Raw genomic sequence first — 72089 nt, 5'->3', positions numbered from 1 at the left:
ACCGAAGGCTGCTTCGTCACCACAACCGAAAAGGAGGAAGACCCAACAAAAGCGAAAGCTAGTCCTTCCCTCCTCATCAAGTGAATCCGAAGGTGAGAGTTCGGACTCTGAGGGATCACAAGGAGACGAATCTCCACAAAGAGGCCACACACCCCCTCGGTCCCCAACCCCGGAGATGGAACTTCACCAATCCCCAGTTCCTTCCCCTCCACCCACAATTCCTATTTCCATTCCCACCATAAACCCTACTATACCACCAACCTCATTCCCTATACCACCACCCATATTCACCACAACAACCGAAACACCACCTGTTACCGAAACCCCACCTGTAACCGAACCTCCACAAACTGAAACCCATACACCACCACCACCCGAAACTCATCCCCCACCCACTCAACCTGAACCAACTAAACCAATAACACCCCCAGCTTCACCACTACCTCAATCTCCAGAAGACGCCTCCGACGACGATGATCAATACCTTGGTGGTGATCACATGAACTATGATTCGGTCTATTATAGTCCGTTTCAAGTTCAAAGTGATGAGGAGGATGATGCTCCAGTGACAAAGAAGCATCTTCGCGAGCTTAACGAGAAGGTTGCTCAACTTCTCGCCTCCTCTTCCAACCAGCAGTCCTCTTTATCTGAAGCCGCACTTCAGAAGATAGTTGATGCCTTCTCCAAGGCTCAACATGATTCAATGGCCTCAGCAACTGCTGCGATAGACGCCTCCACCCGAGCTTGTGAGGCTGCGACCGAAAAAGTCGATAAACTATTCCATGACGCTACAATCCTGCTGCAGTCTATGCAGGAAAGCGCCGAAGCCACCAAAACAACTCTGGAACCACTTGTTAATCAATTGGCCCAGTTTGTAAAGACGGAGTTATCCTCGTTCGCTACCCTCAGACAAAACCTTAGCGACGACAACTCGGCACTCCGTGCCTCGATCGATGCCCGCTTGGCAAAGCTACAAGAGGATCTTGCGGCTGAAAATTCACTGATGGACGTCCTGGCGAGTAAGACTACTGCCCTCAAGGTCAAGAGCACCCAACTTTCCAACTCCGAACAACAATTGGAGGCTCTTCGATCCGAGAGGGAAATCATCAAGACGTGTGTTTCGGATGTCCACGCCGCTCTATCCAACATCCTGGAAGCACACGACCCCATCCTCAATCACTCAGTGAGGCGTACTCTCGCTGAGAAACTCTCTCCGGCCATGGACCTCTTGAGTAAAATTGAAGGCCTACCCAGTTTCGTGTCCATTCCGAAACAAGGGGGAGATGAGAAGAAAGGATCGAAACCCCCTCCTTCCTCCAAAGCTACTCACACAACCGAACCACCCCCAACTGGTCATGCCTCGGGTTCGGGTGTGAAGAACAAAGGCAAAAACATAGCAGAGGGAGGAGATGACAATGAAGATGAAGATGAAGACAAGGAGACTATTGCGGACATGTTAAAGAGAAAGAACAGTCGCAATACTGATGACGATGTCAGTCGTGTGGCACGTGAAGCTGAAGAAGCCGAACATAAACAAAAAGAAGCCAACGATCTCCTTGAGAGCCAAAAGCTGCTCTTCCCTGCCTGGACCAGGGATCGTCTGATAAAAGAAGCCATAGAGACTCCAAGCATACTATGGCTCGAGCCGGTGATATCGTTCGACTGCAACAACTCGGTCGATTCGCAATTTGATATGCCGCTGACTCGAAAGGCGTTCATCTTCCACGCCTTCTCCAACATTTTCGAAGTCCCGCATCCGAACGATGAGCTTGACAGGGAGCTCATTGACTTCTACCTGGAGGCCGCTCGCCCTCAATACCTTACATGGAGCGCCCAGAAGATTGTCAATGTTCGGGTGATGAAGCCGTTTGCCGTGGGGAGATTCACAAACGTCAAGTTCAAGCTTATCCGAGGATCTGCAAGAACTGCTCACATGATCTCTCTGGCGGATCTGCCCAATCTGAACCCTCATGATTGGATAGTCTTGTACAACATCTTGCTGACAAACGAAGCCGAATATGGTCCCATCTTAGACAATGTCAAAAGGATGCTGGCATGCTATATCATGGAGGTGGCCCTAATGGATCAGGAGGTTGCCACAGTGTTTAAGAAGAAACCGAAAGTCAAGCCTGTGGGATCGGCCAGTGATCTAAACACGATGAAAATGGGCAAGATAGATTCGAGGCGAAACTCTGTGATGTTCACCAGAGCCGAAGGACAGAAATGTCTGTTCGCGTTAGCTGACAAGCACCTCTACACCACTACCTGCTTGGAACACGTCCTATCAATCGTCAAGCGGTGTAAGGACAATTCGGCTGATGACATCAAGTACTTTGAAGATATGATCAATTGGTACATCCGGTTTAGACAGACCATCCTTTCCATAACCAAGTGTCTGTTTAGTACCGTGAAGAAGAAGGTACCAGCTTCAGCCGCCGGCCCAAGTAAGAAGTGAAGGTCTCGCTCCAAATTGACGCAAAGGGGGAGATTGTTGGGCTGAAGTTCTGTTTTATGTTGCGTCTTTTGGGCTCGTAGATTAGCCTTTTATTCTCCGGTTTGGGCCTGTCCAACTGAGAGCCTTTTATGTATAGTATATAAGTTATCGCTTGCATGCATATTAGGTTAAGATTCAAGATTTCAGTTTGTACATTCAAGAGTTCTACGATATTGCTTTCTTGTAATCTCCCAATCCTTTACAGTTGATGTTCTTAATCGAGCTCTTCTAAGGATTTTATTTAATCATTCAACACGATTGATTCAAGCTGTTGTGTTCTTAATATTGTTCTCTGGTTTGCTATTATTATTGCGTTCTTGCTGTTTCTTATACTTATACTTGTTCAAGATCTAATCGATCTTCATAGATTAAAAGTTGTTTTAATCCCATCACGGAGCATGTCATGATAGCGGGTCCTCCTCATGTCCTCATCGCCCGCATACTGGGGCACCAACAGTGCCCTCTCCCGGAACTTGGCGGTGATCTCCGCCACGGTCTCCGTCGTCCGCCTCATCTTTAAAAACTCTATGGCCAGCTGCTAGAGCTCGACAACCGGCGCAAATGCCGCCCTGAACCTGGTCACGAAGTCCGACAAGGTCATAGCCTCGATAGCTGAGGCTCCCAACGAGTCACCCACTGACTCCCACCAATCTCGAGCTCGGTCTCGTAAACACCCTGCTGCGTACCTCACCTTCGACCCCTCGGGGCAGAAGCTAGTCAACTGTGCAGACTCGATGTCTGTAATCCATCGCCTGGCAGTAATGGGGTCCTTCACCCCTTGGAAATCTAACGCACCACTGCCCCTGAAGTCCTTAAAGGACAGCGTGCGCGATCCCGACTGGCCAGATGCCATGTCGCTCCTGAATGCCCTGAGGCGATCCTCCATCAACTCGATGATCCCTTCCTTGATCGACCCGAAGATAATGGGGGTCGACTCAAGGATGCATCTGGTAATCTCTAACGTGATGAACTCACGTAGCCCCTCGTCTACCGGCTCGGAACCCGATCCCGAACCCGATCCCTCCCCTGAACTGCCCACTACGGGCCTCGATCGTAGTACCACCATTCTGCAATATAGAAATAATAATTGTTAGTGATACTACTACTTCTTGAGGGATCACATATACCACAAGTTCCCTGGTCTCATCTTGGCCTCCCTTGGTTCGGGTATGGATCCTCTGCTTCCAGTAGTACGGGCCCATACTACCTTCCACATCTATCCGTACCTTCTTCAAGGACTGCCTCGACTCCACCAGATCCCTTTCACTATGGCTGATCACTGCTATACTCATCCTAGGCTTGCCCTAGGGAAATCTCTGACTCTAGTCTATCCAGTCCTCAGCTGCTGCAGGCCTCCTTGTAATGCCAATTAGCCACTACCCGAATACCATCACATGTGATGAGGCTCAGATAATCCTTCGAGTACCCGACTTGTCCCTACAACGGTTGGACTCAAACAAGAGCTACGCAGTAGGATCAAATCCGGCACTCTAAGATTATTCAACCCTGATCACATGTGACGTGACGTATTTGCCTAATGGCTAACTCCTCATTATTCAGAGTCCCACAAAGCACGAAGCAAGCAGCATTCAGACAAGGGTAACAATCTAAATCAACGCTATCTGCTTACAGGAGCTGTACTAGCATACAATGCTAAGCTCATATTACCAGAAATAACCTAATCAGGCTATCCTACTCGTTGCCTACTTAATACTAGCATGCAATTCTCATACAACTGAAACACATAAAGCAGATACATAAGGCATCACTCCTAGATCCTTAGTCCTAGTCTAGCATGATGTTCTACAAAAGCTGATAAACATAACATAAACTTATATGGGTACTTTGGGGAATACTTACTTGAGCTCGGCCGGTCGTGCACATCACACACTTCGTTCTTCCTTAAAACTCTTTTCTCAATTTTTTTTAGAAAACATTTTCTTTTAAAAAGTCTTTTCAATCCCTCGATTTGAGTTTAGGCACCCCCGAAGGTGTGTCTGAATCCCTCAAACCAAGGCTCTGATACCAACTTGTAACGACCCAATTTTCACGTCCAAAAATTTCGTTTTAGAAAGAGGTACCTGAACCAAAACTGTAAACTGTAAGCACAAAGCTTAATGAGTTCCCCCATCATACCACGTACCATATAAACACATAACATACATACTGCCATGCTATTCTGGGTGCCTGACTACCCGGTACGGCCATTCTGGGGTGCCGACTACCCGTGCGGCCATTCTGGGGTGCCGTCCTACCCGTGTCAAGCCATTCTGGGGTGCTGACTACCCGTGTCAAGCTATTCTGGGGCGCTGACTACCCATCGGTCCTAACAACCGATCCTCGGGGACTATTTCACCCCTACTGCTACTTACACATATATCATACATAACAGACATATCTGGGGTATCTGGGCTACCCTTCGGTCCTAACAACCGAACTCGGGGACTGGTCCCCTCCTACTACCTCTATCGCATATAACATAACAAGCCAGCATACAAACATATCATCACGTACGGTCAGACATTTCTGGGGTGTCTGCACTACCCTTCGGTCCTGACAACCGATCTCTATTTATATAACATATCATGCTAGCATATAACATATCAGGTAGTAGCAACCTAGATGATATCACAAAGACAATCATCTAATCATACGACTCCTATTGGTGGGCCGGCATTGTGGCCGTAGACCCACCGCTACTGGAAGGTAACTCACCTCGAAGTAGCTGCTGATCTGATCGGGAACCGACTGTCTACTGCTGCTCCGGAAATCCTCTGGTTGTAATTCCCACAACATACTCAATCAAACACTGCTAATTGTCCTTTGGGTAAAATGACCATTTTACCCCTGATCATGCCCTAAGTCAAAGTCAGAGTCAACTTTCAGTTAACCCGACTCGCCGAGTTGGCTCGCCAACTCGCCGAGTCCCTGTCCAATCGACTGACCTGGATTCCGTTTCTACTCGTCGAGTTAGGCGTTGACTCACGAGTTCTCCTTCCAAACTGATGTTCAAGTCTTTCATCCTACTCACTGAGTTATATGAACAACTCGGCGAGTTCATCTTCATCCGATGAATACTTATGCTGCGACTCGCCGAGTTGTATGAACAACTCGCCGAGTCTGATCTTGATCTAAGGAGATTGTCTTGAACTCGCCGAGTCAGGGCAATGACTCGCCGAGTTCCTTCATGGATGAGTTCGGCTTCCAACTCACTGAGTCACACCCCGTGACTCACTACTCTACACGACACAACGAAAAGGGGACAAACTCGGAGACCCGCGAGCAGACTCGCTGAGTCATATGAACGACTCGCCGAGTTGCTACCATGCAGTCTCTAAATGGTCGATTTTGCTTGAATCCAGCTTATGCTATCCACAGATCTGGGCTCCTAGGGCTTGGTTTACACGTAAAGTTTCCAACTTTACGTGTAGATCACCACCAATAAAGGTTCTAAGGCTTAAAGTGCAACAAAAGGGGTAGATCTAGGGCTTGTGTGCAATATGACTCCATAAAGGCAGTAGATGCAAGCTCCAGGGACTGAATAGGGTCTAGGTCTAAAGCCTAGCAACTTGAATCAACTAACAATGCACAACCAAGCTTGGGACATGGTTCAAGGAGGTCTTTAATGGAGTAATAAGCATATAAACAGAAGGAAAACGAGTTATACCTCCAAGAAACTACTGAGAGAACAAGAAGATGCTTGGCTTCCTTCCCTTCCTCTTGATCTACTCCACTTCCTTCTCAAATTCTTCAAGAAAACACACTAAAAAGCCTCAAACTCACAAGAACAAGAGCTAGAACGTATGGAGAGCTTCTGAGGGTGAATGGGGCGGAGTTGGGGGCGCAAATGGTCGTTTAAATAGGGTGCAAACCCTTGGAAATTAGGGTTTCATCAGATAGCACGGACTCGCCGAGTCCATAATATGGACTCGTCGAGTCGCCAACTTAACCGCGCCCCAAGTCTCGTCTCTACTCGGCGAGTCGGGCCTCCAACTCGCCGAGTCCACGGCCAAAAATACAAAATACTCAGATATATCTTATGTACCAGGAACCAGGTGCTACAGCTCAGCCAGAGGGTTTTGTCAATGCAAATCATCCCAATAGAGTGTGTAAGCTTGAAATGTCCATTTATGGACTAAAGCAAGCGTCTTGCAGATGGAATCTTTGTTTCGATGAGAAAGTCAAAGAGTTTGGTTTTCTGCGAAGCGAGGATGAATCATGTGTATATATCAAATCCAGTGGGACTATAGTAAGCTTCCTCGTATTGTATGTAGATGACATACTGCTCACAGGAAACGACATCCCGATGCTGCAGGAAGTAAAATCCTAGCTTGGGAAGTGCTTCGCTATGAAAGACCTCGGAGAGGCTGCCTATATCTTGGGAATAAGGATAGTGAGAAATAGGAGTAAACGACTAATAGGACTTAGTCATAATACTTACTTGGACAAGGTACTAAAACGTTTTAGTATGGAGAATTCCAAGAAAGGGGAGTTACCGATCCAAAGTAATGCCAAGTTGAGTAAGACTCAAAGTCCGAATACCGAAGTCGAAATAGCAGAGATGAGGAGAGTACCCTACGCTTCTGTAGTTGGCTCGATCATGTATGTTATGACTTGTACTCGCCCTAATGTGGCCTTCGCTTTGAGCATGGTCATCAGATATCAAGGGAACCCTAGCAAAGCACATTGGACCGCAGTCAAGAACATTCTTAAGTATCTTCAGAGGACCAAGGAATGGTTTCTAGTCCTCGATGGGAGTGATGACTTAAAGGTGCGAGGGTACAGTTGATGGATTTTGAGCATTCTAACACTTCCTAAGTGTACATGCAACCCTAATAAACCTTCGATCTATGTTTGTCTAAGATTCATGCAAAATTGATTTCCAAGGTTCATGATCCTATCTAGCATACATGGGGAACATTTTAACTTAAATGAAAGATAGAATAGCATACCTTGTTGTTGATTTTGATTCCTTGAAACCTTGTGAGCCTAGCACCCCATGTGTGATGCCTCAAATGCTTCACACAACACCAAATGCTATGGAGTAAACTTGGAGAGAATTTATAACACACTAAAATCGGCTCTAGCCCTCTTGTTCTACTTAGTGTAACCGATTTTGGGAGATGTCACATGGTTTATATAGTGTGTTGCATTAGGTAAACCCTAATGTAACATGACTCTTTATTTCCATGATCCATGGATTAACTCCATGGAGCATCCTATGGGTGGAACCCAACTTGATAATCCATGGAGCCTCTTAGCCCACTATATAAGTTATGGATGATTTACATAATCAACCCATATATATTTAATTAGTTATCTTTTGATCACTTAATTAATACTAAATTAATTCTTGATCAACCTAATTAAATAATATTATTAATATATTAGAGCTTATAATATATTAATAAACCATAAATGTTATTTCTCTCATTTAGTTTATCCAATGCATGGTGCCATGTAACCCAAATGGACCATGCCGGGTAGGGTCAAGTACGTACCAGAAATAGTTATGGACTTAGACACCTTATCCAACAATCTTCCACTTGGATAAGTCTAATAACTATAACTGTAGGTATGACTTCAGGAACCGATCGACAATCGTAGCTCTTTCAAGGTCTCTCGGAACTGAGAAGATGATGATACACCATTTCAGATAAGTGATCATATAATCCTCTGTTCTAGATATCAGTCGGACAAATACATGGAACAATGTCTTACTTATTGCCCAGCAGTTTGTTTCCCGATTTTCGATTTGTTTGACTAAGAACTTAATTGAACACATCAACTTAGTTCTAACCGGGCCCGGTACATATGTCAAAACAAAATCATCGAGGGGCCCAAATATCAGCTTCTAATCCAAGAAGGAACAGATAAACTTCGACTCATATATTTGCTCTACTACTTGTTGAATTATACACAAAAGCACGTTTTATAACATCGAGTTACCAATGCATTTTCGTACAATCAATGCATAACCAAATCATAGGCAACAAATAATATCTCTAGGTTTGAAGACTTATATGATGTTACCGTCTCACAATCACTCGAGATAAATTCCATGAAGTGATACCAGTGAGCGTTGGTTGATTCCAATACTCAGAACTTATGAGTACTCATGAAGTGTTGTCCTAAACTTGACACCTAAAACCAACTTCATGACAGTCTTAGTTCATATCTACTTCCAACATATGACCGACTATGGAAATTTGAATAATATGTAAAACAAAACGTAATATTCTGGAAGTCAAAACATGCAAAAGAAATTCTAGTAAACGATTGACAGAAGATAGCAACACTTTACTCATAAATAAAAACAACTTTTATTCATCATCAAATGTCAATTACACTTTACAAATTTCCAAAGTTATCTAACTACTAAAACTAATATCATCCTTTAGCCCTATGCTCCGAGCATGCTGAAGATGTTTAACCCGACTCAGTCCTTTTGTGAGGGGATCTGCTAGGTTCTCATCTGATGATACCCTCTTTGCCACGAGGATCCCTTCGTCTATGTGATGTCTGATAAAGTGATATTTTCTGTCGATGTGTCTGGATCTCCCGTGATCCCTTGGTTCTTTGGCTAAGGCAACAACACTTTCACTATCACAGAAATTTCCATAGGCTCCTTTATGGCTGGTACAACTCCAAGGTCTCCAATGAAGTTCTTCAGCCATATTGCCTCCTTTATTGCCTCGCTCGCTGCTATATACTCTGATTCACAAGTGGAATCAGCCACTGTCTCCTGCTTGGAACTCTTCCAAGTGATTGCTCCTCCGTTTAGGGTAAAGACCCAGCCCGAATGAGAATAGAAATTATCCTTATCAGTCTGGAAGCCAGCATCACTATACCCTACAACTCTCAAGTCATCACTCCCACCGAGGGTAAGGACCCAGTCCTTAGTCCTCCGTAGGTACTTGAGGATATTCTTTACCGCAGTGCAGTATGCCTTGCCAGGGTTCCCCTGATACCTGCTAACCATGCTCAAAGCAAAGGCTACATCAGGTCGAGTACAAGTCATAGCAAACATGATCGATCCTATAGCCGAAGCATAAGGTACTCGACTCATTTCTGCTATCTCAGCCTCTGTACCCGGGCATTGAGTCTTACTCAATCTGGCGTTACACTGAATAGGTAACTATCCTTTCTTGGAGTCCTGCATGCTGAATCTCTTCAGCACCTTATCCAAGTAGGTACTCTAACTAAGTCCAGTTAGTCTTTTACTCTGGTCTCTCAAGATCCTTATCCCTAGAATATAGGCAGCTTCTCCTAGGTCCTTCATAGGGAAACACTTCCCAAGCTAGGACTTAACTTCCTGCAGAGTTGGGATGTCATTTCCTATGAGTAGTATGTCATCCACATACAATACCAAAAAGCTAACTATACTCCCACTATCCTTGACATATACACAAGATTCATCTTCGCTCCTAGAAAAGCCAAACTCTTTGACTTTCTCATTAAAGCAAAGATTCCATCTGCAAGGTTCTTGCTTTAATCCATAAATGGATTACTCAAGCTTACACACTCTATTAGGGTACTATGTATTGACAAAACCCTCTGGCTGACTCATGTAAACATCCTCAACCAACTTTCCATTAAGGAAATCAATTTTGACATCCATTTTCCATATTTCATATTCATGAAATGCAGCTATGGCTAACATAACCCTAATACACTTAATCTTGGCTACTGGAGAAAAGGTCTCATCGTAATCAACTCCCGGAGTTTGAGAGAAGCCCTTTGCAACCAATTGTGCCTTATAAGTGTGTACATTACCATCCATGTCGGTCCTATTCTTGAAGATCCATTTGCCCCCCTACAGTCTTACGACCTGGTACATTCTCAACCAAGTTCCAAACTTGATTGTCATACATGGATTGTATCTCGCTGTCCATTTCCTCTTTCCACTTGGCTGACTCAGGGCCTGACATGGCTTCCGCGTAACTGTTAGGTTCATCCAGCCCTACTAGGGTCTCATCACTAATAAGTGTATCACCTTCCGCGATAATATGGAATCCATAGTAATGCTCAGGTGCATTCCTAACTCTCGTGGAACTCCTTAGAGGTACAGACTCATCAATTGGCTCAACAGGAGTTTCCTCCTCATGTTGAGTGCTAGGGTTTGAAGTTCCTTCACCACTTGACTCTTGAATTTCTTCAAGGTCAACTTGCCTCCCACTGTTTCCTTGGCTTATGAACTCTCTTTCTCGAAAGACAGTCATCCTAGCTACAAAGACCACATTCTCACTAGGTTTGTAGAAGAGGTAACCAAAGGATTTATGTGGGTAGCCGATGAAAATACACCTCTCACTTCGAGGTTCGAGTTTATCATGAGTATCGCGTCTCATGAAAGCCTCGCAACCCCAAATCTTGATGTGGTCTAGTTTGGGTACTTTACCAGTCCACATATCATGAAAAGTTTTGGCAACTTTCTTTGTAGGGACTAGATTAAGGATATGGGCGGTAGTCTCTAAGGCATACCCCCAAAATGAGATTGGTAGCGAAGCTCGACTCATCATGGAACGAACCATATCCAATAAGGTTTGATTACGCCTCTCAGCCACACCATTCAACTGCGGTGTACTGGGAGGTGTCAATTGTGAGATAATCCCACATTCCCTAAGATAGTCGAGGAACTCTGAATTAAGATACTCAACATCTCGATCGGATTGAAGCATCTTAATGTTCCTACCCAATTGATTCTTGACTTCCTATTTAAACTCTTTAAACCTTTCAAGAGTATCTGACTTATGCTTGATTAAGTAGACATATCCATATCTACTGTAATCATCAGTAAAAGTCAAATAATAACGATTAGAATCCCTTGTGGCATGTTTGAAGGGTCCACACACATCCGTGTGTACGAGATCCAACAAACCTTCACCCCTCTCACAAGTACCAGTGAAGGGAGACTTTGTCATTTTTCCAAGTAAGCATGATTCGCAACTATCATCTGACTTTAGGTCAAATGATTCCAAGACTCCATCCATTTGGAGTTGGCCTATGCATTTATTGCTTATATGTCCAAAACGACAATGCCATAATGATGCTTTATCCAAGTTATTATCATTAACAGAATCAATACACAGCACATTATTTCCTAAGTTATCTACAACAGATACAGTTTCATACACACCATCACAAGGTAATGCTTTAAAATAAAAAACATTATTAAAGAAAGCATTAATCGAACCAACTTCATTATCAAATGAAAAGGTAAAACCTTGTTTATACAATGCATGAAAGGAAATAATATTTCTTGCCATTTATGGAGAGTAACAACATTTATTCAAATCTACACTAAACCCACTACTTAGCAATAAAGTATAAACTCCAATCTTGGTGACAGGTAAAGCTTTCTTATTCCCCATGATCAAGTTTATTCTTCCATGCTCCACATTCTCACTTCTTCTTAGTCCCTGCAAATCATAACATATATGAATACCGCAACCGGTATCAAGGACCCAAGAGTTAGAATAAGGTGAGTTATTAGATAAGATAATGTAAATACCTGCATGGTTGGGTTTAACTTACCCATCCTTCACATCTTGCTGGTACTTTAGGCAGTTCCGCTTCCAATGTGCGTTTTCATGGCAATAGAAGCATTCAGCCTCTTTTGGGTCAGCAAAAGCAGTGACAAAACCTTTCTTGGTTCCATTTGAAGAGGAGCCTTCAAGGGTCTTACCCTTGGTACCCTTCAAGGGGCTCTTCCTCTTCTTACCCTTCCTTTTCCCAATTGCCAAGACAGGGGCGGAGTTGGTAGGAGTAGGAGAAACAACCGACTTACCTTTAAGATCACTTTTCGCGGTCTTTAGGAGTCCTTGAAGTCTGCTGAGTGTGACCTCTTCCTTATTCATGTGATATGTCATGCGGAATTGATCATAGCACGAGGGTAAGGGGTGCAAAATGATATCTATTGCAAGCTCCTCGGGGAATTTCACATTAAGCTTTAGCAGACGGTCCATAAATCTTTGCATTTTCTGCATGTGGCCCGTGATGGGTTCACCATCCTTCATTCGGGTTGTTATCATGGAGGAGATGATTTCATACCTCTCTTTTCGGGCACTTTGATGGTATCTTTCCATCAAGTCTTGGTGCATTTCAAAAGGGTAGAAGTCCTCATAGGACTTTTGGAGTTCTGCTGTCATGGTGGCCATCATGATGCATGCCACTTTGGTGGCATCCCTTTCATGTGCCCGGAAGTCAGCGATCTCCTGGGGAATTGCAGTGGTCTCATCAATCTCTTTAAGCTCCTTATCGAGGACATATTCCTTGTCCTCTTAGCAGGTAATCATCCTGATGTTTCTGATCCATTCATTGAAGTTGGATCCATCAAAAGTGACTTTCCCACACAAGTTCATAAGGGTAAAGGAGCCATTAGGATTAGAGCCATAAGCAGCATTGTTTGAAGATATCTGAGTAAGAAGAAAGACAAGATTAGTTTAGATATTAATTTAGTCCTTAATAAAGCACCAAAATGTATTATTAAGGCTAGGAACCAATCACAATATATTATACTTAGAAGAGGTATGCCGTAATCTAAGTAATAACATATTTGAAAGGAAGGTGAATGATGATTCACCAATTTCCACCAAAAACGAAATATTAATATATTAAGTTTTAATTTGGTTCTTAGAAATTCCTAGATTCTTTTGAGATTCAATGAACTTTTCAAATGCATGTTTCAATTTCGAGTGTGCCTTCCAAGTTTTGTGACTGGGATATCGAGGATCACAAAACGAGGTGTGAAGTAACCATGCAAATCACTTGGTACCCTCAATGTTTATTACTCAATCGATGTGCCGGTTAACCACACGCACTCCACCGACCTATAATAAACTTTAAGTCACCCTTTACTTACCTTGTTAAGTTCAAGTTAGTGTGCCGGTTAACCACACACGCTCCACTAACGACTTAAACAAAGTGTAAAGTGTAATTTCATGGATTAACACCTTATTCACATTTTCCTAAAGTAACTAAGATTGAGAATTTAATTAAAACATTTAGTTACTTTATAATTATCATTATACTTTTAATGATAATTTATAAGTCCTTGTCCTACCCGTTCGACTAACGACCCTACACCGATCAAGGAAGCGGTGGGTGAGAGTGGACACCCATTAAGTTGCCATTTTATAGGCAACAACCTTATACCCCCCTTATAGACCGGCTTCGTGAATGAGGCGTACTAGCGGTAAGACAACTTGATCTTATATATATATATATATATATATATATATATATATATATATATATATATATATATATATATATATATATATATATATATATTATTAACTCATAATATTATAAAGTATAAGGGTTGAATTTTAACTTTTAAAATTCTAAGGGTTGGAACTTAAGTTTTAATCATGACTTTACTTGTTCCAAAACTTGAGGGCAAGTTTTGTAAACTTTCAAAACTTTTCATTTCTTATAACTTATTAATTAATTGAGTATTAAAAATTAAGACTCTTCATTTTTATAACCCTTGTGTTCTTTTAATGGTTTTTATTAAAGTGTGACCTTTGGTTTTCCATAACTTGAGGACAAGTTATGGACTCCATTAAAACACATAATGATCATGAATTAAACTACCAAGTAGGTTACAAACAATTTCTATGGTCATCTAATCTTTATAAGTTCAAGAACATGAATATGAACATTTCAAGAATCATAAATTACTCTTAAAACTTATAATTTTTGATAATTGCCATTGTAAATGGATTAGCATAAACATTACACAATCTAAAACAAGTTTTAAAGCACCAAAACAGTTTAGGGTAATGTTTCTAGTCCATTTCCAGCAACAAAAGTCGAAAATCTGATGTCAGGGCCTCCTACTCGTCGAGTGCATGAACCTACTCGACGAGTAGGATGATTTTTCACTTGGACTCTTCGAGTCCCCCCATGGACTCGGCGAGTCCACTGTTCAGACAGCTAGCAGTTTCGATTTTTAACACATTTTTGCACAAATAACAAACAAACAAGCCTAGGCTCTGATACCACTGATGGGTTTTGAGCATTCTAACACTTCCTAAGTGTACATGCAACCCTAATAAACCTTGGATCTATGTTTGTCTAAGATTCATGCAAAATTGATTTCCAAGGTTCATGATCCTATCTAGCATACATGGGGAACATTTTAACTTAAATGAAAGATAGAATAACATACTTTGTTGTTGATTTTGATTCCTTGAAACCATGTGAGCCTAGCACCCCAAGTGTGATGCCTCAAATGCTTCACACAACACCAAATGCTATGGAGTAAACTTGGAGAGAATGTATAACACACTAAAATCAGCTCTAGCCCTCTTGTTCTACTTAGTGTAACCGATTTTGGGAGATGTCACATGGTTTATATAGTGTGTTGCACTAGGTAAACCCTAATGTAACATGACTCTTCATTTCCATGATCCATGGATTAACTCCATGGAGCAGCCTATGGGTGGAACCCAACTTGATAATCCATGGAGCCTCTTATCCCACTATATAAGTTATGGATGATTTACATAATCAACCCATGTATTTAATTAGTGATCTTTTGATCACTTAATTAATACTAAATTAATTCTTGATCAAACTAATTAAATAATATTATTAATATATTAGAACTTATAATATATTAATAAACCATAAGTGTTATTTCTCTCATTTAGTTTATCCAATGCATGGTACCATGCAACCCAAATGGACCATGCTGGGTCGGGTCAAGTACATACCAGAAATAGTTATGGACTTAGACACCTTATCCAACAACAGTGACACCGGTTTTCAGACCGACAGGGACAACTACCGTTCGCAGTCGGGCTGGGTCTTTACCCTTAATGGAGGAGTAGTGACTTGGAAAAGTTCCAAGAAAGAGACCATAGCTGATTCAACGTGCGAATCAGAGTACATTGCAACAAGCGAAGCGTCAAAAAAGGCAATATGGCTGAAGAATTTCATTAGAGACCTTAGAGTTGTGCCAGCCATACAGGAACCTATGAAAATTTTCTATGATAATAAAGGAGCGGTTTCCTTGTCCAATGAACCGAGAGATCATGGTAGATATCGACATATCGACAGAGAATATCACTTTATTCGACATCGGGTAGAGGAAGGACTCCTCGTAGTGAAGAGGGTATCGTCGGAGGATAACCCAACAGGTCCGCTTACGAAGGGACTGAGTAGGGTTAAGCACTTGCAGCATGCTAAGAGCATTGGGCTGAAGGATGATATTAGTTTAGATTAGATAGGTTTGAAACATCTAATAGATAAATGTAATTAACACTCGATGATTAAATAAATGAGTGTTATTTATTAGTAAAGTTACTGTCTTATGTTAATTGTTTACCTATTGTTTCATTTTGCATGTTTTGACTTCCTGAATAATAAATTTATTCAAGCGGTCCACAGTTGTTCATATGTTGGAAGTAGGTATGAATGAAGACTGCCATGAGTTGGTGTGTAGATTGTCTAAAGTGTATTAGACATAGCAAAAGTTTGCTACAACGTTCATGAGTGCTTATGAACAAGTTTTGAGCATTGGAATACACCCACGCTTGCTGGAATCACTTCATGGAATTTATCACGAGTGATCGCAGGACGATAATATCATATGGTCTTAAAACCTAGATATATGATTTATTGTTTGCTGATTGGTTGTGCATTGATAATGCGAAAACGCATCAGTAACTTGATGTTATAAAACACATTGTTGTGTATGATTTAATTAGTGAATAGTAAATACATATAAGTTGAAGTTTATCTGCTCCTTTTATCCTAAGAGGGTAAAAGCGATATCAGGGCCCCTCGATGAATTGGTTTGACTTATATGCCGGGCCCGGTCAGGACTGAATTGATGTGTTCAATTAAGTTCTATGTCAAATGAATCTAAGATCGAGAAACAAATTGTTGGGCAATAAGTATGACTATGTTCCATGTGATTGTCCACATGATATCTAGAACAGAGGATTATATGATCCCTTACCTAAAGGATAGGTTATTGATAAGATCAAAGCTTGACAACGTATTTGATAGCTACAATTGCTAATTGGATTCTACTTGCATTTATAGTTACTAGACTTATGCAAGTGGGAGACTGTTGGATTAGTGTCTAAGCCCGTAACCATATTTGGTAAGTACTTGACCCGGTTGTGCATGGTTCTTTTGGATTGCCTTCACCAAAGCAACTTGACTGGATAAATAATAGAGAAAGAGGTTATTATGGTTTATTAATATATTATAAGAATAATATATTAAAAGAGAAATCATATTTATTTAATTAACATTGGTTAAGAATTAATTAAGAATTCATTTTGTGATCAAAAGAAGTTAATTGAACTTAAGGGACTGAACTGTAATTATGTAATAGTTACAAAGTTGGGCAAGGAAGCGCTATAGGATAGGGTGGACGAATTCAAGGGGTTAAAGGCCTTAGAATTCATCCAAGATAAGGGATCTAGAATTATCCTTTGGGCTGCTTGGTGGCTAAGCAACTGGATAAGGATAAGGACTGAAACCCTAATTCCCACACCTATATAAAGGACCCTTGGCATTAGAAATTCGGCCACTTTATCCTTAGAGTTCCTAGAGCCGAATTTTTACCTCTCCCCACTCTCTCTTGCATCTTCAGTTGTTTGTGGTGTTTGTGAGCCATTAGAGGTACTACACTTATGGTACTTGCTTTCAAAGACAAGAAGATTCCAGAAACAAGTTGTTATTACAATATAATAACAAGAGGTATGTAATCCACTCTTTCTTATGATTTTCGAAATTACTAGGAGCATGCTAGGTTTTTTTTTGTGTTCAGAATGTTGTATGACTTATAGTGAAAAACATAGATCTGTATCTAGGGTTTCATGCACATATAGGATTGTTTGTATAAACCCATCAATTGATTCTTCCAATGATTTGGATAAGGCATGCTTGTGGCATTGTCGTCTTGGACATGTCAGCAAGAAGCGCATAGGCCAACTCCAAAAGGCTGTAGACTTGGAGTCATTCGATTTAAGGTCGGATGACACTTGCGAATCTTGTTTACTTGGAAAGATGACCAAGTCACCCTTCACTGGTACTTATGAAAGGGGTGAAGGTTTGTTGGATCTCATACACTCTAATGTGTGTGGACCTTTCAGAACCACCACAAGGGATGCTAACCGCTTCTATGTGACTTTTATTGATGATTACAACAAATATGGCTATATCTACTTAATCAAACATAATTCAGAAACCTTTGAAAGATTCAAAGAGTTTAAACAAGAAGTGGAGAAGCATGTGTTTAGGAAGATAAAGATGCTCTGATCTGATCGGGGTGGTGAGTATCTTAGTATCGAGTTCCAAGACTATCTTAAGGAATGTGGGATTGTTTCACAATTCACGCCACCTAGGACACCACAGCTTAATGGTGTGGCTGAAAGGCACAATCGAACCTTGTTGGACATGGCTCATTTCATGATGAGTCGAGCTTTATTACATATCTCATTATGGGGGTATTCCTTAGAGACTGCCGCTCATATCCTTAATCTAGTCCCAACTAAGAAGGTTGCCAAAACACCTAACGAGATGTGGACAGGGAAAGTTCCCTCATTAACACACATCAAGGTTTGGGGTTGCGAGGCTTCCGTGAAACGTGAGACCCACGACAAGCTCGAACCTCGTAGTGAGCGGTGTATTTTCATCGCCCATCTCAACGTATCTATGTCTCAACTCCATTCGTCGAACCTGATTCTGGCAATAACATGCCCACTAATGACCCTATCTCCTCCACCCCCTAATCGAATCCATCCGCCTCAACCAATTCCCTAGCTACTGAAACATCATCCTTGGCCTAAGCTTCTCCCACCATACATCCTCCAAACCCTCACCCCATGATCACTTGTATTATACATGATATTACAAAACCAATAAATAAACTAAATCATCTCATTGACTCCTCGTCCTCTACTCTTCCTTGCACATACTCCCAAGTCTTCCAAGATCCAAACTTGTTAAATGTTATGACTAAAGGATATAATGCACTTGTTTCTAATGGAGCTTGATTGGTTACTTGTTCCTCGGCCCCCAATGTTAATGTTTTTAATTGTATTTGGTTGTTTAAAAAGAAATATAACGTAGATGGGTCCTTAGCTCGGTACAAGGCACGTCTTGTAGCAAACGGTTGTAGCCAACGACCAGGTATTGATTGTGACAAGACCTTTAGTCAAGTTGTCAAACTAGCCACCATTTCAGAATGTTCTGAGCTTAACTACATCTCAGCATTGGCCCGTTCATCAGTTGAATGTAAGGAATGCATTTCTTCATGACCATCTTCAAGAGACTGTCTATATGCACCAACTTCCTGGATTTCGATACCGTACCCTCCCGGATCATGTGTGTCTCCTTCAGCGGTCCCTCTATGGTTTGAAGCAGGCTCCTCGGGCATGCTACCATAGGTTTGATCACTTCATCACCATTTATGGATTTATGAATAGCAAATCAGATACCTCTCTTTTTATATACAGACAGGTTACTCATATTGCTTACTTGTTACTATATATCGATGATAATGTCTTGAATGCATTATCCTTGAGCCTCCTTCAGTAGGTTACTTATTCTCTTCGTTTAGAGTTTATCAAAACAAATCTTGGCTCTCTTAACTACTTTCTTGGTATTGCGTTCACCAGAGACAGTTGTAACACCCCGTTTATTTATTTAATAAATAAATAAATTAATGAATGAATAGTAGCCCTAAAATAAATAATTACATGTAAAAGGATGGTCTCCCAGAGCGAATTATCATAATCTGGAAGTTGAAGGTTAAAAGTCTTGTTCCGGACTGATTTTCTAAGTATTTATGAAGGCGAGGACTAAATGGTAAATTTTGAACCTTAATTGAAAAGAATTTGTCAAGCAAGGGGCTGTTTTGTAAATCTTGGACTTAATTAGTAAAGATTTTCAGGGACAGGGTTTAAAAGGTAAATATAGGATTTACTTTGTAATAATTTATGGCAATAGGGGCTAAAGGGGTAATTGTCGGACTTGAGTTGAAGAAGATTATATGGGGAGGGGCCAATTGTGTCATTATGGCAAAAAGTTTAAGAGGTATCGGGTATTTAAGGCATATGAAACCCTAACCCTAGAAGACTATTTCCAGCCGCAACCTTATACCTCCCACCTCCGGCGCCACCTCCTTCTCATTCACCCCAGCCGCCGCCCGATGTCTCTCTCTTTTTCCAATCAGATGGAGTCCCGAACGACGCCACCTGCTGCCTCACCATCGAGATGCCATCATTGATTGGCTGCCGGCGAAGACACATCTCGCTAGTGTTTCATTGCCGCTCCCTCGCACTCCAACAATTCAAGATGGAGGCGTCGCTAGCCGGCGGTCAATGGTGCTTCAGTCCACGGTGGTCTCTACTCATCCTCCTCACCCGTTCTCCCGTTGCTATTTCCCATTCGTGACCGCTAGCCACTACGTTTAGCCACTGTTATGGCCGCTATGGTTACTGTTGCCGTCACCGCGCACCACCAGTGGGTGGTTGCATCGAGATTCCAATTTGCAAGTCGTGTGTGGGTAAATTATTGGTTGGAAGAAACAAGAGGACCACCATGGCAGACAACCATGGTGGCTGTCGCCGGGAACGCTCTTTCTACCGCCACAAGCCACCGTGAAAGGTGGTTGTGGGCGAGTTGTGGTGTTTGTGTTCATTGGTTGTGATGTCATGAGGCTACATGAGCATTCTTGGCTGGAGATCTGATGTTAGACCCCACAACCACCACCGTGAGGTGGTGGCTGCCGCCATTCGCCACCACCGGCCGCCACTAGTTCGAGAAATGTCATCCAACAGCTGGGGTTGTGTCTGCAGGACTTCAGCAGTGTGAGGTGAGTTACCTTCCAATAGCGGTGGGTCTACGGCCACAATGCCTGCCTACCAATAGGAGTTGTATGTTAGATGATTGTCTTTGTGATATTCATCTAGGTTTGCTACTGCCTGATATGTTTATGTGCTAGCATGATATGTTATATGTGATAGTGGTAGTAGGAGGGGAATAGTCCCCAAGTTCGGTTGTTAGGACCGAAGGGTAGGTCGGGCACCGCATAATTGCCTGACAGTATGTTTATGCTATGATATTATGTGGTAGTAGTAGGAGGTGAAAGAGTCCTCATATCTTGGTCTTAAGGACCGAAGGGTAGGTCGGGCACCCCAGATATGCCTGACAATATGATTATGTTATGATGTGTGTGGTAGTAGTAGTAGTAAGGGTGAAATAGTCCCTGAAGTTCGGTTGTTAGGACCGAAGGGTAGGTCAGCACCCCATAATGGCTTGACACAGGTAGGTCAGCACCTCAGAATGGCTTGACACGGGTAGGTCGGCACCCCAGAATGGCTCGACGGTATGTATGCCATGTGATTGTATGACATGTGGTATGATGAGGGAACTCACTAAGCTTTGTGCTTATGGTTTTCAGTTTTGGTTTCAGGTACTTCATTTTTAAAGGAAAGGAGTCGACTCGATCGCAGCTCATCACACTATGGTTTTCCGCACATGAGATCTTTGGGATTATATTATGATATTGTTTTATGATGACATGTTTTGATTATTTATACTTTGGTTTTGGCATGCCATGATATTATGGATGTTTTATTATACTGTTGGTTTTATAATAATGTATTTAAAAATGAAATTTTTGGTCTGTATTTTTTGGGATGTTACAAGTTGGTATCAGAGCCTTGGTTTGAGGGATTCGGGCACCCTCCCGGGTGTGTCTGAACTCAAACTAAGGGCTTGGTATGAAAATTTTCAAAAGTAAAATCATTTTATAAAAAGAACTTTGAAAATGATTTGAAAAGAGAAAAAGGATCTTTGAAAAGAACAAGGCGTGTGATGCGCGCAATCAGTCGAGCTCAAGTAAGCTTTCCCCAAGATACTCATACATGTTATGATATGTTATGTTATGATATGATTATGAGAATTTCATGATAGATTAGGGCTAAGGATCTAGGAGGATGCCTTATATGCCTATTGTATGTGCTTGTAGACTTGCATGCTAGTACTGATCAATCAGTGATATGATAGCCTATTTAGGTTATGCCTGATTGTATGAGCCTTTGAACTGCATGTATAGATTCCAGATTAGAGGATAGAATGATTTGATTGGAATATGATGGTTAGAGTTTCCATTGTCTGAATGCTGCTTGCTTTGTGCTTTGTGGGACTTTTAGTAATGTGAGCTAACTATTAAGTGAATATGCTAAGTCACGTGTGGCACCGACTGGATAATCTTAGAGTGATAGATTTGAACCTATTGCGCAGCTCTTGTTTGAGTCCAACCATTCTAGGGATGAGTCTTTTACATGAAGGATTATCTGATCTCTGTTGCATGTGACTATATTCATGAGGTAGCTAGTTGACATTACTGGGAATCTTTCAGCAGATGAGGATTGGGTGAGTTCCGTGTAACGCCTGTAGATCCGGGCTAGTCAATTTAGAGATAATAGGGGTCGAAAACGACTTTTCAACAAAATATTATTTAGAATAAATAATTGTGACATCCCCATTTTCACGGCCAGAAAAGACCGATTTTGTTTATACTTTATAAAAATCAGAGTTCTTCTTTTAATAAAAATGTTGCGGAATTTGTTCCCAGAAAAACACGATAAATACGTTATTAAAACATTTTCAAAGAAACGTATTTTATTCATTTTAAAACGTTTGGGATGTCATTCGTTAATACATAAACATAAGCATAAACATAACTTACATTTATTTACACTAGTGATCTACATCTCTTTAAATCTCTCAGTGTAATGTGACTTCATATCAACACCTGTGATATAAATAAACTGAGTGGGTCAGGTTGGGAAACCTGGTGAGTACATAGGGTTTTCAACCCACAATAATATAATTATTATGTTTAAACAATCAAACAATCAACCCAATTACCCATCCCCATTATCTTCTTTACTCTTAAGGATTTATCCTAAGAGTCATCTATCCTGCATTCGTTTATTCCGAAGTCCCTTACTTCTAGGGTTATAGGACTGACACTAACTCCATAGCTGCCAATGTTCGTTCGTAAAGCACTAATTCCATAGCTGCTATAGTCTACTCATCGGGTACTAAATCCATAGCTACCAGTGTTCATCTAATAGGTACTAAGTCCATAGCTACCAATTCCTAATAGGTACTAAATCCATAGCTACCAGCGTCTAACTAATAGGTACTAAGTCCATAGCTACCAATTCCTAACAGGTACTAAATCCATAGCTACCAACGTCTAACAGGTACTAAGTCCATAGCTACCAATTCCTAACAGGTACTAAATCCATAGCTACTAGCGTCTAACTAATAGGTACTAAGTCCATAGCTACCAATTCCTAACAGGTACTAAATCCATAGCTACCAATATATACTCTCATCATCTTATATCTCTCGTCATTCATCTACCCATGTCATACCCAACATATTCGTATATATAAAATACGTATACAGTTTAAATCATTTAAAACATGTATAAAACGTTCATCCAGCATAGACAACAAGTATTCAGATAATATGCACACATAGCACGTAGTTTATATAAAATACTTCATATCTATGTGTAAGATGAAAGAGACTATGCACTCACCTGAAAGGTGGTGACTTAGTACTCGAACAGCGCTTCGATACTCTCAAAACAATTTCCTTCGATAAAACCTAGTACCAATACCACTAGGGTTTAGTCTAACGATAACCGCGACAAATTAATTAGTCTGACTATTATTATTATTATATAAGCGTTAATAACACTCAATACAACTTATAATAATAGCCCAAATAATTATTTTAAGGACCTAATAACATTCCTATAATTATTTGAAAGCTATATTAAAAATTGCATAAGCATAGCACACTTACAGCGAATTTTATCGAAAACCGGAACTTTTTTGGAGCAGCGTTTCGAAAACGAAAGACACTTTTTCTCGGGACTCCGGGAGCCTCGGGGCTTCCCTCGGGAGATAAGGGGTTTTCCTAGGGTTTAGGGGGGTTTAGAGCACTTAGAGAGAGAAACTAGTGAGAGAAGAAGATTTTGGTGTGAAAATTTGTGAAAAGCTCGGACCCTTCGCATGCCTTTTATAGGCGCCTGACTTCGGACTACGCTGGGCGTAGCCTTCGGTTACGCTGGGCGTAACTCCGGATAAGACTGTCAGCCTCGGTCTAGCTGTCTCGCACTCATCTCGGAAGGATCAGACCGAAGTTACGCGGGGCGTAACTTCTTCGTACGCGGGGTGTAATAGCGAGGGTGGCGTGTCACTCATCCGAAGCGGGTACCGAGTCAGCGATGGAGGGTCTAGATTGTGCCACGTCATCGATTCTTCATCAGGTCTCGCAATATCATGCTTCAACTTTAAAAATTCGTAACTTTCCCGTACGAGCTCCGTTTTTGACATTCTTTATATCCACGCAAAGGTGGGAACGTACTCTACAACTTTCATTTAGACTCCGTCGGCTAATTTTGACTCGATTTTAAATTTTATATTATAATCAGGCCGGGACAGGATTGGTCCGTTAAATTCTCATAACTTCTTCATCCGATGTTCGTTTTCGCTCATCTTTTTCTCGTTACGCTACTCTTAACGAGATCTTCGATTCTCGTTTAGGTCGTGTCAGCTAAAAACCGCTCGATCTATTATTCGAATTTCGGGCTGTACACTGCTAATCCGAAACTTCGAAAAATCATAACTTCTTCATACGAAGTCAAATTTGGGCGTTCTTTTTATCGATGTTCTTAGTTTATCCTATTCTACGACTTTCGTTTAGATTGCTAAGGCTAAATCTCTCTCTATCGTAAATTCACTATTTACACTTCCCGGTATCGTGTCGGTTCCGTCGCGAAACTTCAACGGGTCATAACTTCTTCGTTATAACTCGGATTTCGGTGTTCTTTATATGTACGGAAGCCTTGTAACATATTCTAAAACTTGGATAAGATTATTTAGAATAAATAGTGAATTTTTGTCGAAAAGTCGTTTTCGACCCCTATTGCTTCTAAATTGACTAGCCCGGATCTACGGACGTTACAATAATCTTAACCAAGTTTTATAATGTGTCTCAAGGGTTCCGTACATATAAAGAACGCCGAAATCCGAGTTATAACGAAGAAGTTATGGCCCGTCGAAGTTTTACGGCAAAACCGGCACGGCACCGGGAGACGTAAATAGTGAATTTTTGATAAAGTAATTTTTAGCCATATCGATCCAAATAAAAGTTATAGTATATGTTAAACCAAGAACATACAAAAAAAGAACGCCCAAATCTGACTTTGTATAAGGAAGTTATGAATTTTCTAAGATTTGGCAAAGCAGTGCACGACCCGAAACTCGAATTTTAGTTCAAGCGGTTTTTGGCCTACGCGACCTAAATAAGAATTGAAGATCTCATTAATAGGAACTCAACGGTAAAAAGACAGACGAAAACAGAGTCCGTATGTAGAAGTTATAAATTTTACGCAGACATTTAACAGTATAATCTCCTCGTACTGTTAAATTTAAGATCAGTCGAGAATTAGCCGACGAAGTCAAAATGAAAGTTGTAGATCTTATTTTTACCTACACGTTGATATAAAGAACGTCAAAAACGGAGGTCGTATGTGAAGGTTACGGATTTTAGAAGTCGGAAGTGTGTTGTGCGAAAATGGGTGATGCGGCACAATCTTGGCCATTGCTTTCTCCCCAAATCTTGTCACTAGATGGTGACATGTGGCGCCAAGTTCAGCCAATTTTCACCCTATAAATAGAACATCTCACTCCCTTATTTTCTTCACACCTTTCTCATTCTTTCTTCTCTTTACTCTCTCTTTAGAACCTCTATCTAGCCCCGAAACCCCCCGAAAAGCCTAGGGAACCTCCCTAGCACGAGGCGGAAGCCCCAGAGTGCTCGAAGGCTCCGAGAAGAAGAGCTTTTCGGCTCGGGAATGCTGCTCCAAGCAAATCCCGATTTTCTATAAAACCCATTGTAAGTGAGTTACGCCTATGCTATTTTTAATATAGTTTTTATTTAATTATAGTAACGTTATTAGAAACTTATAATAAGTACTTTTGCTATTATTATGGGTTATAGAAGTATTTTTTAACGCTTATATAATAGTAATAATAGCTAGACTATTAATTAGTCTCGACAAATAATAGACTAAACTCTAGTGGTAATAATACTAGGTTTCGTAGAAGGAAATTATTTTTAAGAAACGAAGCGCTGTCTGAGTTCGGAATCACCACCTTTTCAAGTGAGTGCATAGTCCCTTTCAAGAACATGATTTTAATACAAGTATTGATTGAAGTAACTAATTATATGTTTATGTGCGAGTTAATTGACGTAGCCTGAAATACGTGTTAAAGAACATACGTGATTAAATATGATGATTTAGGATAAAGAGTAAACCTAAATTAATTATGAGGAATATTGGGTAGTGTTTTCTTACGAGTACGAGTGAATTATACTCAGAGAATAAAACCTTAGTATATGTCATTGATCTAGGAGCATGGATTAGACATAGTCATTGTCCCTAGTCCGAGAGTATGGATTTGGCATAATCATTCATCATTAATCCGAGAGTATGGATTAGTCATTCGTCCCTAGTCCGAGAGTATGGATTAGGTAAAGTCGTTCATTTCTGATCGTGGAGTATGGATTAGGTAAAACAGCTAATCTTAGGTCCGAGAGTATGGATAGTCTCGTTATGAGGATCGACGGGGTGGAATAAGAGTTGTTTATATATATATATATATATATATATATATATATATATATATATATATATATATATATATATATATATATATATATATATATATATATATATATATATGGTGAAATTGTATATTTTGTGAGTATTAAACTATATATATGGTATAACATTGTGGGAATGAAATCCCTATGTACTCACCAGGTTTCCCAACCTGAACCACTCAGTTTATTTATATCACAGGTGTTGATATGAAGTCACATTACACTGAGAGATTAAGGAGATATAAATCACTAGTGATAATGAATGTAAGTTCTGTTTATGCTTATGTTTATGTATTGACAATGACATCCCAAATGTTTAAAAATGAATAAAAATACTTTTCTTTGGAAGTGCTTTGATAACGTATTTATCATGTTTTACTGGGAACAAATTCCGCAACATTTTTATTAAAAGAGGTACTATGATTTTTTTAAAGCATAAACAAAATCGGTCTTTTCTGGCCGTGAAAATGGGGATGTCACATTCGGGAACCTAGGAAAGCCGAGGATATGTTTCAGTAGGTTAGTAGTGAGGCTCAGTGAGAATTGGGTGTACCAGTTGAGGAAGTGACTTGGAGGATCCGGGAGGATTGCTGAGGAAAGTATGGATAAGTGTGGAAGGTAGTATTGGGCCCGTACTACTGAAAGCACAAGATCCATACTCGAATCAATGAGAGTCTTAGAGAATCTGAGAAGCTTCGGAGAGGAGTTAGTGACCCAGTTTAGGGACAGAGGATGTTCCAGTGTTGCAGCTTAGCCATGAGCAAGTGAACTAGTGAGCGTGGCAGGGTGTCAGACCCTGAAGGATATGATTTCCAAGAAGTTGAAGATGCGGGATCGATTTGGAGCACCCTGGAAAGAGAGGGTTGTGCCAGGTACGTATAGTAGAGGGTCTCGGGAAGAGACCCATGACTCCTGATCAACGGGTGAAAGGCCAGCAGGGCCGGGGTAAGTGCAGCACGTACGGGAAAGTGCACAAGGGAGTTTGTCACTCCAAGGGTTTAGGCTGCTACATGTATGGCAGGGTTAGTCATGTCAGCTGAAGGTGATCAATATTCTTCCACATGTTCACGGATATGTTATCTTCTGCCATTACAAAGTGGATATTGGGAATTTGTATTACCTTGGAATGGTGAATGAGTTTAGACAGGACGGATCTCAGGTCGGTCTTATGTTATTTTCTGGGTCATCAAGGATTGTCATATGCCATTCTGCCTGCTGAAAAGTCCTTGATGAACCCACAGAGGGGCATATCTTGCTGAGTGGGTTCCACGTGTACCGTTATCATTCCGGATCTTTATCGGGATCTGTGCAGGGTATTATTTAGAGGATACTCGGTCAAGGTTAGAGTGATAGTTCTCTAGTGAAGTCGGCGTTTAAGGGTTCTATCATTGTTCAGGAGTGGTCGAAAATTGTCTATGAATGAACTTTGGGGTTCAAGGCACTACCGTTGCTAGGACAGAACTGGTAGCATGAAGATAATGGAGTCAGTTGCGGGTGCTAGATGCATAAGTGCTTGGTCATCGGATGTTCAAGAGAATTGTATTTTCGCATGGACTATGTACCGATAGAGTTCAATGGTGCTGCGAGATTGGAAGTGGGAACGAGGACTCGTCAGCCAGAGTGAAGATTAGAGCCTCTAGTTGTCAGCATGGGAGGTGGATTAAGGTGTCATATTGGACTAGATTTCAAGAGTACTCATCAAGATTTTCGAGTATGGGCGATCTTAAGGTTTAACCGGTGATTAATCGCTAGCATTGGTGAGCACAGGTTGTCATCAGTGGTATATTAGAAAGCGAGAAGGATTGGGAATCCTTCAGTTCTCGTGTGCAGTGAAGACTTAGTCGAATCTAAGTAGGGGAGACACTTTTTTAAGTTCTCGAAATGTGAGTTCTGGTTGCGCTAAGTGCAATCTCTTGGGCACCTTGTCAACCAGAAGGGTATTCGGGTCGATCCGTCCAAGATAAAGGTCGTGATACAGTGGGAGATTCCGAGGTCTCTATTTGAGATTCGGAGTTTCCTGGGTCTAGAAGGTTATTACCGAAGATTTATACGGAACTTCTCCGAGATTGCGGTTCCTTTGACTCGACTTACTAAGAATCGGTGGCCTTTCGCTGGGGGCCTAAGCAGCAGGCAGCCTTCGAGACTCTCAGATAGCGGTTGTGTGAGGCACCGATTCTCACCCTGCCAGAGAGTGTAGATGATTTTGTGATTTACTGTGACGCTCTGATAACGGGCATAGGTGCGGTACTAATACAGTAGGGTCACATGATAGCAGGTTTCGGGAACCAGATTAGAGTTCCGGTTAGGACTCAAGTTCAGTGGTGTGTTAGGTCGAGTGCGTGTTCGACCCAGTATGGAAAGTGTTGTAAGACTGCGGGGTAGCCGTAGCATTCACTAGCGGTCAGATAGTGATAGAGTGTCGTGAGACTGCGGGTGTTGCCGTAGCATTCACTAGGTTGGTAGATGTCATGAGCGTGTTGTTAGAACGCGGAAGGAACAGTAGTACCCACCAGTTTGGGTGTAGCAGTGAAGACATGGAGATTCACGAATTGGATTTCGGAATTACCCAAACGGATTTGATCTAGTTGCACCAGTGATAAGGATGTAGGAGCGCCACTTCAACTATGAAAGCAAGGAAGTAGTGGATTGCTTAAGGTCGTTTGTGATATTAATCTACCCTTAGTCATGTAGCAATCACTTTTAGCCTTGAATTTGGTGACATCAGGATTCGATGCATGGGACCGATCAGTTAGATAAAAAATTTGTTAGAGTCACAGTGGCATGATAACTAGTGGCAACTAGTTCCAGAGAAGGATTTCGTTAAGAAGTCGTGTGAGGCGACTAAGTGGTGAGTCCTTTGGCTCTGCAACCTGTCCGGAATCCGGTATTTCAGATGATGAGCGAATGAATTGAGACCAGGCAGGTCTCGGTAGATTTTAGAAGCATCCATGTGTCAACATACTGCTTCAGGAAGTTCAGTGTTTGGGTAGTGTTAGTATTTGTGTTTTAGGTTGTAAGTATAGATGGAATAGCTGGTTGATTGGGAAGTGACAAGCCACTCACAGCGGGATCAATTGAACCTTGGCCAAGTATAAGTGATCTATAGGGATAATTATGTTTGTGATCCTGTTTTATAGTGGGAACCTCGAGCTATTAGAATTTGAGTAGTCCGTTGAGGGATAAACATATTAGATTCAAAGATAATGATTTAGTAGGAGTGGGTTGTCAAGGAATTAGGTCATCTCGAGACAACAGATTTTAGGGCTTTGTGAAGATTGGTCACGGCTACCCTAAGAAGGATAGGGTGTACCCAGGATGGTGACCATATTACTCGAGTGGTATGGGGCATAAGAAATGGTAAGGAATGATTTCGAGGACGAAATCTAATTTAAGCGGGGGAGAGTTGTAACACCCCTTTTATTTATTTAATAAATAAATTAATTAATGAACGAATAATAGTCCTAAAATAAATAATTACATGTAAAAGGATGGTCTCCTAGAGATAATTGTCATAATCTGGAAGTTGAGGGTTAAAAGTGTAGTTCCGGACTGATTTTGTAAGTATTTATGAAGGCAGGGACTAAAAGGTAAATTCTGAACCTTAATTGAAAAGAATTTGTCAAGCAAGGGGCTGTTTTGTAAATCTTGGACTTAATTAGTAAAGATTTTCAGGGACATGGTTTAAAAGGTAAATATGGGATTTACTTTGTAATAACTTATGGGAATAGGGGCTAAAGGGATAAATGTCGGACCTGAGTTGAAGAAGATTCTATGGGGAGGGGCCAATTGTGTCATTATAGCAAAAATTTTAAGAGGTATCGGGTATTTAAGGCATATGAAACCCTAACCCTAGAAGACTATTTCCGGCCGCCACCCGATGTCTCTCTCGTTTTCCGATCAGATGGAGTCCCGAACGCCGCCGCCTGCTACCTCACCATCGAGATGCCATCATGGCTTGGCTACCGGCGAAGACACGTCTCACTACTGTTTCATTGCTGCCCCCTCGCACTCCAACAGTTGAAGACGGAGGCGCTGCAAGCCGGCGGTCAATGGTGCTTCAGTCCACGGTGGTCTCTACTCATCCTCCTTACCCGTTCTCCCGTTCTCCCGTTGCTATTTCCCATTCGTGACCGCTAGCCACTACGTTTAGCCACTTTTATGGCCGCTATGGTTACTGTTGCCGTCATCGCGCACCACCAGTGGGTGGTTGCATCCATATTCCAATTTGCAAGTCGTGTGTGTGTAAATTATTGGTTGGAAGAAACAAGAGGACCACCATAGCAGCCAACCATGGTGGCTGTCGCCGGGAACGCTCTTTCTGCCGCCACAAGCCACCGTGAAAGGTGGTTGTGGGCGAGTTGTGGTGTTTGTGTTCATTGGTTGTGATGTCATGAGGCTACATGAGCATTATTGGCTGGAGATCTGATGTTAGACCCCACAACCACCACCGTGAGGTGGTGGCTGCCGCCATTCGCCACCACCAGCCGCCACTAGTTCGAGAACTGTCATCCAACAGCTGGGGTTGTGTCTGCAGGACTTCAGCAGTGTGAGGTGAGTTACCTTCCAGTAGCGGTGGGTCTACGGCCACAATGCCGATCCACCAGTAGGAGTTATATGTTAGATGATTGTCTTTGTGATATTCATCTAGGTTTGCTACTACCTGATATGTTTATGTGCTAGCATGATATGTTATATGTGATAGTGGTAGTAGGAGAAGAATAGTCCCCAAGTTCGGTTGTTAGGACCGAAGGCTAGAACGGGCACCCCATAATTGTCTACTATATATTTATGCTATAATATTATGTGGTAGTAGTAGGAGGTGAAATAGTCCTCGTATCTCAGTCTTAAGGACCGAAGGGTAGGTCGGGCACCCCAGATATGCCTGACAATATGATTATGCTATGATATGTGTGGTAGTAGTAGTAGGGGTGAAATAGGCCCCGGAGTTCGGTTGTTAGGACCGAAGGGTAGGTCAGCACCCCCGAATGGCTTGACACGGGTAGGTCAGCACCCCAGAATGGCTTGACACGGGTAGGTCGGCACCCGAGAATGGCCGGACCGGGTAGGTCGGGCATCCCAGAATTGTCCGACGGTATGTATGCTATGTGATTGTATGACATGTGGTATGATGAGAGAACTCACTAAACTTTGTGCTTATGGTTTTCAGTTTTGGTTTCAGGTACTTCATTTTAAAGGAAAAGAGCCGGCTCGATCGCAACGCATCACACTATGGTTTTCCGCACATGAGATCTTTGGGATTATACTCTGATATTGTTTTATGAGAACATGTTTTGATTATTTCTACTTTGGTTTTGGCATGCCATGATATTATGGATGTTTTATTATATTGTTGGTTTTATAATAATATATTTAAAAATGAAATTTTTGGTTTGTATTTTTGGGATGTTAAAACAGTCAACGCATGTTTTTATCTCAACAAACATATGCCACCGAGATTCATGAGTGGGCCAAAATGCTCAACTAGAAACCTGCTCACACACCGCCTGACACTTCAACTAAGTTTGATGGCACTGGACCTCCTGTATCTGACCCGACTCTAGATCGGAGTCTTGCTGGCGCTCTTCGGTATCTCACCTTCACGAGACCTGACATTTCGTATGTTGTGCAACAGGTGTGTTTATTCATACATGATCCTCGAGAGCCACACTTCACAGATCTCAAGCGTATTTTAAGATATATATATATATATATATATATATATATATATATATATATATATATATATATATATATATATGGTACTCTTGACCACGACTTGCAGATCTATGCTTCTCCTTCCTATGGTCTGGTTGCTTGTTCTGATGCTGACTGGGCCTACCACTAGACGATCTACTTCTGGTTATTGTGTCTTTCTTGGTCAAAATCTTATTACATCGTCGTCCAAGCGTCAAGACTCAATCTATCGGTCCGGTACCGAAGCTGAGTATCGGGGAGTCGCGAATGCTGTTGCTGAGACATGTTGGCTTTGCAACTTACTTCATGAGCTATACTATCCACCACTGTCCGTAAGTCTAGTCTACTGTGATAATGTTAGTGCGATATATTTATCCTCAAATCATGTTCAACATCAACACACTAAACATACTGGGATTGATATTCACTTTGTTTGTGACAAGGTTGCTATGAGTCAGATTCATGTTCTTCATGTTCCATCGTCATCTCAATATGCTGATATATTCACTAAAAGGCTTACGTCATCTTTATTTCCTGATTTTAGATCTAGTTTGAACATCCGTGCTCAATCTCTGATTCCGACGACGGGGGGCTGTTAGATGTATATTTTATATATGCATTTAGTTATGTTGTGTTGATTGATTTCTTTGTAAAGGCCCACATGGCTCGTAGATACCCTAACTTTCCTATTATTTCTTGTATCTTTTATATTTATACGGGGTGAGAAGACAATCAAAGCTTTTATGGGAAAATGGATTATTAACACCATTAATCATATTTGTGGACTATTATGACTCGAAACTATCTTAAAATATGTTTTTTACCAACTTCAAATTTATATAGAATTGATACAAATAAATGGGCATCAGTAAATACTTTTGCCCATGGCATCGTAAATTAATGAATTGGTCATGATATTACGATATATGATACCTTGTAATATAAACCTTTCTACGGTTTACAAACACCTTTTTAACTTAAGCATTAGCTCATCAGAAATACTTACCACTAACCATATATCTCGATACTTTATCGTCACGTATGACTAAAATTTGATATACCTACCGTTTTATTTCATTATATCCTTCTTGTTATTTGATTATTTAAATATATATTTTTAATTATTTAAAATGTAAAGAGTTAGAAAAAGAAAAAAACCGTGGCCACTAACAACCACTACCGACCATGAATTAAACTTTAGTCCCATCAACCACAGCAACGGAACACGTGTACGGTGGAGATTTAAGTTAGACAAGAAAACCTACCTCTGCTCGCCTGTTATATATCTTCCTCTTGCGCCAACCTCTTCAGTTGCAGCCCTCAATCTCTCATCTGACTCACTCGATCTGTGTTGTAGACTGCCAAGGAAAACAATATCAACGATCCAGTAGCCCTTTGCTTTGTTGCCTCGTAAACCCGAGATCAGAAACGGTAAGTTTAATCTTGTGATTTGTGATTTCAATTTATGAGCTTTTCAAAAATGCATGTTTGGTCCCATGTCTTTGGTTAAAAAGGGACGACTTAAATTGGTGTTTAAAAAGAACAACACAAGATTAAAATATATGGGAATGAACCTTTTGTGAACGTCCCTTGTTAAGAATGACTAATTGCTGTTTCCTTTTATTTAGGAGAAAGTGAAGTCTAGGAAGCTCTTTTGGCTGAATCATTGTTGGACATTTGAATTTGTGGGGAAGTGGACGAGTATGCTTTTCTGTTTTGATTTTTTCAATTATGAGCTTATGGCGTGGAAGAAGAGAAAGAAGCGTATTTGTTTTCTTTTCATCAACTTGGATAAGATGGGATTTGATCTTGATTATCTTGGGTTGATTATTGGAATGGATGATCTCGGAATTATTTTTGTGGATGTGGACGAGGATCTTCAAGGTATTATCTCATTCCTTTAACTTAATTGCAACTTAATATTGTTATTTAGTTATTTGCAAAACAAACTAATTGAAGAATTTATAACATAAATAGGATACATTAATTTAATTGCAACTTAATATTGTTATTTAGTTATTTGGAAAGCAAACTAATTGAAGAATTTATAACATTTCATTATTATTTCACAAGGTTTATACCAAAGCTATGATTATATAGGGGTGTTTGCCTAAGCGTTTTTTAAACAACTTATTAGCTTATTAGAGGTTCTAACATTTTTATAAGTTAAAAAAGTGTTTTGATGAAAAATAATTTATTCTGGTAGGGATCTCTAATAAGTCATTTTTTTATAAGTTATTCTATATTATTTATTAGCTTATATATATATATATATATATATATATATATATATATATATATATATATATATATATATATATATATATATATATATATAAGAACTTGCAAACCATCCGTCCACAGTTGTAAAACTTCGCATTTTGGATTGCAGATGTAGATATGCATGATGCATCAATAATCATATACACTGCGGATGTAGATATGCATCATCATTGCATATATATGAATATTTAAAAAAAAACTTCGTCAAATCATTTTGAGCCTAGATATCGCTTAGACATTGCATTCGTTAATATTTTTGGTTTTGATTTTAAAAAATGACGTTTGGATAGGTAGTTATCTTGAGTTTTTGAAAACCATTTCTTATTTTGAAAACCATTTTTTAAGGTTTTAAACGATATAATTCATGGCTAAATGCAAAAATTAACAATATTTTTTTTTATTATCACATTTTATTTTCATTCTTCCTTAAATAAAGTTAATGATCTAATTTCTTTAGGTAAATTTGATTCCATGAAGGCATCCAACTCTACACCAGTAGCCGATCACAATGAAAATCGGGTCAAGAGAGCAAACTTTTACGAAAACACCCGAACTAAACCACAAATCCTACATAATAACCTTATGGGGAGAAAATGGTCAATTTTATTGTTGAGGCGGTTATAGGGGAAAAGACAGACCCCATTACCATCACTTTAGTATAAGGCTAAGTATTGAAAACACTTCAGTAAAATCATATGTGTTATGTGATAGCTTTATCGGGGATTGATGGAGTGGGGAAAACCACAATGATGTAAAAAGACGTCCCTATTGTTATTACATTAGCTCTGCACGACAGCCTTATTGAGGATGGATGAAGTGGGGAAGACCACAATGATGTGGAATTTGTAAAATAAAAAATATACTAAATTTTATTGTTGAGACGGTTATAAAGTAAAAAATGGATCCATTGCCATTTTTGAAATCAATGTGATTGTTATTTATGATTTTAATTGTAAATTTCAATAAGAGAATTTACTTATAAGGCCTGTTTTTATTAATTTTATTCATAAATTGAGGGAATTATCTCTGCCTTGTAGGGGTCATTCTAAATTCTTAAACAATTTCAGAATCCTCGATTAATCTATAATCTACTTTCATCCTGGTAAACACATGTGGCACAACTGAGTTTAAATAAACATCCAACTACATAGAAAGAAAACCTCAAACTTAGTTGTTTTTGTCATAGTCTTTAATATGTTAACTTTTCATTTGCTCTGTAATTTACCACAAATGTGGCACAAATTAATGATTTGCAAAAAAAATCAAACAAATTGAGAAAAAAAAAAACAAATATGTTAGAAGCCTCAAATGAAATTAATAACAAAAGTATAGACTTGTAAACGAGTCAAAATAGAAACATGCATTTCATTTCAATTTTCATATTATTTCTCTAAATAAAGCATTTGTTTCTAAAATATTAATATTAAAAACACTTTTCAAAGTTAATAAGAATTAACGTTAATTATCAACATGTAAAATATTCATTTTCTCTCAACTTAAAACCATGCAAATTTATAACATGATACTTATACCTGAAAGGGCAGTTGCTCCATCGCTCCAACATATATCCAGGATTTACGTAAGGCCACTATGTGATCTGTAAATGCAAAAAAACACATAATTTGTCATCTTAGTATATCAATCTTCTTATCCAATGGTGTAAAGTGTCAAGTGTTGTTTTCATTTTGACTTAATGGTCTTACCTTGTAACGGTTCAATAGATTTGTACACCCGGGGTTTAACATCTTTTCCCTTGCATATCTTTAAAAACAAAAAAAAAAATAAGATTAAAATTAAAACTTTCAAAAGAAAAACATGTATTTATCGCTAATATCAAATTTCCTTACTTAGACTCCAAAAACACCATCGGTTGCCAAGAGTGTTGTAAGATTTACAATCTTATCAAATTTACAGTTAAAGCAAAGGAAAACCCTACCAAAACATACTTAAGCATCTATATTTTATAAACCATCCTTTGTAATTTCAATCAAAACAATCTAAATTTATTTTATAACATAGCCATAAACCTCACAAAATAAATTTATTTATTTCTTCCCTAAATCCTTCAACCAATGAACCGATTAACATGCATGTGAAGTAGAGTAAGATGTCAAACGCAATACAAACCAACTGTCAAATCCAACTGAAAAAACGAAGATGAAAATAGAAAAACTTACATTAGCCATCTTGGATGAAGAAATTAAAACCATTAAACAAAATCCAAATCGACTGGTAAAAAGATTACACTAATATAAATTATTAACTTTGAAGAGAACTTATAGCATTACATGCATAACAGTAAACAATTTACTGTTATGAGTGAACTTGTTGCCACCATCATTTTGATCTGACCATGCCGAGTTGTTGGCAGTGAAAGAAATGATATGTATTAGCTCATGAAAAACTAATCTAGCTATTTTTGCGGCGGGTTTTAGTAAAATAATTGAAGCTATAAAGAACTAACATACAACTTGAAGAGAAAATGCACGAATGATGTATGTTTGTTTCCATGTTTCCTACGAAAAGCAACCTAGAATCAAACTTATCAAAGCAGAGTTCAAGAAAGCAATAAAGTTGTTACCAGGATACCTAGATTCATTACAAAGTAATAGGTTACATGCTTATCTTTGTAACCATACGTTTGGCTTTGTCAAGTCGGGTTGGATGAGTGAGTCAGACAATTGAAGGAAGGTGGCAGTACTCCTAGCAACTCATCCTCTGCATAAATCTCATCACATCCAATTGTTTTTTTTTCCTCCAAAGATCCTACATATATGTATAAGCATTTGTTACCACCAGCAAAATGAAATATTATATCAAATAATTAAGTATAAACCGTAACTCTAACCAGATGAAAGCATAGAAACTAAAATAGAAGGTGCATTAAATTGGGGAAGAAAGCAAGACACCCTAAGTTTCTTTAATTGAAATTTTGGTGGGTCTATGTGTGTCAATCGCCATTTGTTGTCGCCTCATTCTCCGGCCTCCATCAATAACTTCTTTGAAGATTATGTCATTTTACTATGGGGTCTGCTATTGATGCACTTCCTTTGCTTTGACCTGAAATAGCTGCTGCTTAAAAGGCCTGAGGCCGATGACGGGAAGAACAATGCCACCTTAGAACAGGAAACACAGAAGTACATATGAGTAGTGGTTGCTATCGTTGGCACAAATCAAGAGAATGGTGTGGATGGCGGTGGTATACAATCTATGGTTTCTGCAGGCGATGATTGTCGGGTTTTGGTGAGATGCTTTAATGGTGCGCCGATGGTGGTGTCGATCTTAACAGGTAAGCCAAACAAAAACCCTAGAAAATCAGAAAGAAGTAGGAAAAACCCTTGTTGATGGATCGTTGAAACCATAGCAGTCGCGAAGCAGGGGGTATTGAATAAAAGGCACAGGCGGTGAAAAGAAGATTCGTGTGAAACATATGTGAAGCGGTGGAAGATTTGTGGAAGTCATTCATTTATAGGGTAACGGAAAAATTCCACATACATACATGTGTCCACAACACTTATTTGCAACTGCCGAAGGAAAACAAAAAGAAAAAAGAAAAAACATAAGTGGTCTAATAGGAACAAATCACTGTTCCTAAGAGTACCTCTCTCTCTCTCTCTCTCTCTCTCTCTCTCTCTCTCTCCTCTCTCTCTCTCTCTCTCTCTCTTCTCTCTCTCTCCTCTCTCTCTCTCTCTCTCTCTCTCTCTCTCTCTCTCTCTCTCCTCCTCTCTCTCTCTCTCTCTCTCTCTCTATATATATATATATATATATAATATATATATATATATATATATATATATATATATACCATCTTATAAAGAGTTTATAAGGCTATATGAAGTGGACTACAAACTCACCGGAAAAGTGACGCCACCTATGCGCCACGTCACCTTCACCACCAACCCACTCCACTATGGAAATGGTCACCACTAACAACATTCACTTTTATATTATTTTTTTATTTTTTTACCATTTTGTTAAATAAATAAAATATTAAATAAATAACATATTTTATAAATAACATTTTTTATATTAATTAAAACCATATTATATAATTTAAAACACAGAAAATTAAAACTAAAATACTAAAAAAACATAATCTATATTTAGAAAATTAAACCTAAATTATTAAAAAACATCAAATCTAGTTGCGATATTGGTCGAGAACTTCTTGTTGAATTTTCATAAAGACCCTTAAATTTTCCGGGTCGAGATTGGGTTGCGGCACTGTGTTTACGATTTGAAGATTGGTGAGTGCCAATTGTCGCCGGCGTTGCTCCTCCGTTGAATCAAATTTTTTTTCTAAAAAATGTAGAGTTTTTTCGATTTTCTCCGCTAACACGTCCTCGTTGGTTGATTTTCCGCTAGACGAAGCCCCCTTTCTCGCTTTGTCCCTACCCGGTGGTCGACGAAGATGGGCGTCCGATGGACCCTCACCCTCGGTGGCGTCGAACTCATCATTGAGGTCGAGGTTAGCACCGATCTCCGACTCGGACATTCTCGGCCTTTTATTGGAACCGGTGGTAGATCCCGAATGCGCCGTTTCCGGATAAATGACCCATTTTGGGCCATTGCGACAAACTTCCCACGCTTTTTGGTTGCCAAAAGGTTTACCATTGTTGGTAATTTTGTATTGGTGCAACGCCGTTGACAAAATGTTGAAATCGTTGCTACCACTTCGATGCATATTTTTTAAATTGTCAAATACGCCGTTAAATTTGGTACACGTTGCTCTAAGATCGTGCCATTTAGCATTGACTGAATCATATGTCCGGCTCGTTTGCCTTCCCAATAACGCGTGGAAGTGGTCTAAAATACGATTCCAAAAGCTATGTCCCGATTGCGCGTTGGCGAAATCCCCGTCTTGTGATATGGCAATCCAAGCTTTAGCTAAAGTCGCCTCCTCCTCCTCGGTCCATCGGGTGTTTTTCTTCTTTGTTGAATCTTTGGATTTTTTTTGCCTTCTACGACTTGGTTGTGTTTCTTGAACCCGTTCGTCGTCGTCTTCATCGTCAAGGTTTACGGGTTGAGATTGCGATAATGGAACTTGAGATGGTTGTGAACTTGGTTGTGGCTGTTGGAAAGTTTGAGGCTGAAAACACGGAGGAGGTTGTTGTTGAAAGGGTTGAAATTGGGTTTGAACAAATTGTGGTTGTGGTTGGTTTTGGTAGTAGTGTAGGTGGTATGAAAGATTGGTAAATAAAGGTTGTTGTTGAACGGGGGATGATAACAATTGCATATAGCCAATGTTTGCTAACGGATCATTTGGAGTATTTGGGGTGTTTGGGGTGGGTGGGTTATTTTGGTTTGGATCCACGGAGGAAAGTGTATTTTTTGAATGAGAGTATATTTGTTTGTGTTCAAAATTTGGTGTGTGTTTGAAAGGTAAAATATATGTTGATATATATAGAGAGTTGGTAGTAATTAATTAATTAATTAATTTTTTTTTTACAAACGGTAATAAAGCAACGGTCAAAAAGGAATAGTCAATCAAATCAAACGTCTTCACCCGTCTTTAGCTCCACGGAACTCCCACCAGAAGGTGGGGCGGTGTTCACGCGTGAAGGGGGCTGACACGTCAGCTCCCACGCGTCTTTTCCTTCCCACTCCTGATAGCCTAATTGTGGACCCTTTACATTTTAAGACAATGTCTTAAAAATCAAGGAAACAAAATCTGGACCACTGAATCTGTATTGGACGGTGAGGATTATTTTGCTTGTAATCCAAAATGCTTATATCCAATCACAATAGAGTGTTTACCATGTACAAGTATTTAGACATTACATACAATCAATTAAAGCTTCGTTTACTCTTCCTGAGTAAGATGCGGACTTGAGCAACTTTAGGCGGCATTCTATGTGTTGAAAATCATGGATTATTCAATTTTTTTTGAAATCTTGTTCCACATTTTCTCTCACTCACTTCTTCTAGCCTCATCCCGATGGCTTCTCTCAACGACGATGACAACCCACCATCTTTTTTGCTAGATTTCTCGACAACATTCAGCTTCATCACTGTTTCCCTCTTCATTTTTCTATTTGGGTTCCGATCTCTACCGTTGTCACCATCAGAACGCCACAAAGCATAGATCTATGAACACACACTAAAAAATCACAGATATGTTCTTTTCTCCCGCCTTCAAGGCTCATCTGCATCATCGTGATCTTCATTTGCCGATCTCTTCCTTCAGCACCGATCTCTTATCCATAAACACATTGTTCTCTCTGGAAGACCCTAACCATTGTCAGCCGCCACCACACCACGCTCATTATTCTCTCTAAAAAAACCCTATGGTTTCTCAATCAGGGATGAAGATTACTAGAAGGTGCTAGAATAGACGTGGAGTATTGAAAATCGAAGGGATAATGTTTTTTTTTCTTCTTCCTCTTCTTATTTGACTGGGGTGAAGATTCTAGGAAGGTGCAGCTCCATCAAACTCGATGTAAGATCCTTTCTTCTTATTATTCTTTAATCTATGGTACGTCCTTTCCCACCATCAAATACACATTTTCTGGGAAATTGATTAATTGGTTTTTGTTTGATTTCTGTATTCAGACCAACACTGAACTTTCACCATTAAACACAAGAAACATCACTGCACAACCAGAGAAAACCATAGACACTGTTCTTAATGCTTTTTTTTTTCCTGAAAAGCTCACACTCTCTATCCATCGCACTTCTTCTATCATTCTACAACAGCCACTACTAGAATGAACCACCACCGGTGCACTACCTCTATCTCTCCCAAATGTTCCTTTATCAATAGGAAAGTCATTTACTCTGGTGCCAGTGCTTCAAATTACTTTAAGGTAACTTTTATGTGTTTCACAATTCAAATTTTAAAAGTTGTGTCTGACATTTGTTTTTTTTTTTTGTTATTTGTTTGCATCTGTTTGTGAAGGTTTTGAACAAATCAGTAAGAAGAACATGGTAAGATTCTCCTAATTTTGTGTTTATATGTTTGTATCTTGAGTTAGGTTTCAATTGCATATATTCTTTGATTAGTTGGAATGGTAGGAATCGATGGTTTAGTTCTTTACAGTACTTAATTTTCAACTTATTGCTTTTTTTAGGGATTTTTTTTGTAAAATAACCAAAACAAGATTTGTTTGAGTTTTCTTTAGATACATGCACAAAGTTTGTTTATAAAATTACTGAAACTTTTGGGGATATAAATGCAGGTCCCACCAACATCAATGGAATGTTTTGCCTCTAATAAACAAGCTATTAGAATGGTTCTATTTCAACATATTGACCAATTTGGAGAATCATTTATGCCCAGGTTATTGATGCGCAAGTAAGAATCAAGTACTTGATTGTTTACGACTGATTTACCCTTATTCTCACATTTTATTGCACTCTTTAATACCATCTTTAGCCTCATACTTTATCTTACACTGATCCATTTTATTGACAAATATATCTTGAGCGAACCAAATTAAAGTCAAAATGAAAATCCTTTTTTTGGTTCCCAAAAGATCATGATGGACTTTTGACCTTTGGAAAATACTACTATTTTCACTGTATTATGGAATCATTTGCTCTTACAGAACTGTATTTGTAACATAAATTGAGCATACATATGTAACTTGAATAAAAATTATTGATTTTGATTTTACTTTTCACAGGAAAATTGAATTCTCTAATAGCATGATGGACTTGCACATGGTAGATATTTTGTTGGTTCGATGGTTTATCTTTGTTCAAGGTAAAAATCCTTACTGAGTTCTATTAAGAATCATCTTGGTTTTGAAGTTAATTTTTGTTCACATAAATGAATGACTTTGACTTTTGTGTCCCTATAAAAGAGACAAAGGTTCACTAGACCTTTCAATAGTATGATCATCTAGATGACAAAGAACCAAAGAGGCTCAGAAATAGAGGTCTGCACTTTATCCTTATTTGTTCCAAGCCTTTAAATCATAGTTCAAGGTTTTACATCAAAAATATTTGCCTATTAACGTCAGATATAGATTTTTTGATATGTAATTATTAACTTGCAGATAAACACTTGAGGATAACTGGTGATTTCAAGCAAACATGTTGACAAAGGAAAGAAATAAAGAAAAGAAATAAGAAAAAATAGAATGAAACTAACATAAGGCGATGAATGGAATAGTGACAGTGTACTTACATTCATATTTTTTGGCTTTTAAGCTGGCGACTTCTATTAGAATTTTGGTTTGTAGCTTTATCAGATGCTGGTCAAGTTGATCCTACAGCTCTGGTGTAATTTTCTATGTTTTGAAAATATGTTCTATACCGTTTAACAGATCTGATCACATTTTAGGAGTAAGATGCTATATGCAAAAATCAACATTTTTTTTTCATTTATTTAATCAGTTTTGTCCCACCTGGCATCTAGAAACGTTTCAGGCTAAATATGATTGTATTTGAAAGTACATTGCTATTTCTTGCAACCCATTTATAGCAATGTACTTTCAAAGTATTAAGGTTTTATACAAAAAAAAATTAAAATATATTTTATTTATGGTTGAAATGAGAGTAAGATTCTATACATATGACAAACCAAGGAAAGTCTATTTCCTTTTCATGAACTTAATAAAAGGAAAGTCTACATTGGTAAAAGAATAAGGTATATTTCTATTTCCTGTAGTTTGTAGCAAGTCTTTTTCTTTTTTCTTGCATTCTTTGTCATGATTATATGATATTTTAGCCGAGGATGGCTGATGGTGGAAGTCTCTATATCCTTATTTTGTCAAATATCAGACACTTGATGTGTGTTGTTTTTTCTACAAATAATCAAAAGGCCCGTCTGGAAGAGTGATGGATCTCCCCTGTTGAAGCTTGGGATGCCCACAGTAGAAACTTTAAGCAAATCTATTTCCAGGTGTAGCTTAAACAATATGGCGTAAGAAAGACATTGAGATTCTGAACATGGGAATTCATGATTTGTTTGCATTAATATCATTATATTTATTCTTTTATAACTTTCATATTTTTATTCCTTTATTTTTAAGTTTTGTTATAATATTCATTTATTTAAGAAGACAAGATACAAGTTATAAGGCATTAAGTACAGCTGTGAAATTTATAGATTTTTTAAATCCAAAAGGGTAGTAAATTGAAACCCAAATTCCCAACCCTTAGCAAATTTGATAGGATAACGTGAATTAAGGAAAGAAACATATATTAAAATTATAGTATACTATGAAATATGGAAACGTAGAAAACTAAAAAAAAAAGATGTGATCACATTATCTTTTTTATGCATTATGTATTTGACAACAGAAAAGAAACAATATTTGTTAAAATTTTAAAGTTGTACAAAAGTTTGACGTTTAGTATTACAAACCCAAGAAAAGTTTCAATTAAAGAAAAATAAAAGATGGCATGTAGCTTTGGTTTTGCTATTGGGAAAAAATGGTGAACTTGGATCCTTTAATTGTTAGAAAAACGTCAAAAACCATTATGTTGTCAAAGGTGGAAATAAATTAATCTAAATCACTCTAACTTATATTGCCGATTTAGCGAGTCGTGTAACTTTTTGTTATCACTATTTGTTGATCAGATTCTAATCGTGTTTAAAAAACATTTTTTTGACAAAAAAGAGCAGCACATGTTGTTTTACCCAAGAAAATAATGTACATATAGTCTTCACAAAAAATAGCAATGTACAGTCAGCGATTGAAAGAAAACTATTTGAAACACGTCGAAAGGAATCTAACTGTTGTCACGAAACTATTCACGTAAACGAAAATAAAGGCCAACTAAATACTTTCATTTAAACCTAAACAAACAACAAACTTATACCTTCAAGCCAAAACAACAATGGCTAGAGAAACGAAACGCTTTGACGCATGCCAAAAGGAAAGCAATCGCCGCCTAGAAACTATTTTTTAAAAATGAAATAAATTGCCGCCGCCGCTTTGCGCGGGTCCACTACTAGTATATATATATATATATATATATATATATATATATATATATATATATATATATATATATATATATATATATATATATACACTAGGTTATAACCCGTGAGAAACACGGTTATTAAATTAGTTAAACTTTTATTGTAAAAACTTAAAATTATTAGTCAATTCTTTCAAATAAATTATTTTAAATAAATTATTAAATAAGAGATATTTTTTTAGTTATATAAAATTATAACTGTTGATTTATATAAACACATGAAATTATATAACCTTATAATATATATTAATTTTAATTTATTTTTATTCTAATGTTATCAATTTAATGTAATTATTAGAGTGTTAAATTTAAAATTTAAAATTTAAAATACATAACTAATAGATTTAAAATTTAAAATTTAAAATAGATAATTAATAGATTGACATGTGATTTTCGATTCTTTAATAAAATTTGTTAACAATTAGAGTTAATAATAACTAGAAAGGTTATCCCTGCTATGTGGGGGCCAGAAGTTTTCAATGTTGTTTCCGAATCGATAAATATAACAGACGTAGAAAGTGGAATGATGAAAAGTCCGGGCTTTGCCACAGACCGTCTTTTTTTTTTTTTTTTTTTTTCATATTTTTATGAAAAAATATAAAAGTTTTGACTGTAAGAACCAGAAGTGTCAAAATGGCTAAAGAATTAAAGGGCTAGGAATTAGCAACTTTTTCGAAAAGGGATCAAAGTTGTCAAACCATTAAAATTTTGTGACCAAAATTTAAATATTAAAAGGTTCATAAAAAGTATAAAATTATTGATTGCAATGACCAAAAGTGTCAAAATGACCAAAGAATGAGGAGCAAAGTTGCCAAAAAATGGCAAGTTTACTATTCCTAAGATTCATTTCTTTAAATATATATATATATATATATATATATATATATATATATATATATATATATATATATATATATATATATATATATTAATTTGTTTTTTTATTAAAATCAAAACTAAACTGATTTTGCAATTTAATTTAGAAAATTCAAACCATCTAGTTATTTTGTTTTGGTTTTGAATTTTTTTTTTTTTTTTGTATTTTTATTTTTAAAGGTTTATTTCTATTTTCATCCATGTCTTTATGCAAAATTGTTGCTAAAAATTTAACAAAAATAGATAATGTTCTAAAACATAATACAAGGCCAGACTAATATATATATATATATATATATATATATATATATATATATATATATATATATATATATATATATATATATATATCATTATCATACATACTTATAAAGCTAGCATTTTTTCTTGAATCTCATGCATTTGAAACCTCCATTCTTTTTTCCTTTCACCACATTCATTTGGAACTCCCATGACTTTTCAATTTCTTTATAATAATAATTATAATTTGTTAATTAGGTTAAATAAATATCAAATCTAAAATATATTCATATGTAAACTAAATTTCAATATTAAAATAATATCTTTAATTCTACTTATAAAATTATGTTTTTTTAACTTTTAACATATTATACTTAATTTATTAGTTTTAATATATTATTGAATGTAAACCATTATCATTTTAAAGGTATAATTTTTGAACAATTTGTATAAAATACTTAAATTATTAATTAAAATATAACATTATAGGCTCAACTTAAATATAAATTTTATTTAACTTAAACAACCCAAAGATTATTTTATAAATAATTAAAAGTTATAAATTGTAGTGTCTTTCTAAGAATGATTGTAAGTTGGTTAATAAGGTTAAATAAATATCAAACCTAAAGTATAATCATAAATAGACTAAATTTCAATTTAAAATAATATTTTTACTTCTATTTATAAAGTTATGTCTTTAAATTTTAACATATTATACTTAATTTATTAGATTTAAAATGTTGTTGCATGTAAACCATTATCAGTTTAAAGCTATAATTTTTGAACATTTTTGACAAAATACTTAAATTGTTAATTTAAGTATAACATTACAGTGTCAACTTAAATATAAATTTCAGTTCCACTAAAAAAACCAAATAATATTTTGTAAATAGTTAAAAGTGATCAATTATAGTGATAAATGCAAAAACTAAATTGTAATATCAGTTTAAATAAAATATTTCCTAAATATATTTATATAATCGTTAAAAATTTTCAAATAAGTAGCTTAAAATAACTTATAATAACAATAGTTTAAAAAATAATGTTTGATGTTTTAAATAATTATAATGATAGAAATTAAAACATTAAGCAAATATATTTTAAAAAATTAGTTAAAAATAACAACTATAAATAATATTAAACCATATATAATATTTAATTTTATTGATGTGTAACTCGCGAGTAGAAGTTATTCAAACGATTAAGATTATGATGTTATAATAGATTTATATATTATCATATATTTCAAAATAGTCAATATATTATATCAAATTAATATACGAATTTTTATATCAAATTTAACAACAACGTTAGTGTTATATTTCAAAAAATATATATTTGTAAAGATATCAACTATATAAGTGTTTCTGCATATTACAATGTCAACTCAAATATAAATTTCAGTTCCATTTAAAAAACTAAAGAATATTTTATAAATAGTTAAAAGTGATAAATTGTAGTGATAAAAGCAAAAACTAAATTGTAATTTCAATTTAACTAAAATATTTCTTAAATATATTTTTATAATCGTTAAAAGTTTCCAAATAACTAGCTTAAAATAACTTATAATAACAATAGTTAAAAACAACTCTATATAAATAATTATATTGTTAGCTGTAAAATAAAAAAACAATGTTTGATGTTTTAAATAATTATAATGATAGAAATTAAAACATTAAGTAAATAAATTAAAAAAAATTAATTAACAATATAAAGAACTATAAATAACATCAAATCGTATATTATATTTAATTTTATTCATGTGTAACTCGCGGTCAGAAGTTATTTAAACGATTGAGATTAAGAAGTTATTATAAATGTATATATTATCATATAATTCAAAATAATCAATATATTATATCAATTTAGTATATACAAATTATTATATAGGTGTTTCTGCGCAACGCGCAGGCATTCGCCTAGTATATTTATAAAGGAACCATTTTTCTTTCACCACATTCATTTGAAACTCCCATCATTTTTTCTTTCACTACATTCATTTGAAACCCCCATGACTTTTCAATTTCTTTCAAATAATAATATTAAAATAACTAAATTTCAATATTAAAATAATATATTTACTACTACTTATAAAGTTATGTTTTTTAATTTTTAAAATACTATATATTATTTATTAGTTTTAATATATTGTTGGATGTAAACCATTATCATTTTAAAGATATAATTTTGGAAAAATTTGTATAAAATACTTAAATTATTAATTTAAATATAATATTACAGGGTCAACAAAAATATAAATTTTAGTTTAACTTAAACAACCCAAAAAATATTATCTAAATAGTTAAAAGTGATAAATTGAAGTGTATTTACAATAATGATTATAAGTTGGTTAATAAGGTCAAATAAATATCAAATCTAAAGTGTAATCATAAATAAACTAAATTTCAATTTTGAAATAATATAATATACTTCTACTTATAAAGTTATGTCTTTAATTTTTAACATATTATACTTAATTTCTTAGATTTAATATGTTGTTATATATAAATTATTATCAGTTTAAAGCTACAACTTTTGAACAGTTTGGACAAAATACTTAAATTGTTAACTTAAATATAACATTACAATGTCAACTTAAATATAAATTTTAGTTCTACTTAAAAAACTGAAGAATATTTTATAAACAGTTAAAAGTGATAAATTGTAGTGATAATTGCAAAAATTAAATTGTAATATCAATTAAACTAAATTTTTTCTTAAAGATATTTTTATAATCGTTAAAAGTTTCCAAATAAGTACCTTAAAATAACTTACAATAACAATAGTTAAAAATAACTCTATATAAATGATTATACTGTTACCAATAAAATCAAAAAATAATGTTTGGTGTTTTAAATAATAATAATGATAGAAAATAAAATATTAAACAAATAAATTTTAAAAAATTAAATAACAATAGCCATAAATCTAAATAACATTAAACCATATATTATATTTAATTTTATTTATGTGTAACTCGCGGGTAGAAGTCATTTAAACGATTGAGATTATGAAGTTATAACAGATGTATATATTATCATATAATTCCAAATAATAAATATATTATATCAATTTAGTATACAAATTTAACAACAACGTTATTGTTATATTAAAAAAAAACATATATTTGTAAAGATTTTAACTTTATGGGTGTTTCTGCGCAACGTGCGGGCATTCGCCTAGTATATATATATATATATATATATATATATATATATATATATATATATATATATATATATACATATATATATATATATATATATATATATATATATATATATATATATATATATATATATATTTGTAAAGATTTTAACTATATGAGTGTTTCTGCGCAACGCGCGGGCATTCGCCTAGTATATATATATATATATATATATATATATATATATATATATATATATATATGAAAGTTAGGAATAGTAAACTTCCTAAGTGTTTGGCAAGATTGGTCCCTAAGGTTTTGTATATTTGCTCCTTTTTTGTCAATTTTTTTGTAACTTTTAGTCCTCCAACTTATGTTGGTTTTAAAAAACTACTTAGACTTTTCACCTTTATGCTTTTGTTCACAAACAGCGCTTTCACTTTCGTTTAATTTTTTCATAACCCTCGCCTTTTGTTACATATTATTAGTATTTAGTCTTTTGGCAGAAATGATCCCTCGCTATTATTATTATTATTATTATTATTATTATTATTATTGTTAGACAAAATTACACGATTGGTCCCTATGGTTTACCAGATTTAACACATCGATGACAACGATAGAAACCGAAATCACTCTTTTACTCTTAATCCTATTTTTTTTATTAATTTTTATTTCTTTTTTTGGTTTTAAATTAATTTTTTATTTATTAAAAGATACTCACCCAATACCATAAAACCACCCACCAGTTGCCATCACCACCACCACCACCACCGCCAAAATTACATAAATGGTCCATATGGTTTACTCGTCGTCACAAATTCAGTCCCTAATACCTTAAAAGACCAAATTACCCTCACATTAACGGATAAAAAACAACGGTCTATATTTTCCAGATTGGTTTTCCGGCCGCTGCCATACATGGCAATAAAGTTCAATTTGTGAGACCATTTCTTTATTTTCCTCTTTTATTGCAAGAAATAATGATTTAGATTTCTTTACTTATGTAATTAGATGACATTATTTATCTTCATTTACTAGATTATCTCAATGCAATTCAACATGCTACTTTACTTTACAAAGCAATACTTTCCGACCCCGGCAACGCCGGGGAATCTTTTCTAGTTATTACTTTGATTATTAACTAGAAAAGTTACCCCCTCTACACGGGGGCTAAAAGCTTTCAATATTGTTTCCGAATCGATAAATATGACAGACGTAGAAAGTGCAATGATGAAAAGCCCGGACTTTGCCTCGGACGTTTTTTTTCATGTTTTTATGAAAAAATGTAAAAGTTTTGACTGCAGGGATCAGAAGTTTCAAAGGTTAAAGAATTAAAGGGGTATGAATTAGCAAACTTTTAGAAAAGAGATCAAAGTTGTCAAACTGTTAAAGTTTTGTGGCCAAAGTTTAAATATTAAAAGGTTCATAAAAAGTGTAAAAATATTGATTGCAAGGACCAAAAATGTCAAAATAGGTAAGGAATGAGGAGCAAAGTGCAGGGACCATTTCTGCCAAAAAAATGGGCAGTTTAGTATTCCTAGGCTTCATATATATATATATATATATATATATATATATATATATATATATATATATATATATATATATATATATATATATATATATATATATATATATATAGGTTCAAGTTCATTTGAGACCATTCTAATTTTGTGAGACCGTGAGACCAAATCTAAAAATAATTTTAAAATCCAAAATAAATGGAAAAATCCAAAAATTCTTTTTTTAAATGTTATTTTCGGAACTTGAATTAACTAAAAAAAATATAAAAAAAACAAAAAAAAATAAAAAAAAAATCCGTTTTTTTTTTTGAAAAATACGTGAAATATTCTAAATAGAATATTTCACTGACATATTCTAAAAAATAATTTTAAAATGCAAAATAAATGGAAAAATCTAAAAATTCTTTTTTTAAATATTATTTTCGGAACTTGAATTAACTAAAAAAAATAAAAAAAAAATTAAAAAAAATAAAAAAAAATTCTATTTTTTTTGAAAAATACGTGAAATATTCTAAATAGAATATTACACTGTACATATTCTAAAAATAATTTTAAAATGCAAAATAAATGGAAAAATCAAAAAATTCTTTTTTTAAATATTATTTTCGGAACATGAATTAACTAAAAAAAAATTAAAAAAAAAATAAACAAATGCGTCTCACGGTCTCACAAAATATAAGTGGTCTCAAATGAACCTAACCCTATATATATATATATATATATATATATATATATATATATATATATATATATATATATATATATATATATATATATATATATACATATATATAGGGGAGGGAGGGTTCAATTTAGAAAAAAAAGTTGAGAATGGAGGAATCATTCTCAGCCAATCATTTATTTTTGCCGCAAAAGCCTCCAACGTACCAGCGGAAATGAGAAAGGAATGCACATGTGTTTTCCAACAAAACATATTTCCTTAAACTATGCTAATCGTTACCTTAATATATATACAAAAATATAGTTTTTTTCGGTTTTTTTTTTTTAGAAGCTATTTTTATCAAAAAATGATTTTAAATATACCAAAATTCATGATTTTTTATTCTCTACAAATAGACATCCATATTGATATAGTTTTAAGATAAAATAAAAAATTTATTTTTTTTTATATTTTTAGTTATCGTTATTCATAAGTGAATAAAAATGCATCAGGTTTTATTATAGTATATTTGTTATTCACTTATGAATAAAAAGTATGATTTTTTTTTTTTACAATTTAAGTATCATTCTTATATGAATATAACATATAATAAACATGGTATATTCATATTTTAATATTGGACGATGCATTCACTTGTGAATATTAACATAGTATATTACTTGTGAATATTAGATGGTATATTCACTTATGAGTATTAAATGATATTTCATATGTGAATATTACATAGTATATTCATTTGTGATATTAGATGATATATTCACTTATGAATATTACACAGTATATTCACATATAAATATTACAAGGTATATTCACTTGTGAATATATTTAGTTATGAATATTTGAAGGTATTTTGACAAATATATATAATTTTTATATGTTATTCACATATGAATAACATACAGACTTGCATATTTGTTTTGTGTTTTTAATAATCATATACTTATTCAGGTGAGAAAACATATTCATATGTGAATATAACGTGGTAATTTAGTTTATGCATTTCATCAAACAGTTGGAGTGCATACAAGTTAACTATTTTAAAAATGTTAAAAACATCAATTTATCAATTCCAAATCATCATATACTTCCAATTTCGACTTCAGATGCGACATCCTATGTTTGATCAATTTCTCATTTTGATTTTGATTTTCGAAAATCCGATTGAGAACCTGTGAGTACCGATTCTGAGTCCTTCAATGTCGAGTGTGACTGCGAGTCCAGAACTCCGATTCCAATTTCATGAACAGTGAAGAAATTCTGGTTTAGTTGAAGAAATCTGGATGATTATTGAAGGTTGGAGGAAAAGTTTTGATGATGAACGAACTGTTATCGAATTATCTATAGCTACGTATTTGAGATTGAATGTTATTAACATATTTACACGTTTGTCACAGTGTCTTTTTATGTTTAGATTAAATGAGTGGCTGAGAATGATTCCCCCATTCTCAACCTTTTTTATTTTGTCAATTGAACCCACCTCTCTCTCTCTCTCTCTCTCTCTCTCTATATATATATATATATATATATATATATATATATATATATATATATATATATATATATATATATATATATATAGAGAGAGAGAGAGAGAGAGAGAGAGAGAAACCATAAATGCATAATGCTTTCTTATCAAAATCATTAGAGGATTATCATTTTTGTGAATACTTTATGTAGCCTATTTGAACATAAATCTTTCAAATGTGCTTTAGGTTATCTTTCAAATAAGAAAAACATTTTATATATATTATTTCAACCATGATAATTCCATTTCATGAGGTATGTCGGTTGTATCGTGATTGACGAAAACATGAATTTTGGTGGTTAATAAGGGTTTGCAAAAAACTAAACCGTACAAAAAATAGAAAATTCAAAACCAAAATGAAAACCATTTTGAAAACCAACACTTTGGTTTTTGGTTTTTAGAAAATCGATTTTTTTTGTTCAATTTGATTTTTGTAACAACATTAACCTAATCTCATAAAGATGAGATAAGGGGGAGGTAGGATGGTCGGCAACCCCTACCATATGATAGAAGATCGCTTTCGTACAACACATCCGACAAAAAAAGAATGTTAAAAAAAAGACATAATTTTTCCTTTAGTTTTTAAATAAAGGATTACTACTAATTGTAGTACAAGACAGTATCTATAACGACCCAAAATTTTCTCATCTAATTATCTACAGATTATCAGAGTTTTCTACAAATTGCGGAATTCTATAACTCTAAAATGTTACATCCCAAACTATATTCGAGTTACAATAAAATCATAAACAAAATTTTAAAGCAATAAGGAAAAATCAAAAGTAAACTACTTATAGTTAAAGTTCTTGTGGTCTTACTTCCTATTCTACAACAACTACTATCTACACCTGCAATACATATCTACACCTGCAATACATGAAAGAAATCTACAACATCAGACCACCACACCATAGTCTTTATAACTTATTCCAATTTCATGTGAACATACTCCATTACTCTTGTTCTTTCTTTCATTACTCATACTTTATATCAACTCATGTCTTCTCATCTCTTCTCACACTCGTCTCAAACTCTATCTCAGCCTCTTCCCGGCTCCTCTTATTCCTTATTCTCACATCGTCTCTTTCCTATTGTTCTATTTTATCTATATCTCTTCTCATTCCCTTCTCTATTACATCTCATTCTCTTCTCAATCCAGGGCATACTTTCTCCTATCTCTTCATCTCATCTCACATTTACTTCCATCTCTTCTTGCTTTCTTGCCTTCTATCACTCCAATCTATTTTAGACCTAGTCGGTCTAATAATCTATGATAGCTTCACCTATCATATAGGGGACAACACAATTCTAATTTACTGAAGTACAACCATTCAGGCTAAGTCCCCTCACTTTGATCTCACACAGATCCATTAACAGCTACTCTGTTATTGAATCCCTCACGCATTACATCAACTTTCTCTAAAGAAACTTCTTATCTTGTTTCACTCATGGAACCTTTTTCAAACTTATCGAATCATATGTCATTTATTCTTGCAAGAATGATCTATCTACATTCTCGAAGGAATCATCTATCTCATTCCCGAAGGAATCATCTTTTTGCCTTCTTATAATCATTCATGTCAATGTTATGATCTCGCCATAGTCTTACACATCATACGTCCTATCTCAATCTATCGCATCATCTCTTTAACAAATCTCTACTACAACTCTCGTACTTAACATATTTAAGTACTTAATCTAAATCTTTATCTACTAACTCATAGGTATTTCACACAATACCCTTGACATCTATCCATATATCATTATTCTATCTCCATCTCATCTATGATGGTAATCCGACACAATACCATAGATATCTAACCACCTTTACATACTCTATCTCAATCACATCTACATACTCTATTCTTAACCACACATACATACTATATTCTCAACCACACATTCGTACTTTATCTTCCATCACACATACATACTCTAAACATACATACATACTTCTTTTCATGATTATACACATATAATCATAATCTATTTTTATCTAATATCTTGGAGGTATTCACATTCTATCTACATCTAACATATCTCGGTATTTACACAATACCTCTAACATGTACTCATAATTACATAATCATTTATAAGGTTATAATTCCTATAACAATGCATTTATCTTCATCTAATGAGTATTGGGTATTTAACAAAATACTACAAGCGTATAAACATATATACATATTAACATAAACATATAAGAATTCATACATAATGTGATAGAGTGAATTAAAACTCACCTTGTTAGTTAGTGAAAACTAACTACCCTTGACTTTGATTCTTCAATTGATGCTTCTCGACCCTTCTTCTTTGCTCAAGATGTGACATCCCTATTTTCAAGGCTAGAAAAGACCGATTATGTTTATGCTTTATAAAAATCAAAGTACCCTTTTAATAAAAAAGTTGCGTAATTTGTTCCCAGGAAAACATGATAAATATGTTATCGAAGCATTTTTTGAATAAATGTATTTTTATTCATTTTCAAAACATTAGGATGTCATCGTAAATACAGAAACATAAGCATCAACAAAACTTACATTCATTTACACTAGTGATCTGTATCTCTTTTAAATCTCTCAGTGTAAAGTAGCTTCATATCGACACCTATGATGCAAATAAACTTGACTGAGTCAGGTTGGGAAAACCTGGTGAGTACATAGGGTTTTCAACCCACAATAATATAATTATTATGTTTTAACATCAAACAATCAACCCAATTACCCATCCCCATTATCTTCTTTACTCTTAAAGATCTACCCTAAGAATTAACTATCCCTCGTTCATTTATTTCTAAGGATTATCCTAAGGAATAGGCACGAAATCCATCATCGCCAGGGTTTATACAACAGGCACTAAGTCCATAGTCGTTGTCGGAGAGTCTCGAAGGCCTTCTGCTGCTTAAGGCCCCACCATAAATCCACCCCCTTCCTCGTCAGATGAGTGAGGGGTACTGCAATCTTGAAGAAATCCTGTATGAATCTCCGGTAGTACCCATCTAAACCCAAGAAGCTCTTGATATCCGAGGGAGATTTCGGAACCTCCCACTGCATAACCGCCTTGATTTTGGCCGAATCAACCAAAATCCCCTCCTGGTTAACGAGGTGTCCAAGGAACTGAACCTACCGTAACCAAAACTCGCACTTCGATAACTTGGCATACAACCGCTCTCGTCTCAAAACCCCCAATAACTCCTGAAGATGCTCCTCATGCTACTCTCAGATCTGGAGTACACAAAGATATCATCTATAAATACGATAACTGAGCGATTGAGCATCGGTCAGAAGACCCGATTCATCAGGTCCATGAATATCGTCAGCGCATTGGTGAGCCCAAATGGCATCACTACAAACTCGTAATGTCCATAACGAGTCCGAAACGCGGTCTTCTCCACGTCCTCCTCCCTAACCCTGAACTGGTGATACCCAGACCTTAAATCTATCTTGGAGAACCAAGATGCTCCCTGTAACTGATTAAATAGGTCATCTATCCTTGGGAGTGGGTAAAGGTTCTTCACCGTTAACTTGCTCAACTCCCAGTAGTCTATGCACATCTGGTACAAACCATCATTCCTGCAGCTGTGATGACAACTCTTGTATCTCTGGTGGTGCCAATCGGTACGACGCCTTGGAGATAGGGGCCGCACCTGGCACTAGATCGATCCTTAACTCGACCTGCCTCTCTGGAGGCACTCCGAGCAACTCCTCCGGAAACACGTCAGCAAAATCCCTAACCACTTCAACCTCTGATACTGAAACCAGATCCTTGTCCTGCGTATTAACCACATACGCAAGGTAACTCGCACACCCATGCTGAATGTACTGTTGAGCCCTGGCAGCTGACTAAAACCCTGATCCCAATTTGGTTCCCTCTCCATAGACGATCAGTTCTCCCCCACTTGGGGTTCGAACTACCACCCGTTGTCCCTCACAGTCGATCATGGCACCGAAGCGACTAATCCAATCCATACCCACAATCACATACACATCCCCCATGGGAATCAGAATCAAATCTATCGGAAAGGATACCCCAAATATCTCCAACACATAACCTCGATAAACCGAAGAAGCGGAAATCCCGTGTTCGTTGGCGATGGAGACTCGCAACGGACACTGTAATTCTCCTACTAGAAACATGAACTCCCTAATGAAAGACTGAGAAAAAAAAGACCGACTCGCCCCCGAGTCGAATAATAGCAACGCAGGTAAGGAGTTCACTATAAACGTAGCTAACCACATGCACAAACATGTAAGCATACAACAAATATAATTAGCAAGATAAGGGATAGAAACATACCAGCAACCACATCTGGTGCTACCATGGCCTCCTCTGTTGTAAGCTGGAAGGCACGTCCCTGAGCCCTCGGTGGCGGTGCTCTAACCTGACTCCCGTCTGTAATCCTCAGAGTAGCCGGAGTTGGAGCCTGAGTCGGCTTGGCGTCTAGTAGAGGACACTGGTCCTTCATATGGCCCACTTACTCATAATGGTAACAAAGTCTGACTCCAAAAGCTGGAGTCTGTTGCCTGAAATCCCTGACATGATGACCTTGCCTGCCACATTTGTGGCACCACTCCCCGATCAGCAAACCCCAGAATGAGCCTTTTCGCACTTCCCATAAGTGCGGCTTAGCTATCCACCAAGCCTAGTATCAGTGGTCTTAGAACGTTTTGGCACCGGTTGCAACTGTATCGGGGCCTATCTCTACTCCCGTAACTGTAGCTCAATATCCAACTCACGCCGCCTGGCGGCATCCTGTAACTCCAACAGTGTATCACATCGTTGGGTAGCAACAAACTGAAGAAAACTCGGTCTTGAGCATGCTCAGATAACGTATCGTCTGGTCCTGCTCAGAAGCGAACTATGGGAAAAATATCACCCTCTCAGTGAACATACGAGTGATCTCTGTCACCGTCTCCGTAGCTTATCGCAGGTCCAAAAACTCTTGTGACAGCCACTTGCGCTCGACCCGTGGAATGAAGCGAGCGCGAAACATATCCCTGAACTGCTCCCAAGTAACAAAAACTCTCTGATCATCAATATACAATCCATTCATCAACCTCCACCAGTCCTTTGCCCCAGACCTCAGCAAGTTCAAGGCACATCTGACCTTCTGGTCAGCAGGACACGAGCACGTGAAGAAACATTCCTCCACGTCAGACAGCCACCTCATGGCTATGATTGGGTCCTGAGTCCTGTTGAAAGTTGGGGGCTTCGTGTTATCGAAGTCCCGGTACTGAAAACCCCGACTGGCTCCTCCCCCTACCGCTGCTACAGCCGTGGTAGCTGCTGCGGAAGCCATCTCAACAAGAGTTGCATATCTGTCGTCAAAATACTCTATCATGGCGGTCTTAATAGAACCCAAACATCACCGTAATCTTACCCTGGACTATCTGGACCACCTCATGGCGGATGATCTCCGTAACACGATCCTTTGTCAACACTGACCCACCCAGGCTGATACCCTCGGGTGCTGTAAGGTTTTTGAGCATTCTAACACTCCCATGGTGTAGTCATGATTCATACACTAAGCCATTATGCTATAGGCTTTCGAATACCTAATCCTACCCTAAGCCCTTCATCAAACAAGAACAAGAAATAAGGCCAAATCAAACATTCTCAGACTATAAAATATTTATTATGTATAGCCATGATGCATACACTAAGCCACTACAGTAATGATGTCAATCTCATATAAGGAAAACCCTAGGCTATCAGGCATCATAATGAAGGTTTTTGAGCATTCTAACACTCCTATGGTGTACATGCAACCCTAGAAACCTTGGATCTATGTTTACTCTATTATACATGCAAATTTGATTTTTTTCAAGTTTCTCAACCTAACTAGCATGTTATGGGGTACTTGTAACATAAAATCTAGTGGAAGAACATAGCTTTTCTGGTGGTTGATTGCTTGGAACTTCAAGAGCCTAGCACCAATAATGTGGATGCCTCAAGTGGAATCACAAATCACCAGAACACCTTGGAAGACTTTGAGAGAATAGTATGCACACTAGAAATCGGCCCACTCTTGTTCACTCACACACTAGTGCCATTTCATGTGCCAAAGACCTCTTTATATAGTATGGTGGATTAGGGTTACATCCATGTAAACCCTAATACCCATGACCTTTCATTTCCATAGTATCCATGGGTTAAAAACTCCATGGACTATCCATGCGAGCTTAGCCCATCCTAAATGAACTTTGGTCCATTCTATATATATATATATATATATATATATATATATATATATATATATATATATATATATATATATATATATATAAGAGTCCATATCTAATTAGTCACTTTTGATCACTAAATTAATTTCAAATCAATTCATGATCAATACTAATTAAATAATATGATTTCATATTAATATATTATAACTTATAATATATTAATAAATCATAAATATACTATTCTCAAAAGATTATCCATACAAATTGTTTCGGTGAAGTGCAACCCAAATGGACCATGTCAGGTCGGGTCAAGTACATACCTAATATAGTTATGGACTTAGACACCTTATCCAACAGTCTCCCACTTGGATAAGTCTGATAACTGTAGTTGCAAGTTTGACTTCAGGAACTGACCAGCAATTGTAGCTCTTAAAACTCTGTTGAACTATGAAATGCCATTATAGATAAGTGATCATATAATCCTTTGTTCTAGATATCAGCCAAACAAATACATGGAACAAAGTCATACTTATTGTCTAGCAGTTTGTTTCCCAATTTTCGATTTGTTTGACATAGAACTAAACTGAACACATCAATTTTGTTTTGACCGGGCCCGACACATAGGTCAAAACAAAATCATCGAGGGGACCGGATATTGCTTTTAATCCTCCAAGGACTAAAAGGAACATATAAACTTTGACTCATATGCTTATACTAACTACTTGTTGAATCATACACAAATGCATGTTTTATAACATCAAGTTACTGATGCGTTTTCGTTCAATCAATGCACAACCAACTCATGGCCAACAACTCATATATCTAGGTTTGAAGACTTATATGATATTACCGTCTCATGATCACTCGAGATAAATTCCATAAAATGTTACAAGTGAGTGTAGGTTGAATCCAATACTCAGAACTTATGAGCACTCATGAATGTCATAGCAACTTTTGCTATGTCTAACAGCTTAGACATCTACAAGCCTAATTCATGACAGTCTTGATTCATACCTACTTCCAAAGTATGACTGACTGTGGAGAGTTTGAATTAAATAATTATTCTGGAAGTCAAAACATGCAAATTTGAAACAATAGTAAACGATTGACACAAGATAGAAACACCTTACGTATAAATAAACAACAACTTGTATTTCATCATCAAATGTCAATTACAATTTACACGTTTCAGAAATAGCTATCCAATCTGTAAAACTAATATCGTCCTTCAGTCCAATGCTCGTCGCATGCTGCAAATCCCTAACCCTATTCAGTCCCTTCGTGAAGGGATCTGCTGGGTTCTCTTCTGACGATACCATTTTTGCCATGAGGAGTCCTTCTTCTATCTTGTGTCTCATGAAGGGATATTTTCCGTCAATGTGTCTGGATCTGCCATGATCTCTCAGTTCCTTGGCTAAGGAAACCACACTATTGATGTCACAGAAAATCTCTATAGGCTCCTTTATAGCTAGTACAACTCCAAGGTCTCCGATGAAGTTCCTCAGCCATATCGCCTCCTTTGCCGCTTCACTCGCTGCTATGTACTCTGATTCACATGTCGAGTCAGCTACTGTCTCCTGCTTGGAACTTTTCCAAGTAATCGCTCCTCCATTCATGGTAAAGACCCAGCCCGAATGAGAGCGGAAATTATCCCTATTAGTCTGAAAGCTAGCATCACTATACCCTACTACTCTCAAGTCATCACTCCCACCAAGGGTAAGAGTCCAATCCTTAGTCCTTCGCAGGTACTTGAGAATGTTCTTTACCGCAGTCCAGTGAGCCTTGCCAGGGTTCCCCTGATATCTGCTGGCCATGCTCAAAGCAAAGGCCACATCAGGGCGGGTACAAGTCATAGCATACATGACCAAGCCAACAGTGAAAGCATATGGTAATAGACTCATCTCAGCTATCTCAGCCTCTGTACTCGGACTCTGAGCCTTGCTCAGTTTGGCATTGCTTTAGATCGGTAAATCACCTTTCTTGGAATTCTGCATGTTGAACCTCTTCAACACCTTGTCCAAGTAGGTGCTCTGAATAAGTCCAATTAGTCTTTTACTCCTTTCTCTCAATATCCTTATCCCTAGGATATATGAAGCCTCTCTAAGTTCCTTCATAGCAAAACACTTCCCAATCCAGGACTTAGTCTCCTGCAAAGTTGGGATGTCATTTTTTATGAGTAGTATGTCATCCACATACAGTACCAAAAAGCTAACTATACTCCCACTAGCTCTGACATATATACGTGACTCATCTTTGCTTCTCGAAAAACCAAACTCTTTGACTTTCTCATCAAAAAAATATTCCAGCTGCAAGATTTTTGTTTCAATCCACAAATGGATTTGTCAAGCTTGCACACTCTATCAGGGTACTTTGCATTGATAAAACCCTATGGCTGACTCATGTAAACATCCTCAGCCAACTTTCCATTAAGGAAAGCGATTTTGACATCCATTTAACATATTTCATAATCATGAAATGCAAAAATCGCTAGCATAACCCTAATATATTTAATCTTCACTACTGGTCAGAAGGTTTCATCATAATTAACTCCCTGAGTTTGAGTGAAGCCCTTTGCAACCAGTCACACCTTATAAGTGTGCACTTTCCCATCCATGTCGGTCTTCTTCTTGAACATTTATTTGCACCTGAATGTCTTACGACCCGGTACATTGTCAACCAAGTTCCAAACTTGATTGTCATACATGGACTGAATCTCGTTATCCATAGCCTCTTTCCATTTGGCTGACTCAAGGCCTCCCATGGCTTCCCTATAGCTATTAGGTTCATCCAAAATTACCAGTGTACTATTACTGAGAAATGTATCACCTTCTGTAGTAATATGGAAACCATAGTAATGCTCTGATAGATTCCTAACTCTAGTGGAACGCCTTAGAGGTATAGACTCATCAGTTGGTTCAACAAGAGTTTCCTCCTCAGGTTGATTGCTAGGGTTTGAGGTTCCTTCACCACTTGACTCTTGAATCTCTTCAAGGTCAATTGCCTCCCACTATTTCCTTGGCTTATAAATTCTCTCTCGCGAAAGGCTCCTCTCCTTGCCACAAATACCACATTATCACTGGGTCTGTAGAAGAGGTAACCAAAAGATTTATGTGGGTAGCCGAAGAAAATACATCGCTCACTTTGAGGTTTGAGCTTGTCATGAGTCTTGCGCCTCACGAAGGACTCGCAACACCAAATCTTGTTGTGGTCTAAATTAGGAACTTTCCCATTCCATATCTCGTGAGGTGTTTTGGCAACCTTCTTGGTAGGGACTAGATTAAGGATATGGGTGGCAGTCTCTAAGGCATACCCCCAAAATGAGATTGGTAACGAAGCTCGACTCATCATGGAACGAACCATGTCTAACAAGGTTCGATTGCGCCTATCAGCCACACCATTAAGCTGTGGTATTCTGGGATGTGTCAACTGTGAAACAATTCTACATTCCTTAAGATAGTCAAGGAACTCTGTACTAAGATACTCTCCTCCTCGATCGGATCGAAGCTTCTTAATGTTCCTGCGCTGATTCTCCACTTCCTGTTTAAACACTTTGAACTTTTCAAAGGTTTCTAACTTATGCTTGATTAAGAAGTCATAACCATATCTACTATAATCATCAGCAAAAGTCACATAAAGCGGTTAGCATCCCTTGTGGCAGTTCTGAAGGGTCCACACGCATCCGTGTGTATGAGGTCCAACAAACATTCACCCCCAGCACAAGTACCAGCGACAGGTGACTTAGTCATTTTTCCTAGTAAACAAGATTCACAACTATCATCTGACCTTAAGTCAAATGCCTCCAATACTCTAGCCTTTTGTAGTTGGCCTATGCGCTTCTTGTTGACATGTCCAAGATGACAATGCCACAAGGATGCCTTATCTAAACTAGTGGAAGAATTGATATACAATACATTATTTCCTAAGTTGTCTACAACCGACACAATTTCATATACACCATCACAAGGTAATGCTTTAAAATAAAGAACATAATTATAAAAAGCATTAATACCACCACATTCATTATCAAATGAAAAAGTAAATCCTTATTTGTACAAACCGTGAAAGGAAATAATATTTCTCGCCATTTCTGATGAGTAGCAACACTTATTCAAATCTAACATTAACCTACTACTTAGCAACAAAGAATAAACTCAAATCTTGGTGACATGTGAAGTTTTTCCTATTCCCCATGATCAAGTTTATCTTTCCGTGCTCCACATCCTTACTTCTTCTTAGGCCCTACAAATCAGAATATATATGAATACCACAACCTGTATCAAGGACCCAAGAATTAGTATGCGGTGAGTTATTAGTCAATATAGTGTAAATACTTACATGGGTTGGTTTGACCTTCCCATCCTTAACATCTTACAGGTACTTAGGGGAGTTTCGTTTCCAGTGCCCCTTATCATGACAATAAAAGCATTCAACTTCCTTTGGGTTGGAAGAAAGAGTGACAAAACCACCTTTGGTTCCACTCGAAGAGGATCCATCAAGAGACTTTCCCATGGTACCCTTCGAAGGGGTCTTCCTCTTTTTCCCTCTACTTTTCCCGATTGTCAGAACAGGGGCGATGTTAGGAATAGGAGTAGTAACAACCAATTTACCTTTGATACCACTTTTGGTGGTCTTCAAAAGTCCTTGAAGGTTGTTGAGTGTGACCTCCTCCTTGTGCATATGATAGGTCATTCGGAACTGATCATAACAAGTAGGTAAGGAGTGCAGTATGATGTCAATAGCCAACTCCTCAGGGAAGTTCACATTCAACTTCAGCAAACGGTCAACAAACCTTTGCATTTTCTGCATGTGGCTTGTGATGGGTTCACCATCCTTCATTCGGGTTGTTATCATGGAAGAGATGATTTCATACCTCTCTTGACGAGCACTCTGATGGTAGCGACCCATCAGGTCCATGTACATCTCAAAAGGGTAAAAGTCATCATAGGACTTCTGGAGTTCAGCTGTCATTGTTGCCAACATGATACATTCCACCTTGGTGGCATCTCTCTCATGAGTCCTGGAGTCATCGATCTTCTGTGGAGTAGAAGTAGACTCATCAATATCTTTCAGCTCCTTGTCAAGGACATATTCCTTGTCCTCGTAACGTGTGACCATCCTGATGTTCCTGATCCAATCATTAAAATTTGAACCATCAAAGATAACTCTCCCACAAAGATTCAAGAGAGAGAAGGAGCCTGTTGGGTTTGAGCTAGAAATAGCATTGTTGGAAGACATCTGAAAAAGAAGAAAGACAAGTTTAGATTAGATATAGAATCCGTAATAAGACACCCAAATGTAATATTAAGGCTAGGACCCAACACAATATTTTATAACTTAGAATAGGGATGCCGTAATCCAAGCTATAAAGTATTTGAATGTAAGTGAATGACGATTCACGAATTTCCACCATGAAAAACTCCTAGATCTTTTGAGATTCATTGAACTTTTCAATGGCATGTTTAAATCTAGATTGAACGCTCTCAAATTTGTGACTGGGATGTCGAGGATCACAAACAAGGTGTGAATAACCATGCAAATTAACTTGGTACCCTTTACTTTTATCACCTAATCGATGTGCCGGTTAACCACACACGCTCCACCGATCTATGATAAACATTAAGTTACCCTTTTCCACTCTTACTAGTCCATGTTAGTGTGCCGGTTAACCACACACGCTCCACCAACGACTTGGTAAGGTACAAAGTGTAATTTCATGGGTTAGCACCAAATTTACATTTTCCTAAAGTAACTAAGATTGAGAATTTATAAAAGGTTTAGTTACTTTATCATTATCATTATACTTTTAATGAGAACTATAGTCCTTGTCCTACCCGTTCGGCTAACGACCCTCCACCAGTCAAGGAAGCGGGGGGTAGGAGTGGACACCCATTAAGCTGCCATTTTATAGGCAACAACCTTATACCCCCCCCCCCCCTTATAGATCGACTTTGTGAATGAGGCCTACTAACGGTAAGACTGACTTGATCTTATACATACATATATATATATATATATATATATATATATATATATATATATATTATTAACTTATAATACTATAAAGTATAAGGGTTGAATTTTAACTTTTAAAAATCTAGGGTTTGGTATTAAAGTGTGTGTTAGACTTTACAAATTCCAAAACATGAGGGAAAGTTTTGAAACTATTCAAAAACTTTTCATTTCTATAACTTATGAGTTTTAATGGTTTTAAAGAAAAGACTTTTGGAATTCCATAACTTGAGGACAAGTTATGGAGTCCATTAATTGGCATTTAGATCAAGAATTACACTAATAAATAATTTGCAAATAATTCATATGATCTACTAAAACTCATAAGCATGAACATTCATATCAACAATTTAAAGAATCATATAAAAATATATAAAACTTGAAACTTTGAAAATAACCTTTGAAAATGAATTAGCATAATCATTACCACATCAAAAATAGATTTTATAAGTCCAAAACAGTTTAGGGTAATGATTCTAGTCCATTTCCAGCAGCAAAACTCGAAAATCAGCACTCTGGGCCTCCTAGTGCAAGAACCTACTCGACGTGTAGGATGAGTTTTCACTTAGACTCGTCGATTCCCCCCATGGACTCGGCGAGTCCACTGAATAGTGAGTAGATTTCCGACTTTTTTTTCAGCAATTTGCATCAAGTATAATGAAAACAAGCCTTGGCTCTGATACCACTGAAGGGTTTTGAGCATTCTAACACTCCTATGGTGTACATGCAACCCTAGAAACATTGGATCTATGTTTTCTCTATTATACATGCAAATTTGATTTTTCCAAGCTTCTTAACCTAACTAGCATGTTATGGGGTACTTGTAACATAGAATCTAGTGGAAGAACATACCGTTTCTTGTGGATGATTGCTTGGAACTTCAAGAGCCTAGCACCAATAATGTGGATGCCTCAAGTGGAATCACAAATCACCAAAACACCTTGGAAGACTTTAAGAGAATAGTATGCACACTAGAAATTGGCCCACTCTTGTTCACTTACACACTAGTGCCATTTCATGTGCCAAAGACCTCTTTATATAGTATGGTCGATTAGGGTTACATCCATGTAAACCCTAATACCCATGACCTTTCATTTCCATAGGATCCATGGGTTACAAACTCCATGGACTATCCATGCAAGCTTAGCCCATCCTAAATGAAATTTGGCCCATTATATATATATATATATATATATATATATATATATATATATATAAGAGTCCATATCTAATTAGTCTCTTTTGATCACTAAATCAATTCCATATCAATTCTTGATCAATACTAATTAAATAATATGATTTCATATTAATATATTATAACTTATAATATATTAATAAATCATAAATAAACTATTCTCAAAAGATTATCCATACAAATTGTTTCGATGAAGTGTAACCCAAATGGACGATGCCGGGGTCGGTTCAAGTACATACGAAATATAGTTACAAACTTAGACACCTTATCCAACACATACAATCAGGCAATTCTATCATGCAATTCCTGAAGATCCCTAGCCTAGTACTAGCATGCTGTTCTAACATATTATAATATCATAAAATCAGATAATTATATGGTATTTTGAGGTCTACTTACTAGCTCCGGCTGATCATACATATCGCATCCTCTTTTAGTGTTTTGAAAATCATTTGGAAAAATCTTTTCCTACATTTGAGACTGGATTCACACGAGTATTCCTCCAATTCACTCAAACCAAGGCTTTGATACCAACTTGTAACATTCATGAAATTTACCAAAAATTTAAACTTTTCAAAATCATTCTGAGTGTATAAAAATTATTCAAACAAACGTGTTTCACAAATTGTTTTCAAAACAGTTCCATATCAGAGTTCCTAAAAATCCCAAGTCAGAAAATGTGAGGATGTGTACGTCACGCCTTTGTCTTCCCTCAATCTGCAGAAGTACCTGAAACAAAACTCATAAATGTAAGCTCAAAGGCTTAGTGAGTTACCCCCAAAATTCCCATACACACACCAATATACCTATAATCACAAACAACATACTATGAGTCCAATCATCTTCAGGATGGAATACCCCAGGCCCACAACCATCAGTTTGTAATGCACATATACTACGAGTCCAATCATCCTCGGGATGGAATACTCACGGCCCACAACTATCGGGTTGGAATGCCCAGGTCTATTGGCTCTCGCACGAAGCAGATAAGCCTCAACCACTAATCAAACATGTGCACATATATCATCTAATTCACATAACAGTTTATAAACAAGCAAACCGATCTAACTGGTCATAACATCAAAATAAAATCCTATCTACTAAGATACTGATCTAACGGGTCATAACAACATAATATCATCCTATCTACCAGGATGTTGATCTAACAGATCATACTAGCATAACATATCAGGATAACAATCCAAAAAGGGTCGGCCTTGGTGCCTTAGAACCTTGAGTATAGTGAGGATAACTGTAACACTTGGTTCAGGTGTTGGTTGGAAAGTTGCTAAATTTGGGAGGTTTTATGCATGGACTTGGCGAGTTGGGAGATCAACTCGTCGAGCAGAGTCAAGACATTTTGGACGCGGGTCGGAATTGACTTGGCGAGTCGGAAGGCCCGACTCGGCGAGTGAGAGTTGTTTAGAGAAAACACTAATTTCGGGGTTTGCCCCCTATATAAATGTCATTATACGCCTTTGTAGCCTTCCTTAACATCATACGGCCGCAAAATCTTGGGTGTGTGAAGTAAGAGCATTGGGAGCTTAAACTTTGGGATTGTGGAAGGGATTCCAAGCTTGAAGAAGAGGTATCCAGGGGAAAACACTAGATCTAGCATCTATTTCGTCTTGGGCATCGAATTGAGGTATGAATATGTTATCTTAAGCCTAGATTCTATTTAAGAGTTTATTACCAACTTTGAGGAAATGGAAGCAAGCTTAGATCTGGACCTATCACAAGGATATGGTTCCAGATCTGGACCTTCTTAGGTCCCAAATATCATAAAGTTGCATCTTTTATTAAGCTCATTCCCTCTCCATGCATGAAAACCTTGTTTGAAGGTTAGTTTTGGTGTTATGGCCATGTGAGGCCTTGCATGCATGTAAAGTTTGCAACTTTACGTGTTATCCACACTAGTAGAGTATAGATCTGAAGTTTGGGACCTTGAGTTCCACTGGAAAGGGCCGTAAACATAAGGGACTATGAGGACTCGACGAGTCGTGCAAGTGACTCGACAGTCAAGAGGGTTTTCTCGTTCACGGTCAAGGGTTTACGGTCAAGGGTTCACGGCCAAGGGTTTACGGTCAAGGGTGTTCGGTTGGTGGTTTATGGCCGTGAACGTCAAGGAACTCGACGAGTCTCTCCGGTGACTCGGCGAGTTGACAAGTTAAGCAAGGAACCCGACAAGTGGCTAATTGTACTCGACAAGTTGAGATCAATATGGACTGTTGACCTTGACTATAGACATGGACTTTGACTAGGGTTGACCTAAGGGTATTTATGGGTTTGTGTCAAGTTAATCACCTAATGATTATGGGCGGTTGAGAAGGAGCAGCGTGTGGGATATGTCTGATTTCAGCTTATCATTTCAGCAGTCGAGAGGTGAGTCTTCTCACCATACCAATGGGTCTAAGGCACCAAGGCTGACCCATTTTATGACAGTTGGTATACTTTCTATGTAGAGGTGTGTGATATGTATATATGCATGATAGGCAGTAGAGATAGCCTTGTGGCTCCTGGTAGATACAACCTTAATGGCTAGTGGTAGAGACAACCTATATGGCTGATGGTAGAGATAGCCTTTGTGGCTAATGGTAGAGATAGCTTATATAGCTAATTTATATGTGCTAATGGTAGAGAGAGCTTTAATAGCCATTTGATATGTGATACGTGGTATAGTAGCTTTTATAGATGATTGATATGTGATAACGGTAGAGATAGCTTTTACAGCTAATATGATATGTGTTATGTGGATTGTGTGTGGGGTATGCTCTGGGGGACTCACTAAGCTTTGTGCTTACGGTTTACAGTTTTGGTTTCAGGTTTCATCGATTTGGAAATGAAGGGCTCGGATTTATTGCAGTGCACACACCTATGATTTCCGCAATGAATGATTTGGGACGAACTCTGATAAATGTTTCTAATTAACAATGTTTGGAATGTTTGGAATAAATAGTAATTATGGTTGGGTTATATAAGAAATGAATTTTTTTTACCCCTGATTTTGGGTCGTTACAATAACTCACCTCATAGTTGTCGAATAGAAGTGATAAAATCAAACTCTCGTATCACAACCACAAACTCCACCACCTATATTCATCACAAAGCCACTTCCATAAATCCCGAAATTACTAAAATACCCTCCGAAGTCAAACGGGTCAACCCTTGGTCAAGATCAAAACCAACGGTCAAGGTCAAGAGTCTAGGTTGACCCAACTCGCCAAGTGAAGCTCACTGACTCGTCGACTCCTTCCAGAACTCAAAAGATCGCAAAACCCTAGTTGGATCGTCAAGTTTCCAGACAACTCGTCGAGTCCAGGCATGTCTAAAGGTTGGAAAACCCTAACTAACTCATCGAGTCATCCTACTGACTCGTCGAGTCCATGCAGAAACTAACCAAGGCCATCTTCATCCGACTCGTCGAGTTTTCCATGCAACTAATCGAGTCCCTTCAGTACCATTTTCATTCAGACGTTTTCAGGCTCTTCCAACGCTCCAAATTGTAGATCTATCATCCTAAGGCATGTTTACGACATAAAGTTGCACACTTTACGTGCATGCAAGGTCCTAAGAGTTCAAGATACCAAAACCAAGTCCATAATGAGTTTTAAGGCAAGGTGAGGGGTTCAGATGAGATAAAGTTGATAGCTTTAAGGTTTTGAGACCGGGAGGAGTCCAGATCTGAAGTTGCAACTTCAGATCATGGCTAAATACCCGAAATGACTCACATACAAACCATAAGTGGCCCTAAGTCTAAGCATGGGGAGATTTTAACTAGAGATAAGCCAAGGTAACGACTTGTTATGTTCAAATTGATGCCAAGAAGTAGTAGAGTCGGATTCCCAAGCTCCTATTTGCTCCAATCTTCTAACACTTCACACCTTCTTCACAAAATGTAACAAAATCACTCTTTAAGCCTTATAATCACTCAAGAACAAGGATACTATCGATTAGGGTTTCTTCTGGCCGTCAAGAGATGATAAGGTACAGGTGGCAAGGGCTTAAGGTCCTTTTAAATAGAGTGCAAACCCTAAACTTTAGGGTTTCACCTCACAAATCCTACTTATCGGGTCCGTCCTCCAAATCGTCGAGTAGCCTCAGTAATCCGCATGGGCTAACCCTCCTCTACATGAAGAGTTGGGGCAACCAACTCGCCGAGTGGGACCATAGTCATGTACATAAATCCTTAAAGCTTATACCTGGGAGCCGGGGTGTTACACTTATTATCTCTAAATTGACTAGGCCGAATTTGCAGACGTTATAATTATCTCCCCCTTAGGATGATTATGTCCCAGAATCATCAATGAAACATGGCTTGTATAATAATTCCATATGTTATCTCTTCATCCTAGGTAATAACCGTAACTTCTATGTTTCTTCGAATAAGTATTTAACTCTTGGAGTTATTGACTGCAGATGGTGCTTGATCTTGCACCCGCTCTCTATCTTATGTTAAACTCCAAATTATGACCTTCAAGTCACAACCTCGGTCCTTATTGGAGACTCCTTATTCTTCTTAACAAACTTAAGATAAGTTATTTGATTTCCACAATAGACTGATGGGCCACATTTTAATGACCTTTCATTGTATGTTGCAATGCTTAGACTCGGGTCTCTTAGAGTCCAACTATACCTTCCTTCTTGTTCTAATGTGATATGATCACATCTTAACAAGTAGCATTTCTAGCTACAAGCTTGCTTAACGACTATCGCGATGCTTCTACTGATCACTTTGATTATCTTTTATTTCAATCTTCTAGTTTAAGTCAGATGTAACATCGAACTTTATTCTCTGAACCACGTAGTATACTCATCTTAGTTGTACTCGATTTGATATGACCACTAGGGTCGAAATGACAATCATCTTCTTAATCATTACCGAAATAAGGGTAATGACATACATGAACAAAATGGAATCAATTACTAGCTTCTTGGTAACCTTGTGACTTTCCCTGATCCAAGCGTGATTCTTTTGCTTCCGGTAGTATAGGCCTCTAATACCATTCACACTTACTGATACTCGTCCCAAGTATTGTCTCGTAGTTTTTCCAAGTCACCATACAAGAAAATCACATAACAACTTAACACACAAGATAACAAAACGAAAGTTTTATATTATTCCTTGAAACGATTACATAGGTGTTCAAGTTCACCATATACTATGACTTTAATAGGCTACACCATATGACAATATCCCCATGGCAAGTTCATAACTTGATCTTTGGATATGAAGTCCTCATCCTCTATTCCTCGCGTTGTTATCTGCTTCGTCGAGGATCATGTGGAATACCCTTGTCCTTAGTGGTGTATCTGGCCTTGCTACCTTGTTTTTCTTTGGGCAGTCTCTAGAAATATGCCCTTCTTTGTTACATCCGTAGCACACCCTCTTGTTGGATGCGTACTTGCTTGCGTAATGCCCTGTCTTTCCACATTCGTAGCAAGTCACCTCATCGCTATATTTCCTGAAGTGTTTCTTTTTACACTTCTCGCACCACTTAGCTTCACCACCTCCTCCTCCCAACTTTGAGAATTTTCTCTCTTTGTTGGACCTTGAAGATCCTTCATACTTCCTCTTCTCGCCAACTTCAGCTTTCTCCAAACCCTTTTCCCTTATTTGGGTCTCGACATTCTTGGCTGCCCAAATGGTGAATTCTAAAGTGGTTGCTTGCTTAACCATTGTACTAAAGTCTGCTGGTAATCTATTGTCAAACTTGTTGAACTTGGAGAGTTTAGTTGGAACTAGGAAGGGAACAAGCTTCATCTTCTCCGTAAAACTTTCAGCATACTTGGTGACACTCATCCTTCCCTTCTTCAGATTTTGTAACTCGTTGTTGATCTCCAGAAGATCCTGCTCAGAGTAATACTGCATTTTCAGTTGTATCAGGAAATCTTCCCAAGACATCTTGCTTGCTTCTCCCATGGGGATCGTGTTAGCTAGTAGCTTTCACCAGCTCAGCACTCCCGACTTTAACTAGGTAACCGCGAGGGCAGTCTTTTGTTTGTTGTTGTACTCGCAACTCTCAAACATTATCTCCATTTCGGAGGTCCAATCCATGACTTCTATCGGTGTTGGTCTTCTAGAAAGACTCGGTGGTTTGGATGCCATGAAATCCCTATACTTGCATCCCCGTCCGTCGTTTCCTCCATCTTGGATATTCCTTCTAACTATTGGTTGTTCATCTTGACCAACGATCCTACTGTAGTTTCCTTCCTCTGACTGTCTATCATTCAGCTCAGGCTATTCAATAGGTATTGTAGGTTCGTCCCTATTTTCATGAAACATTTTCCTCATCTCTTCTCCTTGCTCAGCCAGCATAGCCCGAATCATGGCTTGTACTCTAGCCATTGTGATTGGCTCAGGTGTAGCTGCTGCTACTGGTATTTTCTTAATTACTTGGGGTTGAGGCAATTGATTCCTATTACCGTTCGCATTTCCGACTCCACTTTGGGTTCTTTCCATTTCAATCTATACACCAAATCAGATGTTTGGTGTGTAATCATGAGAATTAAGATGGGAATGATTTTATTTACGATAGATGTATAAATCTCCTTATTATTCCGAAAAGTTA

At 37.4% G+C, this 72089-nt stretch overlaps 2 protein-coding genes and 1 long non-coding RNA gene across 3 annotated transcripts; 1 reads left to right on the top strand and 2 right to left on the bottom strand.

Annotated features, from left to right (window-relative positions):
* The first annotated feature begins 33215 nt into the window (after positions 1–33215).
* LOC111892834 (uncharacterized) lies at positions 33216–35204 on the top strand. The gene is made up of 3 exons (XM_023888877.3): positions 33216–33349; positions 33547–33802; positions 34659–35204. Exons 2-3 carry the CDS (start codon positions 33622–33624, stop codon positions 34823–34825), a joined length of 348 nt encoding a protein of 115 aa, XP_023744645.1. The 5' UTR covers positions 33216–33349; positions 33547–33621; the 3' UTR covers positions 34826–35204.
* A 360-nt stretch (positions 35205–35564) lies between these two features.
* Positions 35565–37421, bottom strand: LOC128128634 (uncharacterized). Its single transcript, XR_008226640.1, has 2 exons — positions 37050–37421; positions 35565–36967 (listed from the first exon to the last, which is right to left on the bottom strand). It is a non-coding gene; the product is annotated as an uncharacterized LOC128128634 (long non-coding RNA).
* Positions 37422–38342: 921 nt separating this feature from the next.
* LOC128129163 (uncharacterized) lies at positions 38343–39437 on the bottom strand. The gene has a single exon (XM_052767827.1). The coding sequence runs from the start codon at positions 39435–39437 to the stop codon at positions 38343–38345; it is 1095 nt and encodes a 364-aa protein (XP_052623787.1).
* Between the last annotated feature and the right edge of the window lie 32652 nt (positions 39438–72089).

Source organism: Lactuca sativa, chromosome 9 (assembly GCF_002870075.4).
Source record: "Lactuca sativa cultivar Salinas chromosome 9, Lsat_Salinas_v11, whole genome shotgun sequence".
In the NCBI taxonomy this organism is placed as follows: domain Eukaryota; kingdom Viridiplantae; phylum Streptophyta; class Magnoliopsida; order Asterales; family Asteraceae; genus Lactuca; species Lactuca sativa.
Note: the sequence above shows the minus strand (reverse complement) of the source record. Positions and strands in the feature narration are given on the sequence as shown.

Bases quoted from the DNA above. Each gene is read 5' to 3' on its own strand.
- LOC111892834 (XM_023888877.3), top strand. From the start codon at position 33,622: ATGCTTTTCTGTTTTGATTTTTTCAATTATGAGCTTATGGCGTGGAAG. The intron at 33,803-34,658 runs GTATTATCTCAT...TAATTTCTTTAG, and splicing joins TGTGGACGAGGATCTTCAAG to GTAAATTTGATTCCATGAAG.
- LOC128129163 (XM_052767827.1), bottom strand. From the start codon at position 39,437: ATGCAATTGTTATCATCCCCCGTTCAACAACAACCTTTATTTACCAAT.